The sequence below is a fragment of the Pimephales promelas genome, chromosome 24 (assembly GCF_988280905.1).
Source record: "Pimephales promelas chromosome 24, fPimPro1.hap1.1, whole genome shotgun sequence".
Classification (NCBI taxonomy): Eukaryota; Metazoa; Chordata; class Actinopteri; order Cypriniformes; family Leuciscidae; genus Pimephales; species Pimephales promelas.
Genome location: NC_142792.1, coordinates 1543774 through 1615056, shown reverse-complemented (window position 1 = coordinate 1615056; position 71283 = coordinate 1543774). Strand labels below are relative to the sequence as shown.

Genomic DNA, 71283 nt, shown 5'->3' with positions numbered 1-71283 from the left:
TCTAGTAACCAGTTCTTATTTTGTATTGAATATTGCAATATTTATTATGAACGATTTATCTGTGCACGGAATTATTTGTTTAAATTCATGTTCCTCTCCATTTTTAATCAGAACATCTTCCCCTCCACTTGCAGTGACATCATCTCTTCTCTGCTGATGGGGCGGGGCTTAACCTATCACTCACATGACATCAGCCAATTGTAAACCATAACTGGCCAATCAATTCCGCACAGACAAAAGCAAGCCCCGCCCACATTTGTTCTTGTTTGAGAAGCGTTTTACCCGGAAAAATAAAGGGTGTACACATTTGCTAGCCTAATTTTAGCTTTACAAAACGGCTCGTTATGCTAATTGATATTCCAAACTGGTATTTCTTAAAATATTATTTTTATTAATTGTCGTAATTATAAACACACTTGTTTGTAGGGATTTTATTATTCTTAGGTATTTAGCGGCTAATGAATTGAAATGAATTCATTTAGCGGCTAATGAATTCATTTACAAGACAATGATGCCTTTACTGTCATCTTTACATGTAAACTAAAAAAAAAAAAATGAAGTTGTGCAAACAGTGACGCCGTGCATCTGCATGTAACATGTTCACAGATTCACATTTTCGCAGAAATCTGCCCTTTTTAAAGTCCCCCTGTGGTAAAAAATCCAGTTTATATGTCTATGTGGTGTTTTTAATATGCTTTAAGACAAACCATGTGTAAATTGATAAGTCGACAGCATTCCTGAGTATTTCCTCTTTAAAACTGCAGTGAACCAAAGACAGTCTCAAAAACCCAGTTTAAAATCGCTGGTGTTTCTGACGTCACAAACTACCTTCCTATCAGATCAACGTGTGATCGTCAGCGAGTGATTGAGTGGAGGCGGGGCTCATTTGCATATTCATAGAACCGCGAATACTAAATGAGGAAAGAGTGTCGGGTTACAATCAAGATATTTTAAGGCATGACGAAATTTTTTCAAAGAAATAAACGTTTAAATATGTAATTGTATTTATCAAAGATATACAATTATTGACTACATGGGGATTTAAAACATTTTAAAAACGGCGGGATTTAAAACTAGGGACACGGCAAATTTGAATCGAAACACAAATGAAAGGCTTATTTGATATAGTGATTACAGCGGATAACATTAGTGTAAGTGAACACACACACTATCCAAACACCCAGTGACTTGCATTAGGAAAAAATAAATCTCATAATAGGCTACATTAGTGATGTTTTGGGTGAATTGAGATTTGATAATGGTGAACATTTGATGCTAATCTGAACTGCGGTGGCCATGCTGGGTTAAATGAAAGCGATTTATTGCTTTGAGCTTTGCTGTAATGTTCTGAACGATGTCATGCACCAGCATGCTGATAATGTGCCATTCACATTAAATTATTGTTTCTTTCCTAAGGGCAAAAGATGCATCATGACTTTACAACGAGTTAAAACGCGCTTTGCTTCCATCTAGTGTCGCTTTGAAGAACTGCAGCTCGGCCAATGAAATATAGTATACATTTGAGAAATTAGTTTTTTAATAAAACAGAACTTCCCTTAAACATTACAGCTGCCAATCTTATGATGTGTTTCACAGTTAACAGTAAATGACTAAATAGATATTTAACAATTTGTACATGTTTGTGTTGGATATAGTTGTTTGATGTCTGTTGGTGTGACTTTTTAAAAAAAAAAAAAAATTTTTTTTTTGTCTGTGTGACTTCTGATATGGAGCCTCTGAGCACTTGTGTGTGTTATTGCTGTGTCTCTCATAGATAACGCGCTGGATTCTCTGAGCTAATCTGTCACCTCCAAACGCAGCAGAGGAGAACCGAGAACTGAGATGATAGTGTGTGTGTGTGTGTGTGTGTGTGTGTGTGTGTGTGTGTGTGTGTGTGTGTGTGTGTGTGTGTGTGTGTGTGTGTGTGTGTGTGTGTGTGTGTGTGTGTGTGTGTGTGTGATGTTGTTCAGTCATGCAGGAGAGTCAAGAGCTCCAGCCTCACTGTGGCATTTTATTGCTTTAGATTTTACAACAATTACGCAAACATTCTAGGCCTATATGTGGAATTTAAAATAACGCTTAATCAAGTAGTGTACATATAACTCTTGTAACACTGTTTCTAATCTGTGTGTCGAATTACACTTTACTATAAGGGTTTTAAATATGAATGAAATTCGACTTGTCCTGACAGGGAATTGAGTTTTAAATCGACCAATGTCAAGTCCTGAAGAGAGAGATTACTTCAGAAACCCAAGGGTCCTTTCTATGGTAAGGATTGTAATACATTTAGTGAGAGTAGGAGAGAGAGAGAATTACTAAATATTATATAAATAATTTAAAAAGTATTATTAAAAAGTATTATAAAAAGTAAAATAATATTTAACAATACATTTCAGTAGTTAGATATAATTATTTATAAATAATATATTTATCCATAATAACATTTACCATAAAAATATACATTTATAAAGTAGCATGAATAAAGTTATATGGCCTATAATATATCTAAATGTTTTTAATTAAGCTTATATAGTTTAATGTAAATATAGGCTATATATTTAATATTTATAAAATAAAAATACAAAACATAATAAATATTATTAAACATTATTATAAACAACAAAAAAATAATATTTCACAATAAAATAATTGTAATAAGATATAACATAAAAATAACGTTTATAAAAAAAACTTACATAAAAATATATATATAATATATTTCCTTTATTTAAAAAAAATAACCAATGCAAAAATAAAACAAATAACCAAACAATATAGCCTAATATATAATACAATAAAACAATATATAATTAATATATTATTGTGTTGTTGTGAAGAATTGTAGGCTATGATGCGTAGCCTATTCAGCACTTTGGGGACGTTGTACAGTCGGATGTGTAGGACAGCGCCACCTGGCGGAGGGTGTCATTACGTCTCTGTATTTTCTTCTCTTCTCATTCCGCTCCTTCCAATGATAGAGCAAGAATGCGGTCAGTGAGATCGTGTGCCTTCGCGGGGCTGCAGCGGGTCACCGGCGACTCAAATGGCCTTTAAGAAAAAGACGCGTCGACATCTGAGTGTGTTTTAAGGAGAGATATGATGATGATGACGACGACGAGCCCGGGGGCGCGCGACACAGCACGCGCTTTACCGCAGTGGATGCGCATGTATTTCTACGGGATGCACGGAGTCACACTGGACATCCTTCTGTCCTCCGCGCGCCACTTTCTGGACGAACACGACCTCACACTGCTGGGTTTCTCCTCTCCGTACCTGTGCATCGCGCACTCCGTCACGCATCTGCTCCTGGAGAAGATCTACCAGCAGAAGAGATGCTTCCACGGGCGCCCGGTCGTTTTCCACCTCGTCTTCTACCCGTCGCTATACATCTGCCTGCAGATTTTAATCGGGAATCTGGTGACCTGCACGGAGAACATCAGAGTGGTGTCGCTCACGCAGCTCGTGGTGCATTACATGCTCGCGTTATACTTCTCAAACATCTTTCATAAAGGCGTGTTGCACCTGCAGTATCAGGAGAACGGGGTGCGCGCGAGCGGGTTACCCGGACTCCTGCGCTTCGTGTTCTTCGGGATGCACGGCTTTCTGGATGAGGTGGTCTTCACTTCTGTGTTTAATCTGTTCGAGAAAGAGGACCGGACCTTGAAGGGTCACACGTCCCTGTGGTCCTTCTTCATGTATGGAAGCTGCAGCTTCGTGGTGGAGAAGCTTTACCTGCACCTGCACTTCAGGAGAGGATGGAGAACCTGGCGGAGGCTTCCCATCTACATCTGCTTCATCTACGCCTGGGAGTTCAGCTGGGGCTTCGCTCTCAGGCTCTTCGGCGCATGTTCCTGGGATTATTCCCATTATCCCCTTAATTTCATGGGACTGGTGACCTTGCTGTATCTTCCTGGATGGGTTTGTCTGAGTCTGTATCAAGACGTCTTGTCTAATATTCTGATGAGGGTTGTGTGTGGTGATGACGAGGACAGATTGCATGATGTTGGACTAGGGAAAAAAGGCATTTGAATGTTTGATGTTTGAGAACTTTTTTATTACTAATAATATACAGTCAACATTTGAAGTGGATCAAAAAAGCTCATGAAAAGTACGGGAACGGGAATAAGTTTTGATCTAAATGTTGACTACTATAGGGGAGGCCAGGCTATAGCTGTTATTCTAGTGATTAACTAGTTTTGAGAGTCAGTTTCTGTATAGACACACACCATAAAGCTATTCTTTTAAACGGGGCATGTTGTCACACTGCATGGGGTGTGAACCTGACTTCTAGGCAATCAATTTAAATAGTCAAATAATTGAAAAAAAAATCATGAAACCATAAAAATGAGTAAGCTAACAGACATATATAATTAAATATGCTATATATAGTATATTATTAATTTTATAGTCATTATAATTGTTATAAATTAATATTTTATTGCTTAGTATAATATATGAATTAATAATTAAAATGAATAATAATAATACAATTAATTATTTAAAATTGCAACATTTTACATGACGGCTTACCCTGAAAAAAGTGACAACTTTATCAAATATTATGTGTAATTTTTTTTGCTTGCAGGATATAATTATATATATATATATATATATATATATATATACGTATATATATATATATATATATATATATATATATATATATATATATATATATGGCTGTCAAATCGATTAATCACAACTAACAAAAAACCTACAGTATATTATATACATGTTTGTGTGTGTCATATATATATAAATATATATACACACACACACACACATTATATAACAAACTTTTATGAAAGATGTGGTTAATCGATCTGACGCCATGAGTTGTTGAAGTTCCTCGTATGACAGTTTCTCGATTCTCCCCACTCTATTTAAATGATATTTAATTTTTAAATGTCATATGATATAATTTTTATATCATATATATCACCTTCATGGCCATTTGAAATCTCCGAAAAGCCCAGGATGTGCACACAAGGCCAGATACACACAGGTAAATCGCTGGTTCTCAGGGGCACATTTGTACCAGCGAGACTGAGAAACCCTTGTACGTTTCCTCAGAGAAACAAGCGTACAGTAGCTGCATTAGCAGCGTTAATTAGTGTTTAAAATCCACCTACTGCCAATTACACACACACACACACAGCAGGATTTGACAATAACACTGGGCTTTGATGGTTATTGAGTGTGTGATTGGTTTACTGCTATTACTGATAGGGTTTATGAGGACAGTTTTTGCATGTCGAGATTCAAGCATCTGATGGTGCAAGCCGTAGCAAAAGTGATTGTGAGAGATAAACTGAGACTTCTTTAGCTTTAAACAGGACGAGAGCAACCGAGTGCCTTCATATGAACACTTTTAGGCAGCTGGACTTCAGTAATCCAGAACTATTACACCCATATGGAAACGAGTTCAGGCATATCTCAGTTTGTCCTCTGTGAAAACAAGGCGTTGAGATGAAGACGATATGAGGAATAAAGAAAACACACAGTTTAACTTTAGAGACCCCTATGGCAGCTAAAGCCGGGCATTTATGAACACAAACAGAGACTTTATCCAACTTTATTAAACATATGAGCGCCGCACACTGTGAATAACTACTGTGAGTGATGATAACTTTATGACTGAGTTTATCCGTATATCTTGTGTGTTGCTCTTTCTTTGTGAAAAAGATTCAAAGATAAACTGCCAAAGTTTAATAACTTCAGCCTCAAAACTCTGTGACTTTAGCGAAGTCCTCCTGTGAGAGGAATAGACAGGCTTTCAGATTATTCAAATGTGTTTCCTTCATGCATGTTGATGTAAAGACTCTCGGCAGCTGCTCAAATGAACACTTTTGTACTTTAAGAGAGAAAAAAAAAACACTTTGTATAATTCCAGGAATGAGATGGTGATTATTATCATTTTCATGTCTGTCTATGTAATTGGCACTACAGCTAGATCACTTTATGAATGTTAGTCTGAGTCTAGAATGATAGAAATCATTTAATGCACTTCTTTTTTATCATTATTGTAGCACATCTTCATGGTTTCTCATTCCACTGATCAAATTAAAGAGATGAAATGTGACGTGTGTGTGTTTGATCTGTTGTTGCAGTGACTGTCCTCAGGCCTGTTACTGAAGGGACTTGAATGCTTTCCATTTCTGACGTCAATGTTGTCCCGTGAGACTCAACAAGACCCAACTGTAAGAGATGATCAACTTAATGTGATTGTGTCTGTATTCTGACCGAACGTCTCGATTTGTTGCGATTTCAGACCTTGATGTGTCCATCTCTTTAGTGTGTGTTGTTGCTGTTTGAGCATGAAAAAGAGAGTTATATATCAGTGTCAGTGTTTCTCCCTGAAACGCCTCCATTGTAGTCTTGAGTTTTCCGGGAACGAACACATCACAATATTCTTCATTTAAATAATTAATACATAGAAAAAAGGGCGGGGCCTAGTTAGTTAGTTAGTGTGTCGGAACTGCATCCCAATTCGCCTACTTATACTATGCCCTAAAAATATGTAGTATTTGTCAAGAAAACATACATACTTTTGAGTGTAGGCAAGTTTGGGCCAAACTTCGTCATAATCGCATCTTTGATCGCTCTGTTGCTTAGTTACATGTTCCTGTCAATCATCTGGTCACATTTAAAATTCTCCACATTCAATTTAATTTAATTTCCTACCATTTGGGAGAGATATGAAGCCGCACTTTGATCTACCAGTCGTGGTCTTTCATGCGGAGACTCTTCTCATGTGTTTTTTTATAATAATGCATCTAAAAGTTAATGACCAAACGTATCATTACAGATATTCACAATGCTGTTGCAGATAAAATATAATGTGGATAACACTGAATAAATATCTTTTCGTCAGGATACTGATTATTAATCTCTCAAAATCATATATCTTAACCTCTCTTCTAAACTGTCAGATTCGCTCATCCGCCATGTTTGTAGTTTTTTAACAACTAAGAACTAGTTAAATAGTTCTTGAATAGATACAGTCGGTTGGTCTGGGAACGCCCCCGGGAACGCCCCGTCACGTGGTGTGAATTTAGCCCGTGGGGGAAAACATTGCCTTGGCGCTCATTGAAATACATGGGACAATCATGCCGAAGAGTTGCGGTGTCGTTTTCTGTACCACCAATAAACAAACAAATTATAAATTGAAGTTCTACAGCCTTTCTTACATACATACAGAACCGAATAGGAGGACAAAATGGCAAAATTAATCATATCTTATTAGATTACTGTGTGAGTCGAGGTCCGTGTGATATAGTAGTAGATGTTTAACTCGTATTAGGCAGTGGGCCAGATTTGTCTGACGTTACATCCCTTACGAAAAAGAACTATAGTAATCCTATGGCTATTAGTATTCTATAGTAGTGTATAATACTTCTGTGATGTTCTTTAATACCTATACTTCTAGGCTATGTCCCAAAATACTATAGTATTCCTATAGGATTAACGTTACTATAATATTTTGTCCTAAAATACTACAAGATTCCTTTAGTTGTTTTTCATAAGGGATGTTATTAGCGTTATTAGCTGAAGGTTATCAGACTGCAGTCTGTGAGAATTCGGATAATGTCAGCAAAGTCCCTCTGCAACTTCGTAGCGACTACTAATGATCACCGTTTTACAAAAGGATTAATAGTTTGGAGTGAAGCATACGTACAATTGGTAAGTGACATGGTTTTATGGACTTATAGTAACTTATACGCAAGTTGATTGAGTTACAGGCTTGTGTTGCCGGTAGCTTCCGCGATGTCTTACCTGAAGATTCAACCAGATATAATAGTCCAACACAGTCTCATGAAGATGCGTATCTATACCACGAGTGTCATTTCTCTTGGCATTTATACGCCAAAAGTGTTTTTTTCGTGTATATGGTACGCACTAAAAAACCCTGGGTTAGGTTTAGGGGGGAGGGGGGTGGGGAGTTCGTGTGTATTATACGCAAAAAAGTGCGTATAATATGTACGCGAAAATCGCGTGCCAAATACACGCAAAAACTGCTTTTGGCGTATAAATGCCACGAGAAATGACATTCGTGCCATAGATACGAACTTTCGTGCGATCGGGCTGAATAGTCTGGAAACGACACCGGCCAAGATTTGGTTGGGTCATTGACCCAGTTTTTAATTAAATAAGGGCAATCATAACCTATTACAGTTAATTTTGCAATATACCGTTGCCGGTCGGCAGGCATAAATGACTCGCAATATGACATTTTTGTCATTCAAATACATAGGATGGTCGCGCTGCTTTCCCCCACGCCGACCACGCCCCCCAACTATGACGCGCTGCCGACTGTATCCATAGTTCAAGAGCTCAACTAAAGCAAACACTGATCACCATAATGATGACTCGTTCCTTCAATAGTTCAAAACAATTTTAGTTTTGAATACTATTTAGGATGGAGATGATGCAAATTGAGATGCAGCAGCGGTTATGGAAAGGGGCGGGACATTTCCCAAACACGCTTGAAGGGCTTAACCAATGACAACACACTGCTCCAGCCGACCAATCAGAGCACAGAAGGAGGGGCTTCATAGAGACAGGAAGTAAACAGAGCGTTACTGACAGACTGGGAAGAGAGGAGCCACAACAATGGAGAATATGAGGAAAATAATCAACATTCAAGCATGAAAACCTGCTCTAGTAGAGCCTTAAAACTAATTTAGGTCTTAATAAAAGGGCATATTATAGTTGCAATGCGTCATTGTTAACATGTGAAATTTTTCCTAAGATCAAAAGAAAAAAATGCATGGTTATAGGCCTACTCAAGGTTTGTCTAAGGACATTTTCTTAAGTAGAGCATAAAGCAGCAACTCTGCTTTAATCCGCTTTAGTGTTTAACAGGGCTTAACTAAATGCCCTCGCTCTTTCAGCCTGAGTTTAAAACATCTGCGGTTCATTAATGAGCAGGGTGCATGAATCAGTTTCTTCCCTTGTGAATCATTAGTAATTTGTTTAGAAATGGCTTCAGTCGGTAATGAAAGGATGCTTTACGAAGTGTTTCTCGGAGGTGCCAAATGCAGCACTTCTCACTCTCAAGACCCAAACACAACATTTACATGTTTTATTGAAACATTTACATGATATTTCAAGTTGTGGCACACGCAGCTGCTCTCGTCTCACTCGATCAGAAGTTGATAAGAGGAACTGTTATGTATTCGTGTTACTCATTTACCAATGGTTTAAAGTAACCGACCCATCAATAACAAACGTGACTCTTCAGAAACGGTGAATCTTACAAAACCTCTCACAAATCATATTTGTCCTATAATCAAAAGGGGGGAAAATATTTAGATTTGAACTCTGCTATTTGAACTCGTTCATCTAAATGAAGTAATCTTTTCCTGATCTTTTCGTTGAATGAAACGAATGACACGGAAAAATACTTGTTCATTTTGATAAACGAGTACGAACAGGAGAGTCACGAACGCGCAAGGCGACCATTTGAGCTTATAAAACTTAGTTATTTTTTTTAAAAAAGACCGATCGTTTCACTTGATGAGACCCTTATTCATCGTCTGGAATCGTTTAAAGCCCTTTGAACAGTTTGCACTGAAACTGTCTTTTGGACCTTGAACCGTTTGGTTCCCATTGAAGTCCATTATATGGAGAAAATCCTGGAATGTTTTCATCAAAAACCTTAATTTCTTTTCGACTGAAGAACTACTCCTAGTCCAAATTTTGCCTTGTTTTAGCCTAGACGTCAGGGCTGTGTTTGGACAGCTATTGGTCTTTTAAATACAAAATTGCTTGCTAGCTAATTATCTAAGTACTTTAGACTTTCTGGGTAGGCTATGTAGTGCAGTTGTTGTCTGATTAAGTTTCAGTATCTTGTCATTGTTGTCATCGCCGGCCCCCAGAACCCCTGAAGACGAGCACAGAGGGAAGGTCATCCTGAAACCAAACCCCTTTGTAACGTATTCAGAATAATGGACCTGTAACCTCAGACCTCCTTAACCTCCGGCGGGGCTCCTAATGTCTCATCATTCGAGCACTCGGACCAGCATTTAGCGTCCGACATGCAGTCGGCACATGTTCAGCCTGACATACATAACAAGAGCACGTTTCAATCTTAACTCTGTTGTATGACTTGAGATATATAGCCTACACACCAAAAATGCTTTAATATTTTTGTCTTGTTTGTTTCCAGACCAAATATCTCAAAACTCTTAAGATGCATTTACTAGATTAATAAAATGACATAAGATATTGTGTGTTGTTGTCCGGGGAAATTAATAAAAATTAAGTGAGGATGCTTAAAAAAGCAAAATTATCTGCTGCCAATGGGGTAAATGTATATATTATTTTAATTAAAAAAAGTTTTAAATTGTCTGCCAAAGAAATAATGATATATATATATATATATATATATATATATATTATTTTAATTAAAAAAGTTTTAAATTGTCATAACTTATATATATATATATATATATATATATATATATATAAGTTATGACATTTTTTACATTGCTTACAAGTTATAAAATATTCAACTAAATATTCAACTTAAGTCAGTGTTAATGTCATTTAAGTTGAAATGACTTAAACATCCAAGTTGATTGTACTTAAAATGTAAGGCAGCAACTTTTATTTTTACAGTGTATTTCTTTATTTTTTTTATTTTTTTATTTAGCATGATAGAAAATTATCAGGTATAATTTGTGACTAAATGCTTTGAGAGATTATATTTTGTCTAGCTTATTTAAAATACATAAATAGGCTACTTAAATATGTCATTTTATTGTCAAATAAGAACTTTTATCAACAGGACTACAGGTCTATTAGGTGTTTTCTAGCTAGGCTGCCTAATTTTATATATGTTTAAAGGGGGAAACGTCGTGAATGAAGTCTTCTTGACATTAATACTGCATGACTTTAAGGTAGCCTATTTACATTTCACAATACCCATAAGATGGCGCCACACCTTTAGTACATTTGTTTGAATTTGTGTAGTATGCAAAAGAGTGGCTTAACTGCCCTTTTCTTTAATTCTGGCCATTATGATTCATGTCGACTCCATCAAACATTGAATCGTCACTCTTGTTCGTTTATATTAGCTCCTGGTGAATATGATTGAAATTGTTATTTGTGAAAAATGTTATGGTGTGCATCGCCGCCCAGAGGACAAGAGGAGAATTACAGCCTAGTAAACACTGAGGACGAACACTTCACTGTAGTGCAGTGCTGACAACTTTAGGTAAATATTTAGCCAGTGATGATGCTGTCAGCTGTGCGGGAAATGGTTTAACTGCCAAATATTTCTGCCACGCTATGCTGATTTCCCGGATGTGACATCAGTGTAAACAGTGGCTGTGTTCAAATCCTCGTGACCGCGCCTGCCTCGGGAATATGATGATGCTTCACATACTGAGAACGAAGTCTTGTTTAGTTCTTACTTGCTTTTACTATCTTTTTTTCTTACTGTTTATTATTATGTTGTTGCTGTTGTTTAATTATGTTTTGAGATATAACTATATATTACGGTTAGGCCTATATTTGTTCAACAACAACAACAAAAAGTCTTGTTTAGTGGGGATCTTCGGCCATGTCTGAATGAGAGAATCACATTTTATTCCTTGGATGTTTAAAATGTGAAAGGTAAAGATCCTAAGAAGTCAATTATGAGATAAAGAAGACAACATATTCATAACTATGAGCTTTGAATTTCAACTTGAAAGACATTCATCATTTTGACTTTTTATCAACTTTTTATCTAATATTTTATCTCTATTTTTCATAATTTTCATAAACTTTATTATTTTGTTATAGCCATAATTATGCAGTTAAAATGTTTTTAAAATGTCCATATTTTGATGTCATATAATTGTGACTTTTTTTTTTTACTTTTTGTCTTATAATTTCAGCTGTCACTTATGACTTTATCTCATAATTTTGACTTTATCTTATGATGTAATATATTATAATTTGACGTAAAATTATTATTATGATGATGTTAACTTATAATTTAAACTTTTTATCTCATATTTCCGACTTTTATTTCATCTACGCCTTTTAAGGTCATGATGATTTAGCAAAAAATTAATGAAAATGGGCTTTCCGTCTTCATCTTTCTCACTATTATAATTATTCTTTGTTATATAAACAATTAGTTTTGTTCTGTGGGCATTCTGGGATTTCTCTTGACGCGTTACTTCCTCCAGGCCTGTATAAACCAGCCATGTGTGTGTGTGTGTGTGTGGCAAACACACAGCTGCTCTCAGACACACACATGTTCTCCTCTTGTCAACCAGTCCAGTAACATCAGCTCTACATCTTCTGTGTCTTCATCTTCCAGAAAAGCATGAAGTCTCCTGTTTCTCTGATCCTTTGTCCTCTTTTTTATTTGATTTCCCTTTAAGAGTTGCAGGAGAAGCACCAGAGCAACACAACACACACCACATAACTCCAGACGCTTCCCTCACACATCTGCAGGAGACATAAGCAACTCTGCTGGACAAGGATTGACCTTCTTAGCCTTACAGAACCAGTTTAATCTGATTTAATGCTGTTTAAATGATGTATGATTTCTGAACTCAATATCTGCAGTTATAAATATTGAATCTGGAGTAAAAACAGTCAGCAGAGATGTGTATGTTCTCCAAAGCTGTGTTAACACTGATGATTTTGGAGTTAAAATAACATGCATTTCTGCTTTCGGCATGAATGCTGAGTGAGTGTGTGTGTGATGTGTGCATGTGCTGGACAGTAGACTTTTGTGTAGAAACAGCTGTTCTTCATAAGCATACTTGCTGCATAATCTAATACTGCTGTAATTCAGAAGAGCACATTCAGCTTTCTCCGGCCAAGACCGTCGGTTGTCAGCATTTACACCGAAGAGAAAATATTATGCTTGACCAGAATCATCCCACAAACATGCGAAGGTGAGAGACAAAAATACTACAAATGGAGATTTCCAAGGGGAATAAAAAACACAAGAGTATGGACATCTGCGGTTATTATGATTTCTGATTATCCGTTTATATAGTACATTGCGTAATAAACGTCAGTGTGATGCTGAGTTAACAGTGAATGATTTGCATATGTTTTTTTTTTTTTTTATGTAATGAATATGTATTGTCATGACTTTTCTTTTGGCATATTCAGATTTGTCTACTAGTGACCCACTGACTCTCTCTCTCTCTCTCTCTTTCTTTCTCTCTCTCTCTCTCTCTCTCTCTCTAACTGGTTTTTCAGGTTTCTGTCTATTTACCTCACAGCTCAACCATGTTTGGGAGTGACTACCTTCAAGCTGCGACTGGAAATACTCATAAGTGTAATCAGCAGCAAATATTTCCCCCCACATTTTCACGCAAACATTCACAAGTGTTGTGATGAAGCAGTCAACATAGCTGACGAGTTTCTGTGAATAACTGAACTCACCTATCATGTGTACATCAAGTACATGACGTCAAGATATTACCTAATACTAAAGAACCAGTCCATTATATGTATGGGTTATTGCATCAAATACTATATCCAAATCAGAGGTCATATCCACCTTTTGTTGTTCTTTGACATATTTGAGCTACACTGCTGATTAGAGCAGTAGTCAGACCGTCAGAGCATAGGGCCAGATGAAGTTCAGATGGCTAATTTTAATTAGGAGCCATTGTTATTTTAATTGTTCCCTCTCTTGGCCTGTACTTTATGTGCCAAGTGTGCATCCTCTGATTAACCTTCCAACTTGGCTTATTGTTGTCAACAATGTCCTCTTCTTTATATATATATATATATATATATATATATATATATATACATACACACACACACACAGCAGGCCTATATGTATACATATACACACATATTTATATTAATATATATTTAGCAAAAATTAGCCTACATTCAATAAAAAAATCCCAAACTTCACACCACGTCATGACTCCGCCCACACAGCGTTTCTCTCTGAAACGGCATTTTCATCTGTCAATAATGCCTTGAATGCGATTTGTAAGGCTACAGCTATCTAACAACCCACACATATTTTTACTTCAAGCGTTTAAATGCAGACTCTTTAACATTATACGCAGAGTAAACACGACCATATCCTACTATAGCGAGGGCTTCGTTAATGGTTAATTCATCTCTCATGCTGGCGTTGCCTGGTAACCTTCCCGGAGCGTCTAGGCACATTATTTATTCCACATTCACAAGCCACGCCCATTAAGCGCTCTGATTCGCTAACTGACTACCGCCCGCGTTCATCAGCCAATCAATTCTGTTCTCTCATTGAACGCCACGCCATCTCATTAATATTCATAAGCTCAGCTTTCGCCATAGTAGGGATGGTAATCCGCTGCGTCTCACTGTCATGCGCAGCGGTGGCACTGCCATGTTGGATCGAAAGCTCGGTGCACAGGAGTTCAGATGAAAGTTTAGAGGCTCAAGACGACACTGGATAACCATACGAGGATCGCTTCTTATTTGTGAGACGCAGGACTTCTCTCAACCAATTCCCGGCCGAAACACACTCAGGTCTGGATATGAAAGGCTCCGGATACAAGCTGCGGTGATCAAAGATCAATGAACACATATTTTCTGTTTAACACTTCCTGATCACAAGTTCACACCATCGGATTGTCAAAATGAGTGGTCCGCCTTCAGCCAGGAGGCCTCCGATGAACATCGGCTCCATTCTTCTCACACACCAAGAAAACGAAGTGCTCTTCAGCCATCTGGGCAAGAAATGCACCGTAAGTTCTCTCAAGCATTTGCTTGGTTTGTTTGCCAGGTAGTTTTCAGTCATCATGTTCTGAACTCGAACTGATATGATGAATGTTTCACTGATGAATCCATTGAATCATCAATGTATAATTGTAAAGATCCACTGTATCCTGTTGACGAGTTTAACAGGAGATCCACAGTCATTAGTGTTTCTCGGTCAATGTTTTGAAAGTTTCAGGTGAGCTCATGGGCCTTGTGAGAGTGTACTTTTAGATCATGGGTTTTTAATGCAAACACTGTATGATGATGATGATGATGATGACGACCCACGTCATAATATATGACGACAGCTGCTTTCACCTGAAGTATAAACCCACATTTTATCTCTATAACTCTGGTTCTTCTTATAAAGTGCATGTTTTGCATCAGTGGTTAGTCTCGTTTAATGATACGTAACCAGGTACACTTGATATATAGTTCATGTCATATTGGCACTTTCCTTTTATCTTTATGGCTGATAAACACCTGACAGCAGCTCACACACTCTTCCTCCTTCAGATTTCACAGTAAAACGCACAGTTTACCTCTGCATGTCCAACCATGCTATGCAATGCATGCAATGATCACTCACCCAGCTTTCATAACTGTTTTGTAGAGGAAACTGTCATTGCAAAATATTGAAGATTGGGAAAGTATAGGAATCGGTTGGAATTAATTGACCCATAAATTTATAGAGAGCAGATTGCTATACATAATACAACTTAATGTATGCAATTGCACATTTTTTAAAACCAATTTAACTCAAAATTTTTACATTTTGGAACTAATGTTAGGAAAACGAAAATGATAGTTAATCAAGTTCTTGATAAACATAAGTTGCACCTTCTATCATTATTATGCATTGATCTGAAGTTTTCAGTGTAATCATCATGCTGTCTGAATGCACGTCTGTTTCCTCATTCCACTGGATTACCTGTTCTGTTCCTACAAGATGAAACTCATGTTGACTGGATAACAAAACCGAAGCTTTCCAAAGGTCCTCGTTCCTCTGTGTGAAACGGGAACCAGGACCTGCCGCCCGAGATTCCCTGTTTCTCTTGCATGACACGGGTCCCTGAATGCTTCACATTCCTAGCGGCGTTGGACGGTGACATTGCTGTGCTTATCATGCGCTTTGCAATATCAATGCATCCCAGGGGCTTCATCACCTTGTTGACATTTATTCATGATTTTTATGTTGCAAGCCTTTTTAAATTCAAGCGGCGTGTCATGGCATGATTGAAGTGGCTGTGTTTGTCCACATATCTCCTCTGAGGAGTTGAATATGCTCTGAATCACAGAACCACGAGCTGACACGTCAAACTCATCTATTTTTTGTTAGCATTGTGTCAGCTAGTTAGAGAGCTAGCATTAGTTTTTCTATCAGCCTGAGGATGCGGTACGCCGGGCCTTGCTGGTTCTCCTGCTGGTTCTGGTCGTATGTGGGTTGTTGGAGAACCAGTCCTCTCTGGTAATTCCTGCTGGCCAGGTTTCTGTGAAGTTAGGACAGCTAAAATCACAATTTTTCAGCCTTATCTCTGTTTCAGTCTGTAATGCATAGCATTAAGTAATAGCAGGGTCATAGACGTGTGTTAATGGTGGATTCTTCAACTTTGACCTTTGTCTTCAGTATAGTGTTGGGTGATATGGCAGAAATATCATATCACCATTTTAATCACAATTTTTCATGTTGGTTTTACTATTTTGCAAGTGACTCGGCAGTACAGCCAAACTAATTTACCCGTTTTAAAAAAGGGGGCAAAATATAAAATAAAAAAACTATTAGGCCAAAGTAGGGGTTAGCAAAGATGAAAATCTTTTTCATTATTTTATCTTTGTTAAAAATAAGAACAAATAAACATATAAATGAAATAAAATTGGTGTGTTTGACAGTAATTAACAAGAAGTTAAATAAATTAGACTTAACTGTAAAAATTATATATATTATTATTAATGCTACTAAACTTATTCAGTAACTTCAGAGCAGTAAGTGATTTATATTTTTGTCTTTCGTTGTTGTTTTTTAACATTAGCTACGATTGGCCGCAGGTTTATTAGGCTGCTGTCACTTTAAGACCTCATGCACGGGTTTAATATACAGACACGCATCCGGTTTTCCACCGACCGTTTGTTCACTTAACACACAACGGTCTGTGTTTATGTAAACCTTAGCTTTAAGCACAATAAAACACGATTGGTATGAAGAGCGTATGAGAATAAACAGCATGAGAAAAAATGTTCAACAGCAAGGCTTTAAAATGTGTTTCATCATGTTTTGCATATGTTATTACTTTCATTTATTACTTTTTATTAAGGCTGTGAAATGATAAATCACGATTAATCGCATCCAAAATAAAAGTTTGTGTTTACATAATATATGTGTGTAGTGTGTAAATTAAATACACACACATGCATGTGTATATTTAAGAAAAATGTGTTATTAATATGTCATATTTATATATAAATGTAAATATTTGATATACAGCATCATTACTCGGTCTTCAGTGTTGAGAAATCACTCTAATATGATGATTTTCTGCTCAAGAAACATTTATGATTGTTACATCGTGGTTTATTTGAAATAGGGAATTGGTGACATCATAGTCACTTTAATGCCTCTTCACTGAATAAAATGATTTATTTGATGCATAACCGGAGCATTCACAATCACAGCTCTTTCCTTCAGGTACATCATCAGTGATGTCATCGCAGTGCATGTGCGGCGCTATGTCAGCAGATTTCTTCCATTAACTGCAGCTGATGATGAGCGATACACTGCGAGACATGCTGTTGGTTCGGATAAATGCCTCCGAGTTTGAGTAATGACTTGAATGAACTGATAATGGGCGGCAGCTTTGTTCGGCCAATGAGAGCGCAGGAGACCCTCTCGCTCTGTCTCTGTCTCTGTCTGTAAGCCTTCCTCTGGCTTGTATCGTGTGGTTAATGGAGGCGTTGAGTGTCTCTGTAACAGTTCGGTGGGTTGTTAAGATGTGTGGCGTGGCTTCATCCTGGCAGGACTCTCTGGCTTTGGTGGGCCGCTCTGCGCTTTATGTAAATCATCTGGGCCGTCCTGAGACCGATGCTGATCATTAATTCCCTAAAGTGGCTGTTTGGCGAGAACGTCTTCATGCATTTTGCAGCTATTCACTTAAAAGTGCTCGGAAGTGTGACTGTCGCACAGTTTTCAGGAGGAAATGTTCACTGGATATTTGGTTCTGATTCCTCGCAGATGGTTCATCTCGGGTCAGACTATTGATTTGTGAACTCGGGTGTATCCTTGTTTTTCCTTTTAAAGGCGGCATATCTTGGAAAGGAGGATTTGGACTTTCACTTTTCTGAGTTTCCTCCCCGTGTCCAGACCTTCTGTTAAAACTAAACTGCAAAAACGAATCACTCAGAAAGTGTAATGGAATAGACCTCACAACCAAGAGCTCATTAACATACGCCCGCCCACATTTACACTTCAGCAACAACTTTATTTGCAACCTAAATAAAGCCAAGAGCAGTGGTGGAGGAAGTACTGAATCTCAGTACTTAAGTAAAAGTACAAATACCCAGATAAATATTTACTTTAGTAAAAGTAGAAGTAACACAATGACAACCATACTTAAGTAAAAAGTACAAAGTACTTTATTTTAAATGTACTTTAAGTATTAAAAGTAAAAGTACTTGCATAACAATTTATTATCTTAATGTCTATTTTCTAATGATTAATAAAACATTTAATTCTAACTCATTCAACCTAATAGCCTACTCCTATAATGATGTTCAATAATGATGGAAAAAAATGTCACCATTACTGAAACAAGCTTGCAATTAGGCAATATCATGCTTATCCTTACTATATGTTAATAACTATGTTTGGCAGTAAACGCGATTCATTTATGGTGTAATTCTGAACCTCTTGGCTTGCCATAATCCTAACCAAACCAAACATATTACACACGGTGCGTTTCCTATGCACGTAAAAACAATTTCGCGTATGAGTTGCATGATAAACACACTGCGTGCCAGACGCATTTAGTGTGACCGGGTTGATATACTGTATCTATGGCAACCAAACGTCACTGGTGAGACAAACATGCAACGAACGGACGGTCAGATGACGTTTTGGCAGGGGAAAATGTAACGAAAATGTAACAGAAGTTGTAGAAATGTAGTGGAGTAGAAAGTATAATAATTGCTGCAAAATGTAACGAAGTAAAAGTAAAAAGTATGCACTATTTATTGTACTTAAGTAAAGTAAAGATACGTGAAAAATGTACTTAAGTAAAGTAACGAAGTATTTGTACTTCGTTACATTCCACCACTGGCCAAGAGCTTGGACTCCAGTGGTAATGCGCATAGTGACCCGCGTTCCTCATTCCCATTATGATTCGTCTGAGAGTCGGCAGCTTCGTGAGGAGACTGTCAAAGTCATTTTATAATCACGTCCTTCTCAGAGTAACCCCGGATGTCCAGGGCGGTTCAACTACACAATTTCTGGTAGCTTTATGAAATTAAAGGTTGACCAAATTGACCAATTGTTGGTGACCTTTATCATGGCACATTGACTACTGAACAAGAACCAAAAAGCATTTTTATGGGATTTATGTATCTATTTGGACACATTCACAATAAGTCTTTGTTTTTTTGTTTTTTTAAAGGATGTTTAATTGAAAGCTCCAAATATGCTTTTTTTTTTTTTGAGCATGAAAAATTCCCTCCAGTATGAGTTATTCTCTATATCAGTCGATGTTTCTAAACTCCCTGAAACGCCTCCGTTGTAGTCTTGAGTTTCGCCTGGGAACGAACACGTCACAATATTCCTCATTATAATAATTAATGCACAGAATAAAGGGGCGGGGCCTGTTTGAGTTAGTTAGTAGTGTGTTAAACTGGTGGTTATGGAAAGGGGCGGGACATTTCCCAAGCTCACTCGACGCTCTCGACCAATCACAACACACTGCTCCAGCCGACCAATCAGAGCATAGTGTGCTTTTCAGAAGGAGGGGCTTCATAGAGACTGACAGACGCAACAATGGGGAAAATAAGGTGTTTTTTGGCGTGATTGGTCCCTTTTGAAATTCATTCTGAAAGTGATACTTTGGCATCTGTTTTCACCATGAGATCATGTGACCTACATAAACAGGTTTAGGGTTTATTATGATTTATTTGAAATAATACAAGATTGCTGATTGTTTCCTCCTTGTGTCCGCAGAGTTTGTGTTCAGGGGTGGTGCAAGTCTACGTCGCCGACAGGAACTCGTCCTGGGTGAAGAAGTGCTGTGGTGTGGCATGTCTGGTGAAAGACAGCCCTCTAAGATCTTACTTTATCAGGGTGTTTGATATAAAAGTAAGTGTCTATTTCATGATTCCTCTTGTATAATCTTGATCTTGGTATTAAGCAAATGGTTTCTTTTTCTGTTTCGACAGGAGGGTAAAGTGTTGTTTGATCAAGAACTCTACAACAACTTTTCAATAAACAGCTCCAGGCCTTACTTTATCACGTTTGCTGGAGACGTAAGTGCTCAGATCTTGTGCATCCATAACGTTTGTGTGTGTCATGTCTGTTTTGTACACTTGTACTTCACCTCAGCAGACGTAAGGGTATGTGCCATAGCCATAGACTGATGAAGCTGGAGATAACGTCAATGTGAAACTGAAATTGGCTCTGTTTCCTTTGTTTATATACTTCTCGTCCTATTATTGTGCATGATTTCATCCATGCACATTATCCTCCCAAAAAAGTTAGTCTTCTCAGTCCTTGTAATGAGTTTTTTGCTCATTAAGTTGGCTTGAGAGAGCCAACTTACTGAAATGCTATTTAAACTCTTTATAATTCTTCCGAGACGTATTATTTTGACTCCTATAGTCAAGGCAAGTCAAGTCACCTTCATTTAAATAGCGCTTTTAACAATATCGTTTTACAGTGATGATAGGAAAATAAACTAACAGATTGTTTTGGCTTTACAGCAGCTCCAGAATAAAGTTATTGTCCAGGTTAAGTTAGTTTTGATTGATTCAAAGATCGTTAGATTAGTTACTAACTTAGGGACCGCTAACACTGCACCGCTTTAACCGAAAACAGAAAACTTTTAATGTGGCCGTTCATTTGCACGACAACAGTGTTTAGTGGCTCGAGCTTTAGCAAGAACCTCCAAACTTGCTTCAGACTGATCTGACTTGAGTTGCTATATCTTTTCAAACTGATCCAACGTATGTTTTTCCTGAAAATGAAGAATCTAGCAATTTGTTAAGTCATGGTAACAATGTGCTAAATCATGTTAGCAACATGCTAATCATGTTAGCAGTGTGTTAAATCCTTTTACCAACTTGTTACGTCATGTTAGCAACATGCTTATGCTAGCAATGTGTTAAATCATGCTAGCAACATACAAACACAGCCTATCTTTATCTATCTATCTTCTGATGGACTGCATTGCCTTCAAAACATTCAAACTTTAAACTACTTTAAACTAAAAACCTTAACTTTACTAAACCTTAAACCTTAACCTAAACTGCTTATTACAAATGTAAAATGAATGTTTTTTTTTTTATTATTTTGTTACATCTGTTTGATTAACTCTTCTGAAATCTTCACCACGAGCAGAGTGTATATTAATGTGTGTTTGTCCTCAGACGTCCCAGATCGGTCTTAATTTTGCCAGCGAGGAGGAAGCCAAGCGCTTCAAGTCTGCAGCAAATGAACTTCTGGTGAAAAGAGGGAGGAGAACCGGTAAATACAACAGCACGGCATAACTGTATCTCTCCTTCGCTTCACTCGTGTCCCTCTGATGGAAAAACCATCATCTGGTTTTCTTTTGACATGATTCCCCCTTTGTCTACTTCTATCACTCTTTCTGTAACACTGTATTATGGAAGCTTGTTTCCGCCACAGAATGAAAAATATAAAAGGTAATTGCGACTTTATCTTACAATTGCGTGATGTAAAGTCGCAATTGTGCGTGATGTAAAGTCGCATTTGCGTGTGATGAAAAGTCGCATTTGCGCGTGATGTAAAGTCGCATTTGCGTGTGATGAAAAGTCGCATTTGCGCGTGATGTAAAGTCGCATTTGCGCGTGATGTAAAGTCGCATTTGCGCGTGATGTAAAGTCGTAATTGCGCGTGATGTAAAGTCGTAATTGCGCGTGATGTAAAGTCGCATTTGCGCGTGATGTAAAGTCGCAATTGCGCGTGATTTAAAGTCGCATTTGCGCGAGATGTAAAGTCGCATAAAGTCGCATTTGCGCGTGATGTAAAGTCGTAATTGCGCGTGATGTAAAGTCGCATTTGCGCGTGATTTAAAGTCGCATAAAGTCGCATTTGCGCGTGATGTAAAGTCGTAATTGCGCGTGATGTAAAGTCGTAATTGCGCGTGATGTAAAGTCGCAATTGCGCGTGATTTAAAGTCGCATAAAGTCGCATTTGCGTGTGATGTAAAGTCGTATTTGCGCGTGATGTAAAGTCGTATTTGCGCGTGATGTAAAGTCGTATTTGCGCGTGATGTAAAGTCGTATTTGCGCGTGATGTAAAGTCGTATTTGCGCGTGATGTAAAGTCGCATTTGCGCGTGATGTAAAGTCGCATTTGCGCGTGATGTAAAGTCGCATTTGCGCGTGATGTAAAGTCGCATTTGCGCGTGATGTAAAGTCGTATTTGCGCGTGATGTAAAGTCGTATTTGCGCGTGATGTAAAGTCGCATTTGCGCGTGATGTAAAGTCGTATTTGCGCGTGATGTAAAGTCGTATTTGCGCGTGATGTAAAGTCGCATTTGCGCGTGATGTAAAGTCGCATTTGCACGTGATGTAAAGTCGTATTTGCGCGTGATTTAAAGTCGCATTTGCGCGTGATGTAAAGTCGCATTTGCACGTGATGTAAAGTCGTATTTGCGCGTGATTTAAAGTCGCATTTGCGCGTGATGTAAAGTCGCAATTGTGAGGGGTTTTTTTTCCTGTAGAATTGGCCTGATAACTTACAATTGCAAGTATCTCACAATTCTGAGAAAAGATATAAAGATATAAACTCGCAATTATGTGTTGTAAAGTCATAATTGTGAGATGAAAAAGTCTCAATTCTGTCTTTCTCGCAACTGTGACTTTATTTCTCAGAATTCTGACTTCATATCTCGCAATTGTGAGGTAAAAAGTCTCATTTTTTGTATTCAGTGGCGTAAACAAGCATCCATACTATATGCCTTTGTGCTCCCAGTTCTTTTTTTCCTTCTTAACTAAGGCTACTCAACCAGTGTGTGTGTGTGTGTGTTTCTGCTGAATCCTGCTCTTTGATGTCTGTGGGACCTGCAGGGGTCTATTCGTGTCGGTCTGCTTCTGATTCTTCTTCTCTTTAACCACTTCCCCTCTGTGTGTCGACTGACTCAGCAACTTCTGTCGGGACAAGGAGACGATTGTGCATTTAAACATCTCTCCCATCTCTCTTGCACTGCTAAATCTAATTCTTTCACTAATAAACCTTCCATTTTTAAGTGAATTTAGTAATGACAGTTATCTTAATTTTATTTTGCAGAAAAAAGACGTGACCCTCCTAATGGTAGGTTGTTTACTAATGAATTACATGAACGTTAATTCTGTCTAAAGTCTAGGACTGACAAAGTTTACCGGTTAAAATGATTTTTATGTCTGCAGATTCTTTGAAGATAATGCTAGTTTATGAACATGTTGAATAATCAGATCAGGTTCATTTTTCTCCCAAAAAATCAAAAGGAAAAAACAGCAAATTATATTTTAGTGTAAGAAATAACCTGTTTTTAGGACCATAACAATTTTGTATTGCGGCATTAATTGAAATGGGCATGTTTGAATTTCACAAATATTATTTATTTCATTGAATTATTACATTTTATAAACATAAAAAAACTAGTAATATTAAATGTTTCATTTGGCATTAAAATAATGGCACAATTCTGAGAAACACCCCTCCCTTCATTGCTCCACCCCCAAAATCCACAGATACCTCTATCATATCTCTAATGTTTCTTTATCACAGCTGAAGCAAAGCAAAATAATGCATCACGAAAAATAAAACACGAACATAAAAATAAAACATAAAACAGTAGTGATGGTCTTTCACCACATGACCCTCAGGGGCTCTCCACTACCCTACCCAGCTAACGTATGCTAACACGTCATTTGCACTTACATCCACCCGAGAGGCAGAAATCCAGCCATACTGGAAAATCTGGCCCCTTCCTATATACTGGGCTGAGGTTTTGAAGTAACGTGAAGATGATTCGGGTGTTAGGGTTGAGTTTGTATTGTTTTCCTGGACTGTTGTCGGTGTGTGGCGGTGCTTTTAACACTCAGACTTCCCAAAGTGGGTTATTGAGTTATTCAGTCATACAGGTTACATACAGTTGGGGACATATAATATTCAACAATATTATTGATCTAAGGTGGACGATGATGCAATTTCCTTCCAGAAACAAATTAATAATGTGTTGTATTATTTCATGTTCTCACTGTGAAGCTGCTTTGAGACAATCTATATTGTAAAAAGGGCAATACCAGTCAAAAGTTGTATGTATGTGCATATCAGCACCGTGACCTCTGACCTTTAAACTGTAGTTAATCTGTTTGAGAGCTGGTTTACTCACCCGATGGCCAGTTTTGACTGAGGAACGACAGGATATTTTGTTTAGTCATCTAGTATTGACCCTCTGTCTGCGTGGAGGGTTTTCTGTTGTTCCTCAAATGTATCGTGTCCTCATGAACCCAGGAGATTTTCCGCAGCTTATTGCTGGCTTTAACGGTTATGTAAAATCCAGCGGTCGTGTATAATTTCCTGGGATTAAAAGAGGGCGTGTCTTTAGCGCACAGCAGCCTTCAAATGCTGGCAGAGAAAAGCGAGAGCAGCCTGACCACACACACACACACACACACACCTGTGTCGTGGATGTCTGCGTGCGTTCAGAGATGATGTTCTGCACCACCTTTTTGTCAGCGCCGACGGATGAGAAACTAGATGGTTCTTCGGATCTGGGAGGATGCCTGGCTCCCCTGCAATGCCTCGTTCTCCCACAGGACGAGATGTACGGGCCGTTCTCTGACCCCGCGGTTAACCTGCGACACAGTGAGCGCACCTGTGTGGTGATGGGTAAAATCCTTCTGAACGTGGGTTTAGGGGGTGGAGACATTAGCGGGCGCTATAGCCCGTCGTTTTTACTCTTGCCTGCGTGCAGTGTCAAGCCTGATGACACAGGTAGGTTGTGACCTGAGGGCTTAAATAATTGGACAGGATGGGGAGAAGCTTTATTGGGCGGTTTAGTCTTGCGTTCAGTGCATTAAAGTGTGAAATGTTATTGAAGTTAACCAAAGCAAATAGATTTTGAGTGTTTAAGCTTTTGAATGATACGTGATGGAGAAAAAAAAGGCATTATAATTTTAAAAATCGCATCAGTGAATGGATATTTTAATAATGAGTTGATTGTGACTGTTTCAGGACCTTCAGGACTTTTAGGACCAACACTTCCAATGGCAACGGTGGACATAAAGAACCCCGAGATCAACAACCAGCGCTATCAAAATAACACTCAAATGAACAACATCAACCTCCACGCCAACTTCAACAAGAAAGACAAAGCCAAAGGCAAAAACAACAACAAGAAGAAGAAAATATCCAAAGCTGAAATTGGCACTCCGAGCAATTTTCGGTGAGTTTGCTTTTATGTTCAAACCAGTTTGGAATTGGATTTAAGCATTTGGTTGATCGGATCACAAGTAGACGACTCGAGGGAAACGCGTTCCCGTTCACACCTGGAGTTTAAATCCGTCTCTTTTGTCCACTTTCAACTGATTTCTGTGATGTTCCTTGTGATTTTCCAGATCATCCGATTAAATTGGTGAAATATGTGCAATTTACACATGAACGTAAAAGAAGATGTCAGAAAGACACACACTCTTCCTGTAAGGTTTACGTGTGAGGTCGGTAGACGGAGAGCAGGCAGGGTTTTGCGACTCTTCGACCACATGAGGGTTATGTTTGTTTTTTTTTTCCAATGAAATTGGACTATTGGGGGTGTGTGAAGGTGCTTTTGACATTCAGTTCCCAAAGTGGGTTATTGAGAGTGTGTGTATGTGATTCATATGGACATATAATATTCAACAATATTATTGATCTAAGGTGGACCACGCTACGAAAGCAATCCGATCACGTGTTCGAGTATCTCTGGAAGTGGTTGACAAGCTCAACCTTTACGCCTGTATTTAGCATCGTCCACTTGTGATCCAATCAACTAAAGCCCAGCTCACACTACATGATTTCAAGCCCGATTTGCGAATCGTTGAGGTCGCTGACAGGTCAGGCTGTTATCGCGAGGGTTAGCGGGTGATGAACGCTCGCCAATCTGTTAGTATGAAAGAGCCAACAACGCATCAAAGATGCTCGCAGACGACAAAAATAACTAGCATGCTAGATATCCAGAGCTGTCATGAGCTACAGCCAATCAGAGCAAGACATATGTAATTGTCCTGTCTTGACGTTATGTGTAAGAGGACCACAATGGACTTTATTGTGTTTTAATCCTCGATTATATTTCAATGCCTTTTGTTTTTATGTTTTAAGACTTTCTTGATATAATTGAATAAAAAAACAAAACCAAAACCATGGGTTGAGGTCACAGAGTAAATCTTATTTTTTCTTTTTTTTCGCATTTTTTCAAACCATTTGCAGCACTAGTTTCTGTCTGTCCATATTCGCGTGTTGTCTTCTTCGCTGGGTATTGGCGCGTGTGCAGTTTAGTGCCATTTCCGGTTCGTCTTATCGCGTGATTTTTTGTGACAAAACGTGGTTTGTAGACAAGATTGAATCGTTGGTGTCAACTGGTGTAGTGTGTTACCTCCTGTTGTTGATCAATCACGTTGTGTCGTGTGGTGTGAACAGCTCGACAACTCCTGAAGTCATGTGGTGTGAACCGCACAGTTCAGCCGGACGTTTTAAAATCATGTAGTGTGAACTAGGTTTAAAACGCATATTAATACCAGTTGTAAACAGGGCCATGTTGTGATGGGAAGTGTAATCGGATGCACACTTGTTTTTAATCCCGTGTAATGTATCCCATACGTGCTAATCTGGCAGCTGAGACCTTCGTAACCATGAACATGTTCATGTTTGATGTCCTTTGGTGAATGTTTCTGCTTCTATCTTTTTTTCCAGGCATGTTGGGCATGTAGGATGGGATCCCAACACGGGTTTTGATGTGAGTATTTCCGCCGCTACATGTTTGCATCAAATGTAAAGCCGTGATGTTCAGTGTTGCCTGCGTGTCGTTTTAAGATGCGGTTGTTTACATGATTTCATCATGGAGGTCATGACGTGATATGGTTCACAAATGCAAGTCATCTCTTACACAATGTGATTGCGTCTTCATAATCCCAAGCAATCATTCTCCCAAAAAATCAAGGATCATATTTCAGTGTGTTTTAGGCTGCGTGTGCTAGTTTGTAATTTTAACTCCCCTGAATGAGAGATTACATAAAGAGGATTTATTCAGGGTTATAGTGTGATTGCGCCGGTAGAGGAGTGCAGGGAAGCCTTTCGTTATCAGAGGAAAGTATTAGTAACGTTTAAGCAGCACATTCGTCTGAAGAATTAGCTGAAACATTGTGGCCCGTCTAAAGTACATGGACTCTTAGTCTGAATCACATTGTGTAAAATAACATGAGCAAACAGAGACACACAAGCGCCTGTTTCGAGCAAAACAGTGGTGGGAAAATAGATATAATCTTCAAAATGAAGTCTGGTGACTGGAATACACTACCATTTAAAAGTTTGGTGTTGGTAAAGTTTTTCTGAGTCTCTTCAGGTCTTCATGGCTGCATTTGTTTAATAAGAAGTGCATCAAAAACAGTGAAATATTAATACAATGTAAAATAGTATATTTATATGTGAATATACACTAAAATGTAATTTATTCCTGTGATCAAAGCTGTATTTTCAGTTTTCAGTGTCACATGACCCTTCAAAAATCACTCTAATATACTCTGATTACTATTATTGATATTAAATTGAAATCTGTTGTTATACATATTTAATCAATTTAATGCTGAATAAAAGTATTAAGAAAACGAGCAACACGATAATGTATGTTCAAAGTTAACGTGACGAACTACAAAAGCGTCCCTAACGAATGAGGAGGACTACAACACAAGAAGCAGAGTTTCATTTGTATTTCGATTCTTTCCAGTCATTTGTTGATGGTTCACTCCTTGTCTTTTCCAGTTGAATAACCTGGACCCAGACCTAAAGAACCTGTTTGACATGTGTGGCATTTCTGAGGACGAGCTCAAAGACAAAGAGACGTCAAAGGTCATCTACGACTTCATTGAGAAGAAAGGAGGAGTAGAGGCTGTGAAGAGTGAACTTCGACGACAAGGTGAGTCTAAGAGTTAGGGTGCAGCTGCGATATTAGCACTTATCCGAGCAAAATGATCGTATTATAGAGTAATATTTAAATAATTTGTGCTTCAGGACCCCCGAGGTGGTCTGGTAGGTTACTTCCCCTTTTGCATGTGTCTGCAGTGATTAAAAGAAAACACTTTTTTTTTTTTTTGCAGTGGCCCAATCAGAAGGCTTGCATTCAAACTACTGTTACTACAAGACGTGTGTGTGTGTGTGTGTGTGTGTGTGTGTGTGTGTGTACTGCCTTTAGTCAGAACCAGAGTTGGAGTCGGGACCTTAACGCATACCAAAACTACACCTTCAATTTAGGCTGTGCACTATATGTCGTCTATGATAATATCGTGGTTTTTGTTTCAACGAACATTATCGAGTATTTCCCTCACTTTATAAAATACACTACGTGTTGTAGTCTAGTAGGTTAGACTAGTGCACTTGTGCATTTAGAGTAAATCATGCAGTGAAAGCGTGCAGTCTATTAAAATGCCTCCAATATTCAAGATAAGGGGCAAAAATACCTCTGTATATAATTTAATATAGATAATCAATATCACACAGAGTGCATTATTACAAATGTGATCAATAAACAAGAGGTTAATATTAAGATATTTACATTTAAGACACACTTTATTGCCTGTTTTTACTGTTTCGCCAACGAAAATAGTCCATTAACTCAGTTATGCATTTCAAAAATGTACTTTACACAGTTAGCAAAAAATGTATTAATTTAACAATGTATTTATGGCAGAAACGATGAGCTCATTGATGCAATGAATGCTTGTTTGAATTAATTGATCAGTTGACTGAATGATTCAACTTTTTTTTTTTTTTTTTTTTAATAATTTAAACGTTTTGTGTTTAAAACATCAAAGCATTATTTCTGCATATTTAACACAGGTTAATTGCATTGGTGTCTGTGTAAATGCATATAAATGACACTAACACCATAAATGTGTCCTCTGCATTGCAAAGATGAATTTAATTGATATTGATTTTATTTGATTGGCAACAGTCCTATTTTGTCATATTATCCTTATTGAATAAATGCAAGAATATGACAATATGATGCGTACATTTAATTAGGAGAAAATATGGCTTTATGGAGCTAAAATAAAGCCCATAAAATGTAAAAACATACAAAGTGCCTGTCAATCAAACACAGGCACACGCATGCTTAATTACACCACCTTAAAAGCAACTTAATCATCAGCTTGACGTGTTTTTGACATCATTCATTACATATAAATTATCCTTGCATTATTTGACGTTTAAATTTTAAAAACGTTCTAAAATTCTAATCCTAGGTTCTAAATTCTGTGATTGCTGTGTTGCTCGGCAACCGTAACCAACAGCTTTTAACTGCAGCATGCTTAATAACACCACCTTAATAGCATCATCCTTTTGAAGTTTTTTTTACATTAATCCATGTTTATATTAACATTTACCGTAACGTATGGTTGTGTTCTCTTTCTCCAGCACCTCCACCTCCACCATCCAGAGCAGGACTTCCACCTCCTCCACCCCCCCATAACTCTGGCCCTCCTCCCCCCCCTCCTCCCTCCAGAGGTCGAGGAGCTCCACCTCCACCCCCACCATCCAGAGCCCCCACCTCAGCTCCCCCCCCTCCTCCACCCTTCCGGCCTGGCGTTGGTGCACCGCCTCCCCCCCCCAGCAGAGGTCACGGGTCAGCTCCTCCACCTCCCCAACCCGCCTCACTGTCTCCACCGGCCCCTCCACCCCCTCCGCCATCATCTTCAGGTGGAGCTCCACCTCCTCCTCCCCCTCCTCCTCCTCCGGGCCCGCCTCCTCCCGCGCCTCCTCCACTAACGGAGGTTAATTCAGGGGATCTGCCGGAGGGAAAATCTGCACTCCTGGACCAGATTCGAGGAGGAGCGCAGCTGAAGAAGGTGGAGCCGAACAGCAAGCCGGCCGTGTCCACTGGAGGCCGTGGCGCTCTCTTAGACCAAATACGACTCGGCGTTCATCTTAAAAATGTGAGCAGAGCGGCAGAGAACCAATGAAAAAAGACAAACAAATTTTAGGGTCTTTTTTTTTTTTTTTTAATACTCCAGCAAGGATGCATTGAATGAATCAAGTGACCGTAAAATCATTTTAATTCTATAAAAAAGATTGCAATTTCAAATTCGCTGTTCTTTTAAACTTTCTGTTCAGTTTCAACTTTGATAATCATGTTTCTTGAGCTTCTAATCATCATATTTGAATTAATTTCTGAAGGATGATGAAAATTCAGCTTTGATTACAGGAATAAAATGCGTTTTACAATATATTCACATGGAAAACAGATTCTCTAAATTGTAAAAATATTTCACAATAATATTTTTATCTTTTGATCAGATAAATGCAGCCTTGATGAGCATAAGACACTTTTTTTTTTTTTTTTGAAAAGCATTCAAATCTTTCCAAGCACAAACTTTTGAACAAAGCAAATTATGTAGATGGTAGTTCTATAATATTGGGAAGTTTTCCAGGCCATAAATTAATTGTGAAAGTAAAAGTCTTATTGATTTATGATTTCATTTGTATCCTTGTTCAAATCAGTTTTATTTATTTATTTTTGTTCAGTTTAGTTGTATTTTTGCACTAGTCATTTATCACAACTGCATAGCATGCCGGTGAACAAAAACATTCTGATCATGTGACCCTTCCAGGTACCGGACTCTAGCGAATCGGCTCCGGCCTCTCCGGCCGCGTCCGCTGGGATCGTGGGCGCTCTGATGGAGGTCATGCAGAAGAGGAGCAAAGCAATACACTCTTCAGGTGTGTGTGTGTGTGTGAGCTTTATGACCATTACAGTCAGACTCATTCAGCATTGTTACACTAGATAACATAACATTTAATTCATGGTTTTGTAGATGAAGATGAGGATGATGATGACGAAGAAGATTTTGAAGATGATGATGAGTGGGATGACTGATGACCAGGGCTGCCCAAAACAATCAAGACACTACATTACTCTTGTCTTTATAAATCTTATCAAATTGTAATGTAAATGAATGACCAATTTGCTGTACATTTTTTTTTTTTTGTTGTTGCTTTTGTTTTTGTTTTTTTCTTTTTATTAATTAATCTGTGCAATACCTCATTTAATCTGTAAAGGTTTGTCATGTATCTCCTGTAAAGTTTTCCCCTCCTGGATTAACGTGCAATTTTACATCAAGTTTCTTGATTTGTAAAGTTGGTTTATTTTGGGTTTTTTGTTTTGTTTAGTTTCTTCTTTATTCATTGAAAGGGAGGTCGACTCTAAGGAACAAGATGAGCGAGACTTTAATGTTGATATTGTGAAGTAAGAACACTATTTTCATACTTCTCTCTTATGTACCTTACCTTTTTCTTATTCAGAACGTAGTTTAGCACTATTATTTTCTTAACAAAAAAAAAAAAAATCATATTTAGCCCTGTTGCTTATTTGTAAATTTGCTCAGAGTTTGAGTCGGTTTATATTTTTGCACGATTAAAAAAAAAAAAAAAGAAGTGAAAAACATTAATTGTGGGGATACAGCGCAATACGGCGGATATGTTTACACATTGTGTGCTATAGCTACTATGTCAGGACTCTCCTTAACATTAGATGTGAGAAACACTACCGTTATTATAAAATATGCTAGTTTGCATTTTACTGGCATTACAACTAATCTCAAAGCATGTTTTTTTCTTTCCTGTTGGTCAGATACGGTTCATGTTGAAATTTAATGTTCATGTGTGCCATTTAAAAAAACAAAACGAACACGCCTGAATCGGACGGTTCGTACACGTTCTCAATGTTTTATTAATAACGCACTGTGATGCTGCACTAATTCAAAGAGGGGTATCACATAGTCTCACTGTTTTTAACAGTGTTATAGAGCAATTAAAATATCTTCCTGTTTTTATCCTTCGTTCAACCAGGGTTGCTTTGCGTCGAGACTTGAAACCTTTGAAATGAGGTTGAAAAAGAATTATTAAAAATTGTACACTCAAATAAATGTTATTATTTACAGAACCTTCGTGTATTTGGTGGTTTTTATTCAATTCACTTGAACAGTAAATATGACTAAAACATTCAAATCCAGTTTTCCAGTTGATTGAGTGAATTTGTAAGTCACAAAATACTGGAACATTGTTTGTTTAAACCCACAGCCTGATTGTATATTACTTTTTTTTTTTTGTTCTATTTTTAGAGCGCTAAATTTATTTGGTAAACATTTAGAATAAAAATCAACTGAATGATTTCTGTCATACAAAATGATATTGTTTTACAGGGTTTTAGCTTAGCAAATGTCCGTTCAGGTAAGTTTTACCTGCAAATTGTTTAAAGCTAGAATGTTCTCCAAGCAGACAAAATTGGAGTGAAATTGTTTAAATGTTTTAATATTTTCTGTGCTCCCCATAACCTGTTCAGCAGCTTTTATTTTTTCTCATGTGATCAGAAGTTAGCCATACTTTAAATGTCTGTTGCATGCTGTGATCTGCATGGTGTTGATGATGTTGTTAACCCAAAAATGAAATTACTCATCCTCATGTCGTTCCAAACACTGACTTTAGTTCATTTTCGGAACACGTATGAAGATCTTATTGATGAAATCAGAGATTTCTGTCCCTCCATTGACAGACTACGCAACTACCAATTTGACGCTTCAAAGCTGTACAGGTTTGGAAGGACATCAGGGTGTGTAATAATGACAGGATTTTCATTTTTGGGTGAACTAATCCTTTAACGATTCTTTGTGGGAAAGTATGTGTCTTTCAGATGCGTTCCTTCACTGCTGCTAAAAACATTTCTCTGTTCACGGTGAACAGCTGCGGAGTGGATTTAGTCCCTGGGAACTTTTCCAAAATACACAAACATACAAGGTCTGGATTAAGAGACTGTGATATTCATATAACCAATACTCTCCCATTCCAGCAAAGACCTTTTGGCCCTGTGTTTGCTTAGGCCTACTGAAGGCTAGTCTTCTGACCTTTGCAACCGTTTTTTTTAGGCTTGGTAGCTATAGCAGAAATAACGATGCTCTTATTATTTCAGTCAATTATTAAATTGATGATTTTTTTAATCTTTTAAACCAAGTCAGATATTTACATTTATACAGACAGGAATCATGTTAAAAATCATTAACAATGCAAAGTCGATTTTTTTTTTTTTCATTTAAGAACAAGAAAGTACAATCACAACAGCAGCACAAACTGCCTCAATGACTACAAGTGATTAAAAAATGAATACAGTGCAAATATCCAGGTCATTCTCAATACAGAAAACCCTGTTGTTTTAAACATTAAACAGAAAAAGCACACAGTGTCTGTGTTCGCAGATGATGCCCAGGAACTGTCCTTACTGGAGACACTGAGGAACCTCCACCTGCGAACAACCAAAAGGTCAGACCCATGTATATTTTGTTCACAGCAGCACAATTAGATTAACACGACCTATTTTTATTATATTTAGTGCTGGGCAATGATTATCGCATCCAAAATAAAAGTTTGCGTTTACATTTTGTATGTGTGTGTGCTGTGTATAATTATTTTGTATATATAAATACACACACACATGCCTGTATATATTTAATAAAAATGTGGTGTAATAAAATATGTAAGAAATATTATTTGCATACATAATTTATATATAAATATTTTATAATAAAACATTTTTCTTCAATATGTACAGGCACGTGTGTTTGTTGAAATTATACAAAATAATTATACACAGTATATTATGTAAACACAAACTTTTATTTTGGATGCGATGAATCGCGATTATTGTTGCCCAGCCCAATCAATAATAAAACCAGGCAAGCGGTCTTTTTTCATTCTACTGTCTACTCAAACAGTTTTAATTTTCCACAGCACCAAGGCATCTGTCTTCTTATCGGGACGGGTAAAATGGTTTCTATTCATAGCAGCAGCACTAAGTGTGAGGAATTTGTGGGGTCAGGATGCTTGTCTGAGGAGAACACCGAGTTTTCCACTGCCGCGTGAACTGCTTGAGTTTTGTTGTCTGCCATTTTGTTCATTTAACCACATTTATTCTTATGTCTGGGGCTGGGCTGACACCGAGAGGGAAGAAGTCCGCCCCAATAATTAGAAATATGTCCAAATTGTCCCCCCAAGAAATGTTGACCTAATATTCAGTGATGCAAAACTAACGTAATGTTACTCAACTTTTTTTCGTGCCGTTTTGAATTAAAACTTAGCCTACACGATTCATGTAATTCATAACTTAATTTGACAATATTTCAATATTTCGACATATTAGACATAGGCTAAATGAATGTGCATGTTTCGAAATAAGAAGTCCAAGCCTATTCATTTACAATCCACAATGGTATCGTTACACCTGAATAAATGATGCATAATTACAAGTTACAAACCCTAAACCAAGCCCTAACTGCAACTCTATATTGTAAGTTAATGTTGGTAATTAAAATTACTCAGTAGCCTACTTGAATTGTAACCTTATTTAATTCCTATAAATGAATAAATCCACCCCTAAAAAACCAAAACGTTGGTAAAGGTTCAGTTTCAGCAATGGTCATCATGGTGACCATATTCTTTAAGGAATGCATCTAATATAGTGTATATTGTGAAACGTCCCCTGTTATAAAGCAGGTGTGGCTGGCAACAATGATATGCTCACAAGAGTTATTTGGGCTTAAAGGGAGTACTTTTTAAAATAAGCCATAACTGCCTGTATAGAGTTTTACAAATCAGGTTTTGTATTTGAGGTTCAAATCAGGTTTTGTATTTGACAAGAAAGCTCACTATCACCTCGTTTCCACCAAAAAGGAACTGCTTCGGAACTGGTGCTGGTTCGAAGTCGGTTCAACTTGCGAACCTTCTCCAGGACCTGTTTGTTTTTCCACTGACTAAAGAGCCCCGCGAATGACTTTGTTACGTCACTGTGTATGTCGCCATACGTCGACCACTGTTTCGCTTTAGAATCCATCTTCCTTCAATCGTTGTGCTATCTTTCTACTAGCGCTGTGTTTTTAGCAATGGCGGTCGCAACCTTTCCCGTCGTGTTGTTGGTCACAATAATCCCGCCCCAAGCCTCCCGACGTAAGCAAGACGAGGTGAAAGAACGGTTCTAGTCCAGCAAAGAGTTGGTGCCACTTTGGAACCAATTTTCCTGGCCGAGAACCGGTTCTTTGGCTGTCGAAACACAAAGAATTGGTTCGGGAGTAGGCACCGGCTCTCAAAATGCTTTGGTGGTATATGTTTTGGGAGATACTCACCCTTCTGAGATTTTTGATGCTACTTCCTTTGATGGCGTCCATGAGTTGATCATGAGCGCAGCGTAGAGGTGTGGACGGTCTGGAGCTCTCTCGGTCATTGATGGGTCTCAGTGCGTTCTTCAGTTCCTTTAATATGCTGTTAGTCTGTGTTTGCTTTGCAGTGCCGTTTTTGCCCTTTTTGGATTTGGATTTGGTGGGCCCATGCTGCTGCTTCTTGGAGGTCTTCTCTTGCCGTTTGATGACCTCTGCGATCATTCTGGAGGGAGATTTCTTTTCTGGGATTGAGGCTTTGGGTGGAGGTGGTGGTGGTGGAGGTGGTGGTGGTGGAGGAGGAGCGTTCTTCTTTGCCATGTCAATGTGTGGTAGCTTTGGAGATGACCATGGTGAACTTCGAGGAGAGTTGTAAGGAGAGGAGGTGTTGGTGCTCTTCTGAAGCGCAACCGTTCTTGGGTTTGCGGGAGTCGCTGCAACTCCTTGCTGTTGACGCATCTCCTGCATTCTCTTCTGTCTTTGAAAGTCTTGGTTGCGGGTGAGAATGGTCGTCATGCTTATACGAGGGCCTGGAAGATCGAACTGGTATCCCAACTTTAACAGAGTGGTATTCTCCCTCAGTAACTTCACAATCTCCATTTCCACCTGACCCCCACAAATGTGCCGTTGGTTGTGAAATCGCATTTCTGTAAGTTTACTGTTTCGGGTTAGGGCTTGCACTAGTGCCAGGATACCCTTCCCTGTAATGAAGTTGGATTCAATGTTAAGATTCGTGATGTTGCTGTTTACTCTCAGCATCTTGGCAATGGCAAAAGCCACCTGGTCATCTGCGTGTGTGTTGGCCAGGCTAAAGAAACGTACGTGTGTGTTAGAACGTAAGGCCTCTGCAAATCGGATAAGAGTGTCTTGGGAGATATTGTCAATGTTGTTGAGGTTGACTTCGGTGGTATCTGGGTCATTGTTGAGGACGTTTTCCAGAACCTCGTCTACCACAGTGGGGTTTCCTGACATTCGACTTGGCTCCTGAACTTGGACTTTTGTTTCGCCTATCAGTGGAGAGTGTCGTCTTTCAGGCTCCGCCATTCTGTGATTGGACTGACCATTGGGAGACCAACACTCCTGTGGTTGTGTAGGACAACCTAGAGACTGTGCTATTTTAGGACTGTTGTCTTCATTCTCTTCTTCCTCTTCTTCTTCTTCCACCTCCTCCTCCTCCTCCTCTTCTTCCACCTCCACCTCCTCCTCTTCTTCAGTCACTGGTTCATCCAGTTCACTTTCCTCTTCTTCCTCTTCCTCTTCATCATCCCTATATTTCTGTGCATCTTTCTCATTTTCTTCAGCCTCGTCTTTTTCATCCCCAGATTCTTCAGTGTCACTCTCAGGTAAACCTTCTTCCTCTTCTCCTCCGTCTTCGTCTTTCTGGAATTGAAAAAGTTATTTTTTTAGAAAAGCATTTGTCCTGGTGCTATTATGAGAACTTGAGTCCCAGACCCATGGTGTCTCTTACCCTTTCAAATCATTCCTTTTACCAGATTATAAAGGTATGTAAATCTTTCTGGATATTTTATTAAACCTTTGCCAAATGGCTGCTATTCAACAATTCAAATTAAAATCCCTAAATATAGCATACTTTAGTTTTAACCCAACACTCGTGCAAGGGTTCGGCTTCTCACTTTGTATAATACCTTATTTACCCCTGAAGGGTAAGGGCTAGGGTGGTGCCATAATATAGTAGGGGTGTAACGGTATTCATTTTGCATTCAAAATCTATTAATTTAAACAACGTAATAATTTAAGACAATGAGTTCTTTGAAGTAATGAAAACTTGTTTGTTAACAAATGATTGATATCTTGAAAATTGTAGCATTGGTGTATAAAACCAATAATTTTGAATGCATCAATCCAAATGTAAATGTACCAAACTCTTATCGAACTGTGACCCCAAAACGAGGCACCTACCGAACTGGGAGTGCATAATGCATATTACTACACTAAGGTACCAAAATGTACCCTTTAGGGATAAATAAGGTACAAATTTGTACCTTTTAAGGGTGACAGGCTGTTGTACCCCTGTTAGTGTTTGAGGTTGTGGATCACTGACCTGTCTAGGGCTCGTGGAACCGATCCGCTCCTCCTCCAACAGTTTCCGTGTCTCATTTTCCCAGTATTTCATCAGAGCTTCCCTGCTGAATGTTCCAGTGGGAGTCTTGGCTGTCTGATCTCTCTGTCGCAGTCCGATGGGAAGATTGTCGTCTGGGTCAATATCAGCCAACTCCTTCTCCAGCTCCTGAAGTTCCTCCGCAGTCAACGAGGCCAACAACTCATCTTCATCCAAATCCTCGTACTTACTCAGTTCCCGTCGGTAGCCAAATGTACTCATGGCTTAGTCTGTTTAAAGTCTGAAAGTCCTCAGTGTTGGTACATCAGATCTTTCGAGTGGTCTGGGATCTGGGATGGTATGAGTGGTGTGATTGAGAGTGAGCGCTCGTCTACTGTGGTGGGCAGCTGGAGGGGGTCTTAAACAAAGCCCCAGCCCATGATGTCGTTGCTTTTTTGGGAGGCAGGAGTCAATCGGACAGAGATGGAAAAAGCATGTGAGCTCACAACATGGCCACAGCGAGGCCTGTCAGTAAATGCTAACTGCATTGTTCATGTCCAAAATAAGCAGATAGACTCTGAGGAGATGGCTTAGAGAGAAATGGCAATGTCGTGATATTAGAAAGTTGTTTTTACCAGCGTACTTTAACACTTGATGAGTAAAACCTACACTCTCAGAAAAGCTATCATTTATGTACTAATATGTACACTTTTGGTACCAATGTTTGCCTTTGAGGGACTAATAGGCACTCTTTAGGTACAACATGTGTACCTTTTGAAAAGCTACCACCACAGTAACAGCTTTTGTACCTTTTCGTTTACTGTTTAAGAGGCCTAATTATGCTAAATTTGAACATTAAAAGGTGCCGTTTTTGTGTTGTTGACATCCTCAGTTTTGAATTGGACTTGCCAGAATACTCTCTAAGTGTTTTTAGCTTTTTCATACGTGCCAAAAATACCACATCAATCTAAAGTAACACGTCACAGGCTAATAGTGAGGGGCAGATTATCCCAAGAACTGTTATCAGCTTGGCATGAACCATTGTGAGGATTTTAAAAAATCCTCTTCTCTCTTAGCCTTTAACTGGGTTTGTCTCACTGTCATAATCAGGATTAAAAATTTGCTTTATTATTGCATTCATCAAAGCATACGTCATACTATTAAATCCTCAGCTTGCCTAAAAAGTAGTGAATCTGGAAAGAGGCTAAAGGTTAATAAGGTGTAGATTTGAATGGATTTTGAAGGCCATAAGCCCTGTGTGTGTGTGTGTGTGTGTAGCGATCAGATTTGGAGTGAGTGTGAACGCTCAGATAAGCTGTTTGTTGTCCCATATGATCCGAACATCATCGAAAGGCTAGATCTGTGTTTATGACACAGGAACACAATGTCTGAAGCGTGTCTAGAGCCGCCGACTGGCGTTGACACTGCAGGAATGTTGTTGCTCCGATAACATGGATCTCTAGCAACAACAGTTTCTGTAAAATCCCCAGTATGATTGTTGGTGAAATTTGAAATGTATGCCAAATTCTTATGGTTTTAAGAAAAATAATGCAATTTTTATCATGTGATAACGTCAGTTACTGTCAAACTGTTTCCAGAGTAAATGATGTTTTTAACACGGCACATATTTAAGAGTAAATCATGTCCAGGTCAAGTTTCACTCCAAAATAAAAAACAAAGGTGCATATTTTGCATAAAATAAATTATGCTTATAATTAAGACTACATTTTATTTTGTAAAATCAAACTTCTCATTACTATATTTATTTATTATTATGGTTTCAGTTTGAAATTTGACCTGCACATGCTCTCATCTTTTGATACAATCACAATTATATTGTTTTGAAACAGACAAATAAAGCAAATTGGAATAAAATGCATATAGATATATTTCTAGTGTTCATCCATTCGCCCATAGACATCATATTCTTGGTAGAGCAGGAAGTTCTTCAGTGTCGGGGGGAAAGGAACGGTGCTCATGAACTCTGGGTCATTCAGTCTTCTCAGTGTCATGTGTCTCCTGATGACCAACCTGGCCTGGTGTTTCAGAGGCTGTGGGTTCCCTATAGCACCAAACAGACTTTAAGAAATGGATATCTTTTGTGTTTCATACAGGTTAGACATATGAATGGTGAAGTGTCTTACTGAGGGAGTCACAGATGTTGGGCCACTCCTCCTGTTTCTCCAGAATGCATTGCAGTTTAGAGCAGATGTGCACGTGATTCACGTAATCCAGGAGTGTTTGGACCACCTTCCCAGCCAAGTGCGCCATCCACGACACGTTAATGAACTCGCAAAACTTGAAAACACATGCAAGGAAGAGTGCATAATTAGGCCACATGTAATATTTGGGGAAATTCACTAAGGATGGATTGTTACATTGTTACATTGATCACAATAAGATGCATTATCTCTATAAAAAGAATTAAACGATGCATTCTATAATACAATGCATGCTGATTGAAGTAGTGCTATTTTAGACAAAGATCATTGGTTTCTTGACCTCAAATATGCTCTTAATATGACTTCACTAAGGGTGTCCACACTTTGTTTGGTTCGTTTGTTCCGGACCAAAAAAAAACATTTAGTCCTGGTTTCAGGACTTTTCATTTCAACACCGAACGTAAAGTCAAAGGGATACGTTCGCAACCTGATTGTTCGGCTTTTATGATGTATATTTCCAGAACAACGCTGCATTCTGGGCTAAATGTGCTCGCTGTATGTATAGCCTACATATTTTGGTCGCATCTTGTGTGTGTGTTCATTACGTCTTGCGTTTATATTTTATTCGAACGTTTGTTTGGAAGTGGATTGAGACTCATCTCTCGGTCCGCTTGTTTGGTGGCACCAGAGTTAGTCAAATAAACCGTACTAACGGAGCAATCGCACTAGGTTTTGTTTTAATCCAACCAAACATGCCAAGTGTGAACACTCCCTAAGAATCAATTGCAACCTATTGTTGGATTGATCAAATTTATTGTAGCAATGCATTCTATAATAAACCTAATATACGCAGATATGAGGCGTTTTAAATGGCTTTACCAGCACACGTAGCGTCTGGATAAGCGGGTTTTCAGGTGGTTAGTGAATAAGACGCAGGTTTTGATGCATGCAATTGTTTAGTGAATCCACTCCATGGCTTTCTAGCCCCCAAATATGATGCTTACGGTCACTTTGTTTGTGACTTTCTTGATTTGGTAAGTCTGGCTGAAATGCTCCCTCCATGTGTATGTCATTACAGGGTTGTCATGATGACACTCAAAGCAGCTTTCTGCATTGTAGCCATTGTTGAGGAGCAGACGCAGCATCATTTCATCTTTGAGGCAGTATTGCAGCCCCGTGGGAAATACAGTGTCACTGACGACAGAGAAGACGCAGTTGACGTTCGCTCCATAAGCGAGAAGCAGTCGCACCAGCTCGTGTTTCCCAGCTCTGACCGCCACCAGGAGGCTTCGCAGAGGGTCCAGGTCCGGTTTGGCTCCTGCTTTCAGAAGCATCTCAGCGCAGGTGACGTCTCCATTACAGACGGCGAAGTACAGTGGGGTCTTCCTCATGTCACCGTAGTTTTCTGAAATATGGCAGCCTAAGATTGAGTTGACGTCAAAGTCTTGTTCGATGAGCAGCTCGAGACAGTCAGCGTGACCTCCGTCCGCCGCAGAATGAACCGGACTCATGCCAGACAGACGAATGGCTCTGTTAGTGGTGATGGGAATGAAGGTCCTCAAAGCCCTGTCAGTTTAAAGAGACACACAGCGTTTGAAATTAAAGGAGTAGTTCACTTTAAAAAAAAAAAAAAAAAAAAAACGTTTTTCGAGTCATTTGGTTCTATTCAATGAACGAAACGAACAAATTGACTCGAAAAAAGATTCGTTCATTTTGATGAACGAGTTCGAACAGGAGAGTAACAAACATGCACAGAACAGAGCAAGGCGAGCATTTGAGCTTATAAAACTTAAACTTTGTTATTTATTTATTAAATGAGTGATTGTTTTGCTTGATAAGACCCTTATTCATCGTCTGGAATCGTTTAAAGCCCTTTTAACAGTTTGCAGTTTGCACTGAAACTCTCATTTGGACCTTGAACCGTTTGGTTCCCATTGAAGTCCATTATATGGAGAAAAATCCTGGAATGTTTTCATCAAAAACCTTAATTTCTTTTCGACTGAAGAAAGAAAGACATGGACATCTTGGATGACATGGGGGAGAAGTAAATCATCAGCAAATGTTTTTTCAAAAGTGAACTACTCCCACCCGTCAAATGCGAGTTAAAATCAACCGTGGCGGGTAACGCTGTCAAATCACTAGCTTTGTTGTGTTACTTATTGCGTTATTTACTTTGCTGGGAAGGTTCGTGTAAGCCAAATCCTCAACTCACTCATGGGTCAACATGATTTATTAATTATTGATACAGAGTATTGCACAGAATCTGTGCTTGCTTGAACACACACGTCACTACACAACAAATAACGTTGCGGTTATTCATTTGTACTGAAGCAATAGCGAAGCATTTGGTTAACAGAAAAGACAAGGTTATTTTCCAATATCCTACATTTTTTTATTTTCTTTGTACTATATGAAAAAGATGGAAGAGGACAGGTGGATGATTTTGTTTGAATGAGAAATTAATGTATGAAATCCAATTAGTTTTTTATATAGTCTATATATATTAAAAGCTGTGACGTAGTTAAGCTGGTTTCTTTTTTGGAGAGGGCTAGTAGAAGTTCTGTAGCCGGTAACTTAAAAATTTAGTAGCCAAGTTGGCAGGTTTCAAACCCTGGAGGCACACAATGTTTTTATCATGGCAGACATGTTGAAGTTTGTGAGATTGATTCGACATGCTCTCACAGGTAGTGCCCTTCATAGGCTGCACGGTGAATGGGCAGTTGAGAGCAAAGACTGGCTACATTAGGGCTGGCACCGTGTTGTAAGAGCAGATTAATGCAGTCCAGGTTCCCAGAGCCTGCGGCGTCGTATAAAACACTGTCTCCGTTTGAAGCTTGTGCGGTGGCGTCGCCCCCTAGAGGAGAAAGCAAATCCATTTATTTTAGGGGGAATTGGATTTATGCACAGCTGCACTACTTCCTGAACTTCAGCCTGCTCCTTGTTTCCTGTCTGCCATTATTGGACAAACTGATTAATTCAGGTGTGCCTGACCTCAGTAGTCACAACAACAATAATCACACACACCTGTATTAAGATTCATTCGGACACTTCTCTCATGCATTGGAAATCTAAAATAATAGTGAACCAACATGTACAGATTTTTTAGCTATTATGCAACAGAATTGCTAAATTTGCACACCAAAGAAATGATAATGAATGATGATTAATTTGTTGAATCAGCTGTAAGTAACATTTTAAGTCTAATTAATCAATGGTCTTTATCATTTTAGTGAGCCTACGACTTCAGGGACGGATGTGAGTTGATTCGTGGTCAGACTCACCATGTTGGATCAGGATTGCCAGTATGTGGGGATGGCCGTACTCTGCAGCGATGCCCAGCGGTGTGACCCCGTGCCTGTCCCGTCCCGTCACCTTCCCCCCGTGTCTCAGCAACAGCATCAGGATGTCCTCGCAGCCCACCTTCGCTGCCTCATGCATTACCGTCCACTTCTTCAAACACACCTGCTCCACGAGGGCTCCTCCCGTTATGAGTGCATGAACCATATCATAAGAGTTTGACCTCACGGCTGCAATGGGAAATAAAGGATTATGATCCGTAAGAAGTAACAAATGCAACGGCCACGTTATGCCACGTTTTCAATATGCTTGTACGACTCCACAGTACACTTTCTTGCACAAGCCAGTGAGACTTATGAAGACTAGTTTATCTTTTGGATGGATGGATGGGTACTAAATAGATGCTAGATAGATGTGGGTAGTTGGGTGGACATACAGATAGATAGATAGATAGATAGATAGATAGATAGATAGATAGATAGATAGATAGATAGATAGATAGATAGATAGATAGATAGATAGATAGATAGATAGATAGATAGATAGATAGATAGATAGATAGATAGATAGACATTTATAGATAGATGGAAGGATGGATAGATGGATGGAATGATAGATAGATAGATAGATAGATAGATAGATAGATAGATAGATAGATAGATAGATAGATAGATAGATAGATAGATAGATAGATAGACATTTATAGATAGATGGAAGGATGGATAGATAGACAGATTGATAGATAGATGGATGGAATGATAGATAGATAGATAGATAGATAGATAGATAGATAGATAGATAGATAGATAGATAGATAGATAGATAGATAGATAGATAGATAGAAATAGAAATTTTTAATTCTGTAATTTCTTCACTTGATGAAGTGAAATTGATTTTAAATTAATGTAGTCTAAAAAAAATCTGCTTAATTGCTTGTTAGAGAGCGAGACTTATTTGATGTCTCCCTCGTGTTATAGTTACCCAGGAGCAGTGGAGTCTCGTTCATGCTGTTGGTGTTGTGTGGAGACGCTCCGTGTCGGAGAAGAAGCTTCACGTTCTCCACGTGTCCCGCTTGAGAAGCCAGAGTCAGAGCGGTGTCTCCGCCGGCCGTCGGCTCCTCCATGCTCAGCTCGTAGGAGGCTGTCCGGGACACGGATACAGAGGCGCTTGAGAGTGAGTACATCATGGGATAATTTTCATTTTGGGTGAACTGTCCCTTTAACACAGGCACACTGCGTCTGCTCACCCAGAAGGACGAGGTCCAGCACATGGGCATCTGGCTGGACAGACGCTTTGTGCATCGGGAGCCAACCTCGGCTGTCTCTCTCCTTATAGGCACCGCTGTACTTGTGCAGTTTCCTTAATGCCAACACATCACCTGGACAACATTACGACACATGCTGAATATCAAGCCATTGCCTAATCAGAGCATTAAGTACCTTGAAGTATGAAGTACCTTGATGTATAGCAGATAAAATCTTGAGGTTTTCGTCACTGGCTGATTCTAAAGTGCTGCATTAGACAATTAAATATGTTTGAGATATATATATATATATATATATATATATATATATATATATTAGGGCTGTGCAAAAGTTAATTGCGATTAATCGCATCCAAAATAAAAGTCTGTTTTACATAATAGTGTGCTGTATATAATTATTTTGTATATATAAATACCTATGCATGCATGTATATATTTAAGAATTATTTGCGCTTAAATTCTGTATATATATATAAATACATAATCTATATTATACAAATATAAATATTTTATATAGGAATAACACATTTTCTTAAACATATACATGCATGTGTGTGTATTTATATATACAAAATAATTATATACAGCACACACAAATATACTATGTAAACAGAGACTTTTATTTTGGATGCGATTAATCGCAATTAACTTTTGCACAGCCCTAATATATATATATATATATATATATATATGCTGAGCATAAAAGATGTTTGTGCGCTCTGTACCTTAGTGGTTCATTCAAAACAGACAAACTGCAAGGATCTTGGAGGCTCATTTGAATCGCAAACTCAATGAGCGGATCTTCGTCCATTTGTTCCATGTAGTCCATTGTGTTTCAGAGGTCAGACACACGAACAAACTTCAGAGAACTTCCAGATGGATTATAAAACTCGCATGGATTTTGGTGTAACTCGCAATATCATGCACCACGCAGTGCTTTTAGACACAGCCTGAGTTTGTTATTGCATGTCCTGAAGGATATATTTAGTCCTGACCTGCTTTCTCTAGACACTGAGAATGCGGGTCACTTTGACACGACCAGGCGTTGAGTTCCCACACAAACACAGTGTTTATTTTGCTTTCTTAATGCCTAGACAGAAGACAGAAAATATATTAAAAACTGAACATGTCTGATATCAATACACATTACTTGAATGATAATTATTTTAATTATAATTTACTCTCCCCGTGTCATCCAAGATGTCCATGTCTTTCTTTCTTCAGTCGAAAAGAAATTAAGGTTTTGATGAAAACATTCCAGGATTTTTCTCCATATAATGGACCTCAATGGGGTCCAAACGGTTCAAGGTCCAAAAGACAGTTTCAGTGCAAACTGTTCAAAGGGCTTTAAACGATCCCAGACGATGAATAAGGGTCTTATCAAGCGAAACGATCGCTCATTTAATAAATAAATAACAACGTTTAAGTTTTATAAGCTCAAATGGTCACCTTGCTCTGTAATGGCTCGGAAAAAGATTTGTTCATTTTGATGAACGAGTTCGAACAGAAGAGTCACAAACGTGGTTCACAGAACAGAGCAAGGTGGTTTATCATATTAAAAAAAACCTCTCTGTCTTGTGAAATTATTACTTAATAACTTGTCAAATTAATCTTCATTGTTAAACTGTATTAGTGGGCAGATGGAAAATTTCTGTGGTGGAATATGATTCTAAGAAGACCTTATTTAATTTAACTATTTAATACCCTTATTGGTGGTTTTATATAGTGTAATTGTAATTTTATTTATTAATGTCTTTCCTCGTGAAGCTGAGACTTAGTTTCAAAAGTTGTCTAGTCTGTCAGCGCGTTAGTATTATTATCACTCCGTGAGAACAGTGCCTGTCTCACACTGAATGCCTTTCTATCATATATCATAAGGTAGAAGGGCACAAGATGGAAATGATAGTCCGTTTACCACTGTCTGCACTTATCTGACATCTGAACAATACACTTTGAAGCAACTTGACTTGACCTTTTCCTCTGTGGTCGTTTCTTCAACTTCCGTACACTAACCTATACAAATTCGGAGCACCAAGGCTAGATTAGACCAAATTATCTTCTTAAATTCAAATGTAAAGGTTTTATGTAAAGGTAGATTTAGTAGGCTAATCATGAGATTTTCATTTTGTGCTTGTGGACTATGATACAGATGCATTTGGGTGCTAACATCACTATTAAGATTTCCACTGTCACTGTGTATAATAAACTCGTATTTTAAACAAATAAATTTTACATAAGTACATTATTACAAGATATCAAAGTTGCTAAAGCAAGCGCGTCTTTGCACACTTCCGTCCCACAAATCACTCCGTGTGAAATCGAAGACATGGGAATCGTTCCTAGTGGCAAATACGTTATATCGTTTCAAGTTATGTTTAACCTAACAATATGCAGAGTTACTAGTTTTAATGCGTTAACTAGAGATAGGAAAAAATATAAACAATGACTTGTTCTTAAAAAGATGGACCTTTTATAGGCTTTCGACATCTATGTAGCCTACCTGTAGTTAAACAGAAATGTCTGGAATTTTTGCAAAAGCGGAAACCATCAAGTATGTGCAGCAACAAATTGTTATGCAATAACTGTCTGCCAGCCTATAACATTTTACCCCTAAAACCCTCTTCCGACCCCACCTACACACACTCAGACTCAGCGAGTTCGGGCCGGCAGTGGAAACTTCACCGCATTTTGTTCGGTCATATTTTGTATTGCTGCTGCGCATCTGTGCTGTACCAACTCCTGTTATTATCTGTTACATGTTACTCAAGTGTTTTGTGCAGAGTTTTAAGAATGAGTGCAGCAGAAGAAGACATTCATGAGCTGGACTCAGAAACAGAGAACGATGGGTTGAACGATGTTGAGATGTGTTTAATGTCTGAAGTGGGTGAGTTCGTGCATCTTTACATCAATATCGTCATTCAGAGAGAAAGAACAACATTCTGGCTTTCTGGTTTTGCCAACGTTCTATTTGAAGTTTTGTAAATGTTATAAACTTTTTTTCTCTACCATACGAACGTTCCATTTTAGAATTTTTCATACATTTTGGGAATGTTACTTTTAAATGTTCTCTGAACGTTCTGAAACAAACTAACATTATAAAAAAAGTCACACGAACGTCTTACTACAACGTTTCGGGGGAACGTTTCCCCCGATTTACTTTTTCTTTCTAACGTTTGTTATTTATCTTTATAACGTTTATTAATGTCACCCGAAGAATGTTTCATAACATCGAGAAACCTTGCCAGAACGTTATCAAAAGTTCACAGAAGATTGCCTGGTAGCTGGAGTCACACGTTTAGTTTCTTTTCCGGTGCAGCAGGTGTGATGAGCTACAAGAAGTTCATTGAAACGCATAAATAATGTGCTCAAACCCTATGGCTCAGCCTCAAACTCGTTCAGTTGCATAGAATCCATATTAAAAGAGCTAGTCTCTAACACATTTGCATATGTCAGGCCCAAAACAATACAAAACGATCTAACCAGAAAGTCAAGTTACACACTTCACCAGCATATGGCCATTTGAACTCTCTCTTTACTTGTGATTCAAACTAAGTACCTTTGTTTTATGTAGGCCTTTGTTGTGTGTCTATATTAATGCTCAATTATGTCAGTTCCTCCTTTGCCTTACTTTTGATTCTGTTGTACTGCAAGAACTACACATTTTGCAAGAACTACATTAATAATACAGTATATGGTGATATTCATTGCACAAATACATGTATTTTCCTTTGTGTCAGCCCTGCTGCTCTGTTTTATGGACAGTTTAATTTCGTAAGCTGGAATGAGTCTGTGTGGTGGAGGCGTGATGGGACAGATGGGTTGTTTTCAGGCCGTTGCTATAGACATTTTCCATCTAGCCGAGCAACATCTGATTTGAGTTAATGTTTCCCATTATGCTTTGCTTTCTGGTTAGTTTGTTTTGGTTGGGTTTTCCCTTCACTGTAAGTAAACATTAAATCAGATAATTCCAAAGTGTTCACATGCCGAGTGTAATGGAGTTTGATTTGTTTGAAGGGGAAAATGTTTAATGCTGCATGCATTGAAAATATTATAATCAATAATTAATTTAAGTATGTTGATGTGTTACTGCTTGTTAGTTATTATCATAGTTTCTGATCACAGACGTTGTGATTCACCTGTTGGATGTTTCCTTTAATTTTATTTTATTGCTTTTTCCCAGATTATTCTGAGCAGGTGCCAACATACAAATCTAGACCAGATGGTGAAGCTGCGCCAAAAGTGAAACAGGTTTGTTTCTTTTCTGTCCATCTTGACAAAGACAATAGGAGAATTAATTAATTAGCTCAAAGTCATTTATTAAGGAACTTTAATGGCTTTTTATTTCATAAAATATCTTTTGCATGACTAAATAGAGATGACTTTGAGCTTCCTGTGTTTGTCGTTTGCAGGTTGATTTTAATGGAAACCCAGACTCGCTGTTTTTCAACGATGGAATGAGAAGGATTGACCTTGTTTTGGTCTATGAGGATGAGTCTAGAAATGCATCAGAAAAAAAATGCTCAGTTTATAGGAGAAAAGTAAGTCACACTTCATTTACTAATCTTCATGACTAATGTAAGTCCTGGCCCTCGACTCTTAACCTAATAATAACCTTGATGATAAAGTCAGGATGAAACGGATGTAGCAACAGATCCTTTCTTCCGTTTTGTGACACATCCGAGTATAAAGCATTATTGGTGTAAAAAAGTGGGGCGGGACTTGGTTCTATGCATCGGTTCTTGATTGGATGTTGAGATGTGGGCGTGGCACTCAAAATATGGTAGGGGCGGAGTTTAAGTGCATTATAGAAGAATTCCTGCTTGGGTAACACGAGAAAAGTCTGCCACTAAACATTATAAAGTAAAAATAAAACATTCATAATATATAAATACAAATGGCTGTCAAATCAATTACTTGCATCTAACATAATAGTTTGTTTTTATATATAATATGTGTGTGTACTGTACATGTAGATATATATATATATGTGTGTGTGTGTGTGTGTATGTATACGTATATGTATTATATATAAAAATATATGTGTATATGTAAAATATAAATGCAAACACACAAACATATATATATATATATACATACATACACACATTATATAAACAAACTATTGTGTTTGATACGATTTATTACGATTAATCGATTTGACAGCAAAAATCTACTGTATATACACACATATGCACACACACACACACATATATATATATATATTTACTGTTTTCTTATGCCCCGATTTTGTTATTTCTCTTCTTATCAATAACATTTTTTGTGTATTTTCATTTCATACAAACTTTAAACCCTAAATGAGTAATAATGTTTCTAACAATGTCATCTTCATTCATTCACCATAAAATCAACAAGTTTTTGTCTCTTCTCTCTTGTTTCATTTATTATCCAGCAAAAACGAAGAGAGTGTTTTGAAGGAAGCCTGATGGATTTTGGTGTGGAATTGGAGGCGACACAATCCGTAAGTTGTTTAATCCCATATTTAAAGAGATTGTTTTTCTTCCATAGGTATCAGACCCTCAGCTCCTCTCTGGTTTATATCAGTTCCATCAGTAAATATGGATTCTCAGGAAGGATACGGCCGGTCTTGTCTCAACCTGTTGATCTAATCTGCAGGAATGCTATTGTTTCAGACATAGGCAAGTACACCTTCCTGTAGCGCTGATGGGGACCTTTCCCATCTCTGTGTTTTGCAGGTGATCGATGAGAAAATGTTCTATGTGAAACTGCACATGCCTTTTGAAACGCTGTGTTCTTACGCTGAAGTCCTGCACATCAAACTGCCCATCCAGCTCAACGATCTGGCCCCAGAATCCTCCGGGCACAACTGCATCACCAAGCACTTCTACCCCAGCGAAGACGTCATTCCTAAGGAGGCGAACTACTTCACGGCCCCCTTTAGGAAGGATCAGCTGAACCGCTTTTGCATAAAGGACAGAGATCAGTTCTTCACGCCAGCCATGAGGAGCAGAATGGTGCGTTGAACATCTTAAAGGCCCTTTCATACACACGGCGCGACGCAAGTGTTTTTTTGCTAGTTTCAGCCCGACGCAATTTTCATTTTCACGTCCTGCGGCACGTTGTTTAAATAGCAAATGCATTCGCGCCCATGGGCTTCTGGTTCAGACGCATTGTTGCTATTTTGAGGCAACTGAAATAGACTGAGCCATTGACCAACTGAAACCTCTAAAGTAAACATTTTATTTAGTTTTTTTAAAGAGTGCGAGGTTAAAGCGTTCGGCTTTAACCTCGCGCACGAGCAATCCGTTTCCGCGCCAGAGAAGCGTTCGTTTTTTCCTCTTGCAAATTGTGCCGTGTAAATAGCGAATCCGCCATTGTGGGAATGGGAGATGAGACTCTGTTTGTTTTTTTGCACGTTATGCCCAAAACACACCCATTACTCATTAAGAGAATAGAGACAACGCTTTTAGACCATGCGCCGGGAGCGCCGACCATTTGTCCCGTCGTTAAACTAGCAAAAGTGGATTCTGACCATGCTTTAGACCATGCACTTATATCGATAAAATACACTCTCAGAAAAAAAGGTACAAAAGCTGTCACTGGGGCTGTACCTTTTCAAAAGGTACACTTTTGTACCTAAAGGGTGCATATTGGTACCTTAAGTGTACATATTAGCACCTAAAATGTACATTTTAATGCTTAAAATGTACATATTAGCACCTAAAATGTACATATTAGCACCTAAAAGGTACATATTAGCACCTAAAATGTACATATTAGCACCTAAAAGGTACATATTAGCACCTAAAATGTACATATTAGCACCTAAAATGTACATATTAGCACCTAAAAGGTACATATTAGCACCTAAAAGGTACATATCAGCACCTAAAAGGTACATATTAGCACCTAAAAGGTACATATTAGCACCTAAAATGTACATATTAGCACCTAAAAGGTACATATTAGCACCTAAAAGGTACATATCAGCACCTAAAAGGTACATATTAGCACCTAAAATGTACATATTAGCACCTAAAAGGTACATATTAGCACCTAAAAGGTACATATTAGCACCTAAAAGGTACATATTAGCACCTAAAAGGTACATATTAGCACCTAAAAGGTACATATTAGCACCTAAAATGTACATATCAGCACCTAAAAGGTACATATTAGCACCTAAAAGGTACATATTAGCACCTAAAATGTACATATTAGCACCTAAAAGGTACATATCAGCACCTAAAAGGTACATATCAGCACCTAAAATGTACATATTAGCACCTAAAAGCTACATATTAGCACCTAAAATGTACATATCAGCACCTAAAATGTACATATCAGCACCTAAAAGGTACATATTAGCACCTAAAATGTACATATCAGCACCTAAAATGTACATATCAGCACCTAAAAGCTACATATTAGCACCTAAAATGTACATATCAGCACCTAAAATGTACATATCAGCACCTAAAAGGTACATATTAGCACCTAAAAGGTACATATTAGCACCTAAAATGTACATATTAGCACCTAAAAGGTACATATCAGCACCTAAAAGGTACATATCAGCACCTAAAATGTACATATTAGCACCTAAAAGCTACATATTAGCACCTAAAATGTACATATTAGCACCTAAAAGGTACATATCAGCACCTAAAATGTACATATTAGCACCTAAAAGCTACATATTAGCACCTAAAATGTACATATTAGCACCTAAAAGGTACATATCAGCACCTAAAATGTACATATCAGCACCTAAAAGCTACATATTAGCACCTAAAATGTACATATCAGCACCTAAAATGTACATATCAGCACCTAAAAGGTACATATTAGCACCTAAAAGGTACATATTAGCACCTAAAATGTACATATTAGCACCTAAAAGGTACATATCAGCACCTAAAAGGTACATATCAGCACCTAAAATGTACATATTAGCACCTAAAAGCTACATATTAGCACCTAAAATGTACATATTAGCACCTAAAAGGTACATATCAGCACCTAAAAGGTACATATCAGCACCTAAAATGTACATATTAGCACCTAAAAGCTACATATTAGCACCTAAAATGTACATATCAGCACCTAAAATGTACATATCAGCACCTAAAAGGTACACATTAGCACCTAAAATGGACAAAAGTTTACCTTTTGAAAAGGTACAGCCCCAGTGACAGCTTTCGTACCTTTTTTCTAAGAGTGTAGGGCTCTAAGAGTCGCTTGCACTTTACCTTCACCTGTCTCTCACTGATATACCGTTGGTTACAGGCGTACTACGTCCTCAACCGAGCTCCGTATGATGTCAAAGGAAACGTGAGGAAGTATGGCTTCTCCAAACTGCTGAACGGAGGCGTGTACAAAGATGCTTATCCATTACATGATGTAAGTAACCATCAGACTCTACAGGTGAAAATATCCAAATTAGTTAGTGTTTGATTTAGTTACATGTAATTATGCATAATTTATTATAGTAAGTGCATGTAATATATGTATCAAGGACATGTTTGTTACCCAAACGTAGTTTAAACTGGATGAGGTTCATGTAGAGTGAGTGAGGTGATGCATGAGTACTTTATTGCAGTATTAAATGATCACTAATGTGCTTTTGCGATTTATGTAACAGTGCAGATTTAATGTGAAGTCTAAAGAGCCCAGTTGCCCAAATGAACGATTTCTGCTTTACAACGAGTGGGCGAATCCCAAGAGCTTCTACAAGATGCAGCCGCTGAACCTGATCAGGTGTGTTTTACTCTCTATTCTGACTTTTGCTCCCCTCTAAATGAGGATAACGCAAATTCATCAATTATGAAACGAGTTCGAGGCAACAGAAAACAATAGTGTCATTCAGTTAAATGTTGATTTAATTCAGTTCAAGTTCATCAATTATGAAATAACTTTGATTCAGCTATAAAGCAGCTCTGCTAAAGACAGTTCTGTTTTGGTGCATCAATTTAAAAAAGTGAGATATGAAGTCAGAACTGTGAGAAATAAAGTTGAAATTGCGAAATATAAAGTCAGAATTGTTTATATCTCACAATTCTGACTTTACAACCGGTAATTTCGACTTTATATCAATCAAAACTGACTTTATATCTCGCAATTGTAAAAAAGAAAGTCTGAATTGTGAGATAAAAAGTCGCAATTACCTTTTTTATTTTTCATTCATTGGCGGAAACTAGCATCCATAGTTTTAATGGGTTTCAATGGGGATATTTTTGTCCAAAAGGCGGTGAGTGGGAGTTTTTTGTGTACCTAGTGCAAAATTGATTTTTTTTTTCAAGAAAAAGGCAGTGAAATAGTCAAATTCCAATAAAAATACACACCTGTGCTAAATTTAATGCAGTTAGCATTAATACAGACAAAGTGAGGACTTAATACAGACTTAACCCTAACCCTGAGGACAAAAATGTCCATAAGGATGCACATTGTTTAATATGCACTTGAACTTGCTTTCAGGAAGTATTTCGGCGAGAAGATCGGCATTTATTTTGCCTGGTTGGGTTTCTACACAGTCATGTTGTCCCTCGCGGCTGCAGTCGGGCTCGGCTGTTTCATATACGGATACAGAACCAGAGAGAGCAGCACATGGAGGTACAGCACGCCGCTATACTCTGATACACACTGTACTTACAATGTGCTTTGACTGATTATAACTCTGTTTGGGCAGCAAAGAGGTGTGCGACCCTGAGGTTGGTGGACATATAGTCATGTGCCCGCAGTGTGATAAACGCTGCCCGTACTGGAGGCTGAACATCACATGTGAGTCCTCTAAAGTGAGTAATCAAATAAAGTGCTTCTGGGCCAAAACTATAGACTGTACAGTCCATGACGTCACCTGTAGTGCTTCTGAAGAGCATTTTTGAAGCGCAAAGTGGGCGGTGCCAGTCATCGCCATCTTGGCCGTGTCACTCCCGGATGCTGTATTGTTTTTTTTTTTTTTCAAATACACGTTAAAACCCTTGTGAAAAAGCAAAGCATCAAAAAAGACAGTTTGTAAAAAGTTTCAAAAAGGTTTTATTCAAACACACATACAAATAGAAAAAAATATATAAATCCACACATCCAACTATATACATATGTTACATGTAGTGCAAACATTAAATTTAAATAAACTAAGGCGTTTCAGTCCAGGGGCGGTGGAACAGCATCCTGCCGGTTCAGTGCCTGGACAAGCTGGTTCAGGGTTCCCAGAAAGGCCTGGTTGAAGGACGCCATAGCTGCGATCTCCTCTCTCCTTAAAGCCGCTTCTAGTTCTCGGGCTTGTGCTGCATCTTCGAGTGTCATCTGGAAATGGCGCTCCCGCTGCGCCCGGTTCAACTCCTGCTGCTCGACATCCGATGTCTGCATCTCCCTCAGGACGGTCAGGTGTTCCGGTTCCCTGCGTCGTTTCCTCCGTCCTGGACAAAAAATAATTACAATGAATGAGTTATAAAGAAAAACAGACAAGTCATGTTTCATTCAATGGTTGTGTGCGTTTTAAATAGTTCATTACAGCTGCTACATAAAAAAAGCCTATATAGTAAGTTGGCAAATAACGACGTAACATCTGAGCCCAACTCTTTTAGTAAATGTCCACTTTAAATTACCGTGTGTACACTCACTGTGTAGTTATTAAAATACTGTTTATTAATGAATCCTGCATTCCCATTCACTGGGAATGCTTACTGTTGTTATGAAACTAAGTTTAGGTTATTATAATAATAATGATATATAAATGAGTTATTGATACGACTAATGATTAGTGTATAGATTCACAAACAACAGGCTAGAAGGGTTTACTTTCTCTCCTAAAAGCTAGCAGCAATTGTTATTTGCGACACAAGTTTACAGTCTTCGTTGTTATAAGTGAGCTTCACCTTTCCAAAAGCCAGAAAACAAAACTCTCAAGCAGAGTGCGCCTACAATTTATGTAATATGTAAACTTAAAGCACTTACCATCCTCCATCGGTGCCTCCAACAAACTGGTGGCCGAGTCAAGTCCACCCTCCCTCCCGTTGCTCTCCGGTCTATGTCCACCCTCCTCCCTCCCGTTGCTCGGTCTGTGTCCGTAGATACCGTCCATCTGTTCATACCACTTCCAGCTTTTTCGATTTGAACCACTGCGGCCGTTGTGTGCGTCCTTTACAGCTCTGTAGTTACTTTTCAGTTTTTTTAACTTGTCTCTACATTGCCGGAAAGTCCTGTTGTAGCCGAGTTTGGACAGCCGTTCGGAGACTTCTTGATAAACTTTTTCATTCCTGGTTGCCCCATCAAGTTCTCGCTGGATCCTCTCTTCGGCAACCACACACAGGAAAGTCTGCACCTCCTCGTTTGACCACGGCGTTTTCTTCAGAGTATCCATAGTAGTAATTATCGCTGGACAAACTATTTAAAAATGGCGGGGTTAGCCTGGATACTCTGGCGCGTGCAATGATGACGCAGTGAATGTTGACGATTCTCTCTGACCAATCAGCAGTCGGCATTGTTTTTGTGATATCCTTACGTTAATAATCCACTAGGTGGCACTCAAGCGCCTTAGCTGAGAGATATGTGCTGTAGTAAAAGAGTGAAGAAGGAGAGCGAACACTGTGCTTGTGCTTACATGTGCTTGCATGTTATTCTGCTTGTACATCAGTTATTAAAAAGTTTATTGAGAGAATTCTACTAGCTTGTGCTTCTTGTCATGAAGACATAACAAAATTGGCGACGAGGACGATTTATTCTCACAAGATTTCCTGAGGATGGCATCAGTTAGTGCACAGTTTCCCAGTCCATTTTTGCCTTGTCCCGGTGAGCCTGCTATACCACTTGTAACATGGCTGAGGATGTTTGAGAATTACATGCTAGTCATCAATGCTACTGGAGACTCCTGGCCAGAAGCCAGAAAACGGGCTTTACTTCTTCATTGCCTCGGAACTGAAGGTCAGAGACTATTTTATACATTGCCTGATACCGGTGACAATCTTGCATCTGCTGTTAAAGCTTTGAAGGAGCATTTCATTCCAAAACGAAATGTGGTCGTGGAAAGACATGCCTTCAGGAAACGAGTGCAGAGGACAGATGAAACGGTACTGCAATATATTGCTGCATTGAGAGATTTGGCAACTACATGTGAATTTGATGACAGTCTTGATGATATGCTGCGTGACCAGCTGGTAGAGAATATTGCTAACCCTCGCATTCGGGAAAGATTATTAATGGAATCTAAATTGACACTAGAGACTGCAATTACAATTTCCACGCAGCTAGAGGCCGCTGATGCACAGGCAAAATCGATGACTACAAGTACTTCTGCTCCAGTACAAGCCATACATGCAACCTCTGTGTCTGAACGACAGCATTCAAAGGCCAAATTCAAAACACGTACCTCATCAAAACCTCATACTGCTTCTTCAGCTCGGACATGCTTTCGCTGTGGGTCCACTGGACATCTTGCAAACGCACAGAACTGCCCTGCTGCATCTGCTAAATGTAAAAATTGTAATAAGACTGGACATTTTGCACGTGTCTGCCGTTCTGCTCCTACTCGTTCAGTGCATTCAGTTGAATTACCAGAGGTTTGTGTTCTCCATCTACCTGGAACATCTGATCGCTTGATGTGTGATGTAACTATAAATGCTATGTGTGCTGTTACACCTGTGCCTCTTCAACTCACAGTCGACTCTGGTTCATCAGTGTCCATTCTGCCGAAACAATTGTATGAGCAGCACTTTCGCACTGTGCCATTACAAGCACCATCTGCCCGTTTAGTCACTTACTTGCAAGAACCAATTTCAGTGCTTGGATGTTTACCTGCAACAGTGTCTAAATATGGCATTACCTGCCCTGCACATTTCTTCATTGTTGACAATGGCACAGCCTTGTTAGGCATGGACCTGATTAAGGGACTCCAGCTTCGATTTGACGGAAACACTGTGCTGCCGCCACCACAATCCGCTTCAGTTTGTGCCCTCTCCACTCCTCCGTCACAGCGTACTGCATTGGGCTGTGTAAAAAACTTTACACACAAGGTAAACATTTCTGACTCTGTTCCTCCTGTCAGACACAAATTGCGTCGCTTACCTTTTTCTGTCAGAGATGCTGTTTCCGCCGAACTGGAACGACTCTTGCATGCTGGTGTAATTGAAAGAATTGACTCCTCTCCATGGGTTTCACCAATTGTTGTGGTCCAAAAGAAAACAGGGGGCATCCGCATGTGTGTGGATCTGCGAGGGCCCAACAAGGCAGTTATAGTAGACAGCTACCCATTGCCACACATGGAGGAGATGATGACATTACTGCAAGGTGCAACTGTATTTTCAACTATCGACTTAGAAAGTGCATATCATCAGGTACCTCTTCATGACGACAGCCGGGACCTAACCGCATTCATTACGCACGAGGGCCTCTTCAGGTTCCGCAGGGTACCTTATGGTTTGGCATCCGCTCCATCTGCATTCCAAAAGATGATGGTTGTCATTCTAAAAGGACTCCAGAACGTTGCGAACTATCTAGATGACATCATCGTGTGGGGACGCTCACTACAGGAGCATGATCAAGCACTAGAGAATGTGCTGCAACGTCTCAAAGATGCTGGGTTGGTGTTGAATGAGTCTAAATGTCAATTCAGAAAAAAGAGCTTGAAGTTTTTAGGACATATGGTGACATCACAGGGTATTCAGCTGGATCAGGAACATCTCTCTGCAATAATCAATGCACCTGCGCCATCAGATGCTGTTCAGTTACGTTCCCTGCTGGGTCTTCTCTCATGGTACAACAAGTTCATTCCTAATTTCGCTTCCGTAGTGATGCCTCTGCGTGCTTGCCTGAGAGATGAGAGTGGATTTCATTGGTCCGATGAAGCTCAACAAAGCTTAGCTGAAGTCAAAAAGCTTCTTGTAAACAGTCCTGCTCTTGCACTGTTTGACCCGGGGCTGCCAGTGGTCATTTCTACTGATGCGTCTGCCTACGGACTAGGTGGTGTCTTTGCACAAATAAGCACTGATGGTCAAGAACGTACTGTCGCTTTTGCATCCAGAACACTCACCCCAGCTGAACAAAAATACTCCACTGTCGAAAAGGAGGCTCTGGCATGCGTTTGGGCAGTGGAGAAGTGGCGGACATACCTGTGGGGTCGCAAATTTACTCTGCGGACTGACCATCAAGCCTTGACGACGTTACTGACCACAAAAGGGACTGATAGAGCTGGCATGCGCATAGCTCGGTGGGCTGCTCGGTTGCTCTGTTTTAATTACACTGTTGAGTATCGTGCTGGATCTCAAAATTACACTGCAGACTGTTTGTCCCGCCTGCCCCTGCCTCTGACTTCGGATGCTGAGCCAGATACAGAGCCCGAATTTGTTGCTTTCCTGTCCACTGGTCCGACTGCCATATCTCAGGATGAATTTGCTGCTGCCTCTGCTAGTTGTTCGGAACTCTCTGCACTTCGCACACAAATTACCCGTGGATGGCCTCCATCTTCTGCTGCTCTGGATCCTGTTCTACGCCCATATTACAAACTGAGACATGAGTTCAGTGTGCAAGCTGATTTTGTGTTTAGAGGGTCTAGACTGGTGGTACCTGGAGAACTTCGTGAGTCACTGATTCGCATTGCACATGAAGGCCACCAGGGGATTGTAAGAACAAAGCAACGCCTGCGTGACATGTATTGGTGGCCCAGAATGGACACACTTGTGGAACAAAAGATTACCGCTTGTCAGTTATGTCTTTCCCTGGACAAAACTGCGAAAACCTCTGCTGTGCCCCTCCAGCCTGTTCCGTTACCATCTGCACCTTGGGAAAAGCTGGGAATAGACATTGTGGGTCCTTTCGAGACTGCTGTCTGGGACTGTCGATACGCTCTGACACTCACTGACTACTATAGTAAATGGCCTGAGGTAGCCTTTACTGCATCTATTGCAACAAAACAGGTGACTGCTTTTCTTACCTCCGTCTTCAGCAGACATGGGAACCCGACCACTCTGGTGAGTGATAATGGGCCTCAGTTTACTTCGCCAGAGTTCGCGGCTTTCCTGAAAAACAGAGATATTAAGCACATTCGCACATCAGTGTATCATCCGGCTGCGAATGGAGCTATTGAATGCTTCCACAGAGTTCTGAAAAGTACAATTCAATCAGCAATCCTACAATCAGCACCATGGAAAGAAACAGTAACTGACTTCCTGCAAATCTATCGTGCTACACCTCATGCTGTGACAGGTGTTTCCCCCTTTGAATTGCTTCATGGGAGGAAAATGCGTACTCGCCTCAATGTTCTGAAACCCTCACCTTCTGGCCGTGAATCTAAAGAGCTGCAGAAACGTGTTTCAGCACGTCAGGATGTCATGAAATCTCGTTTCGATAACAAGCATCGAGTGCATCATTCTTCTTTCCGAAAAGGGGATAAAGTGCGTATAAAAAAGTCAGTGCATGTACCAAAAGGACACCCACGATTCACTCCTCCAGTTGAGGTTAGAGAAAAAGTTGGTCCTTACACCTACCTCTTGGATGATGGAAAGAAGTGGCATGCATCGTGTCTTGCATCTGTGCCGACTAATGCAACAGATAATAGACTGACCACAAATGCAGGAAACCTGATTCCTTCTCAAGTTCCACTGTCTGGAAACTCAGTGTCTTCTGATGCTTGTTCACGTGGGACACGTCAAAGACGTGAGCCAGGTTGGCTAAAGGACTATGTTTATTAGTCTCAGAAATTGACATGGACTTTTGCACACATTACACACGCATAAATAATCAAGGACTGAATTGCAGTTGAGTAGTCTTGTTCACATTGTTTAAATGCACCTTTGTATTCATGTAATGTGTTGCTTAGTGTATTCTTATACTTGTGAAATTGTTGATACATTACGGGTTGGATTTTCTTTGTTTATATTTCATGTCAATTGTTGGCTACAGGAAGAATTCATTTAACTAAGAAGGGAAAATGTGATATCCTTACGTTAATAATCCACTAGGTGGCACTCAAGCGCCTTAGCTGAGAGATATGTGCTGTAGTAAAAGAGTGAAGAAGGAGAGCGAACACTGTGCTTGTGCTTACATGTGCTTGCATGTTATTCTGCTTGTACATCAGTTATTAAAAAGTTTATTGAGAGAATTCTACTAGCTTGTGCTTCTTGTCATGAAGACATAACAGTTTTCACGTCACATTTTTAGTAGCGACTTTTAGCTCGCGCAGAACCTCGCCGGAGGTGGTACTAAAAAAAGTACCCGAAAACAGGTACAGGTACAACTTTTACACTGTGGAAAACCAAACAAAGGCGAGTCGAGCTGGTAAGGTTACTGTGTAGTGGAAAAGCCAAGAAAGCCCATTTTACTGTCAATGGGAAAAGCGCCATAACAGACAGCAGACAAACGACTAGTAGTGACATCAGCGGCAATCCAACTGTCACTCAAGTGGCCCCGCCCTTAATTATTCACAACTTTAAGGCTTAATATAATTTAAACGGATGAGTTATAAAAATAAAATAAAATAAACTTTTTGCACCATTAAAAAAATATTTCTGCTGTAAAGTTTGGGATATTAACATGGGTGTCTATGGGATTGACTCTCTTTTGCAGCCGGTCTCTAGTGCCCAGTCGATGAACTGCCTACCCGGAAGTGCAAAAACTTCAATACATCTAAAATCCGCTAGAGGCTGGTCCCAACAGGGAGCAAATATCCATAGACGTCATGTTAAAATGTCCGTTTTCACAGCATAAATTCATATGTTTCCAGTTTGGTCCCATGGACTTATATTGTATTTTGCGATAGGTTCCGAGTGCCTGACAACTGTGAGGGGGGTAATTTTTTTTTCGAACTCATTAGTTTATATTATATTTAGATATAAAATGTATGACAAATGTGGGCGGTTAACTTAACAGCTGATAACAAGCTGCGCCGAGTGGAATTTGACGTCTCGGCCATGATCTGACACAACACATCATACCACCTCTGACTGTATCCTTTCTGAACATTCGTATTTTGTATTTCCCAAGATTTTGCAGTATGGCGCCGCCCATACCCCCCATAAACAGCCTCAAAACTGTTCTTCAGAAAGTCAATGGGTGACGTCACAGACGTTTTGTCCATATTTTTTGTCATCACGCTCAGTTTGAGCCTGCGCAGTCGTTCAGACATCAGACAGGACGTGCAAAAATCGGGCTTCAGTCTTCTCCGTTGAAATCAATGGGGTCGCTCTGTCCATTTCTTTTACTGTCTATGAAGCCACTGTGGTGATTTATTCATTATGATCATAAATGACTAAATGCTATAATGCTTGCAATCGGATGGCTGGTGTTTGGGAACGCAATTAAATAGATAATGGACTATATTTTAAGTAAATAGGACTTTGAGGTTTTGAGTACATTAAATGTCATATAAGATGCCTATAAATCAGCGATTGGCTCTTTTATTTAGACTTTCTTTTATATTCTTTTAAATAATACGAGTGCACCATTTTTAAGTGTCAATGTGACTGTGATGTACTGCAATAGCCTACGTTTATATTGTATTTAGGTCTAAAGTTGTGTTCACTTGTGAAGATTATCATGATGAACAGAACGTGTAAGAATCATAAACGTTTCGTCGATCACAGAGCTTATTTTCTGCCAATGGAAAAATCCTTTCAGGTTTTTGTCGCGAGTAATAAAAATGCATCAGCGCTCTTTACAGACATTGCATATTTCACAATGTCTCCTCAGGAGGATTTGGAAATTTCATGTCTGATCTTATTTTTAACTTCTGGTGTTTGTGAAACTCCCTTTTTGTTGTTCTGAAACTGATAATGTGTTTCTGTTCTCGTTTGTCCTCCACAGAGACTGTGTGTGTTTGATAACTATGGGACATTAGTGTTTGCTGTTTTCATGTCTGTTTGGGGTGAGTCATGATGTCATACACTGGTCACATTTGAACCCTAATCCTAGCCTCATTATGCTAAACCTTTGATTACTCAACATTGCATCAACAATGCTTTTACATCAACATGGGCTCAGCTTATTCTGGCCCAGAACCAGCAAGCTACAATACTGTTTTATTTATTAACATTAGTTAACGTATTACTAATGGGACTTTATTGTAAAGTGTTGCAATTTTTTGTAATGCAACATTTAGATGCATTGGATAAATATATTTGGAGCTTTTCGTTTTGCCATTAAAACGTTGAAATTCTAACTGAAATGTCAAAATTCTGACTGGAGAAATACATGATTATGACAGAAAGTCAATACCTTATTTTTATGTCATTATGACTTAATATATAATTTTGACTATTAATGTCATAATTTCAACTTAGTATGTCATAATTTAGATTTTTTTTAATGTAGTAATTATTATAAGTCATAATTTTAACTTATGTCAGTTTTGACCATCATAATTTTGACTTTTTAATGCTAGTTTCGATTTAGTAATTTTGAGTTAGTAATATCATATTTTTTACTTTTTCTTATATCATTTAGCTTGCCATAATTTTGACTTTTTGTCAAATTTAAACTGAAGTCGTAATTTCGACTTTTTAATGTAATAATTGACTTAAATTCATAATTTTGACTTTTTACGTCATAATTTTAACTGTTCAATGTCATAATTTCAACTTGTTAATGTCATAATTATGAATTTAAGTCGTAATTTCATTTTTTTAATGTAATAAGTATGACTTCAATTCATAATTTCGTCTTTTTACGTCATGATTTTAACTGTTTAATGTCATAATTTCATCTTGTTAATGTCGTAATTATGAATTCAAGTCATCATTTTGAATTTAAACTTTTAAGGTGTAATTTCGACTTTTTAATGTTGTAATTATGAATTTAAGTCATAAATTCTACTTTTTATGTCATCATTTTAAATGTTTAATATCATAGTTTAAACTTGTGAATGTCGTAATTATGAATTTAAGTCATAATTTTGACTTTTTATGTCAAACTTTCAGCTTTTCATCTTATAAATATGACTTGGCACATCTTGTAAGCTATGTGTTTTATCCATCACAGTGACGCTGTTTTTGGAGTTCTGGAAACGGTACCAGGCCGTGCTGGAGCACGATTGGGACACGGTGGAGTTTCTTCAGCAGGAGGAACAGCCACGACCCGAATACGAGGCCAAATGCATCCATGACAGAATAAACCCTATTACAAAGGTACGAGTCTCACTGGATGCAGTGGTTTTATCCATTGTTTTTGGTGTTTGCTTAAAAAAAAGCATTAAATATGCAGTATGCTTATGTGTTTGTCTCATACAGTCTAATGAGAAGGTGCCGTACACGGCCTGTGGGAAGTGCATGAGAGTGTCATGTGGCGTCAGCACTGTGTTATTCTGGGTAATATTACACTTTCAGCCTCATCATGCATTTAAAGCCTAGTCTAATACATGTTCTAAATCACTTTTGTTCACATTACGCATGTAAAATGGCTTTTCACTGTCATTTCATGTTGCATCATCCGCCTCTCTGTTGCTCTTCTATGATCTCGTGTAGATTCTGTTGATCATAGCATCAGTGGTCGGGGTGATCGTGTATCGCTTGGCGATGTTTCTTAATTTCTCTAAGAATCTACGCACGGATATGAACAAGCACAAGGAGCTGGAGCCGTTCAAAGAGTACGTCACCCCTCAGATGGCCACTTCCATCACAGCCTCCATCATCAGCTTCATCATCATCATGATTCTCAACAACGTCTACGAAAAAGTAGCCATCTGGATCACAGATTTCGGTAAGTCACCAGTTTCACTCATAAAGCTGTAGTTTGATGATTTACAGCAGGGATTCGCTGAATTTACTTGTCTTGAAACTTTTTTTTGACAATAAAGGCCCTATTTTATCGATCTAAGTGCATGGTCTAAAGCGCACGGCACGGCGTCCGAATCCACTTTTGCTAGTATAACGACGGGACAAATGGTCGGCGCTCCCGGCGCATGCTCTAAAAGTGTTGTCTCTATTCTCTTAATGAGTAATGGGTGTGTTTTGGGCGTAACGTGTAAAAAAACAATCAGAGTCTCGTCTCCCATTCTCTTTAAAAGCCAGTTGTGCTCTCGCCACGATGGCGGATTTGCTATTTACACGGCGCAATTTGCAAGCGGAAAAAAGGAACGTTTCTCTAGCACAGAAACGGATGCGCAAGATTAAAGCTGTGTGTGTGTGTGTGTGTGTGTGTGTGTGTGTGTGTGTGTGTGTGTGTGTGTGTGTGTGTGTGTGTGTGTGTGTGTGTGTGTGTGTGTGTGTGTGTGTGTGTGTGTGTGTGTGTGTGTGTGTGTGTGAGAGGTTAAAGCTCAAGCAGAACATCTACGGGACAAACCGGATTCCACCATATATTTATGTGCACAATAATAATCTTTTACATTTTACGCGTACACTCTCTAGAGCAGAGTGTACTCGCGTTGTGGACCCGCTTATAGGCTCATATTACTAACACACTCTTAAAATAACAAAAAATAAACAGCAACGCACCATGTGTCCGAACACGCCACGTTTTCAGACATGGGCGCAAATGTATTTGCTATTTAAACAACGTAGCACAGAACGTGAAAATGATAATTGCGTCGGGCTGAAACTAGGAAAAAATACCCCGGGTGTATGATAGGCCCCTAAGTGTTAACAGTAGTTATTTTAGGTCCAAACTGAGTGAAAGTTAATTTGTGGCTCCTTCTGTGTGCTGCAGAGCTGCCGCGGACCAAAACGGAGTACGAGAACAGCCTGACGCTGAAGATGTTCCTCTTTCAGTTTGTGAACTATTACTCGTCCTGTTTCTACATCGCTTTCTTCAAAGGAAAGCTGGTGGGCTACCCGGGACAGCCCGTCTACTGGTTCTGGGACTTACGCAATGAGGAGGTGAGAGATTTCCGTGAGGAGACGAGGAACTACAGGCAAAAAAAATATATATATATTATTATTATTATCAGAAATTCTGAGTATAAACTACATGCCAGCTGCTTCAGTAGTTACCACTCTACTTCTCTTCTTTAAAAGTCATAATTATAACATACTAATTACTAAGCTGAAATTATGACATTAAAATAGGATATTTCAGAACAAAAATCTTACATATTGTTGCTTTAAAATGTCAAAATTCTGACTGAAGAATACATGATTATGACGTAGAAAGTCAATGTATACATTGTCTTTTTAATCTAATAATTATGACTTAGTATGTAACTTTTTAAGTCCGAATTTTGACTGACATAATTACGTAACTTTTTAATGTTATAGTTATGACTTAAATTGTCAGAGTTTAGATTTAGAAATTGGCATATTTTTCATCACTTAGCATGCCAATATTTTGACTTCTTGTCATAATTTAAACTTTTAAGCCATAAATTCAACCTTTTTAATGTGGAAAATATGACTTCAAGTATGACTTCAAGGCATAATTTTGACTTTTGTCAAAATTTTAACTTTTTAATATTATAATTTTAGATTTTCAATGTCGAAATTAATACTATAAGTCATAATCTCATTTTTTTGTCATCATTTTGACTTTTTAATGTAATAATTTCAACTTTTCATCTCATAAATATGACTTGGTATGTCATAAGTTTGACTTTTATATAACAACATGCATCAAGTGATATGCAACTGAATTCCTTGAATGCAATGCAAGTGGATTTAAATAGTGTGAAAAGTCTGTTACAAGTCTTTATTTCATGTTGCGTTCAGTGCGATCCTGGCGGCTGCCTGACTGAGCTGACCACACAGCTGTCAATCATCATGACTGGAAAAGCCGTCTGGAACAACATACAAGAAGTCCTTCTGCCGTGAGTTGACCATTTTGAACATTAACATCGTGATCAATTTGCCTCGAATTGAATTTTGATGATCAACTCTTTCGTAGAGCAGATATAATAAAAAAAAACAACAGCAATTAATAAACGATCGTGTTTCTAGGTGGCTGAAGAATGTGATATTTCGCCGTTGCACCCAGGTGGGTTCAGAAAAAGTTATCCCTCGCTGGGAACAGGACTATCAACTCCAGCCAATCGGGAAGCTCGGCCTGTTTTATGAATACCTGGAGATGGGTGAGATTTTGCGCACACATTTAAATCATCCAATCAGCTGCGAGTGCCCGAACACTGTTGTCTGATGTGTTTTTGGTCTTGCATTCCCACAGTGATCCAGTTTGGATTTGTGACTCTGTTTGTGGCGTCGTTCCCGTTGGCTCCTCTCCTGGCGCTGATCAACAACCTGTGTGAAATCCGTGTGGACGCCTGGAAAATCACGACTCAGTTCCGTCGGATAGTCCCGGAAAAGGCCCAGGACATTGGAGCCTGGCAGCCGATCCTACACGGAGTGGCGATTCTCGCTGTGGCCACAAATGTGGGTTGAAAATATTTTAATCCATTCTCATTTTGATGAACCCATATCGATTCTTAAACAGATAATTCACCCAAAAATGACAAATATATAATTTACTCACCCTCATCCCATCACTGATGTACAGGTGAAACTCGAGAAATGAGAATATCGTGCAAAAGATCATTTATTTCAGTAATTCAACTTAAAAGGTAAAACTAATATATAATATAGACTTATGTAAAGTGAGATATTTCAAGCATTTTTTTGTTATAATTTTGATGATTATGGATTACAGTTTAAGAAAACCTTTCATAAATTTGGGATTTTCAAAAGCTGTACGCGATAATCATCAAAATTATAACAAATAGGCTTGAAATATCTCACTTTGCATGTAATAACTCTATATAATATATTAGTTTCACCTGAACTTTTGCATGATATTCAAATTTCTAATTCTAATGTACATGACTTTCTTCAGTTAAGGGGCAGCAAATAAATAATAAATAAAAGAGGCCCCAAGACCGAGCCTTGGGGAACTCCAGTGGTGACAATAAAGTCAATTTCAGCTTATTTTTAAAAAAAGGACAGAAACAAATATAGAAAAATAAATGTAAACATGAAAATTCAATAAGTTGTGAGAAATAAAAGGATAATACAGAAGGTTACTTTAAATTGCTTTCAAATTCTGTCCATTTTATTATGATATTCAATCAATAACTGTTGTTTTGCTGTTTTTTAATGTGGCACGTGAAATCCGTCATGAAAACTAGTTTCTATGACCACCACCATTTAATTAACATAATTAACAGTTGCTATTTTATTAAATTACATTGTTTTAAATCTTTGACTTGTACTGTAGCTAATACATTTCCAAATGAATCAATTCAATTTGAATCAAGATCAGAATTGAATCAAATCACAAGTTTGTGAGTCGGAATCAAATCTCAAGATTTAGAAGTTGTTTTTGCAACTTGTTGTGTGATTCAGGTCATGTTCACTCACTGTGTGTGTGTGTGTGTGTGTGTGTGTGTGTGTTTTCCTCTCCAGGCTGCCATCATTGCCTTCACTTCGGACATGATTCCTCGGCTGACGTATTACTGGGCGTTTTCTGGCGGGTCAGAACACACCATGACCGGCTTCATCAACAGCTCGCTCTCTGTATTCAACGTTTCAGACTTCAGTGAAATTAGCAAACCAGAGAATGAAACCTGGCCCAACATCACCACATGCCGGTCAGCTTGTAAAACACCACCAGTTATTACAGCATGTTATATTTGTGAATTACAGCTCAGTCGTGGTTTAAAACACAGCAATGCATGTTTCATAGATTTATCTAAACATTTAGAAAAGTGTGTCGCATTATATGTGACCTGCAACACCTGTATGTTTGGGTCATTTATAGAAAACTACCCTAACATTACTTCTATAGAGTTGCATAGGAAGAGCAAAAGCTTGTCTAGTAATATTGATCTGGATAGGATTGATCTTAACTATTAGTCTGAACTATTTAATGTTGTTTATATGTCTATGTGTTGTTGATTTTAATATGCAAATCATGTGCAAGTTGATAAGTGGACAGCATTGCAGAGTATTTTCTCCTTAAATCTGCAGTGAACCAAAGACACTCTCAAAAACACGCTTTGAAATCGTCAGATCAACGTGCCGGCGGGATTTAGCATATCATTAACAGCGAACTAGAAGGGCAGCCAGGTTATCCCCATATATTTTTCTGTTGATAAGGAAAATCGGGTCGATTTAGCAATATACTGGGTGTATGATATATATATAACAATGTTATGATGAACTATAGACCATTTCACAGGATGTAAACAACACTGGTCCAGAAGCACTTCCTGTTTCAGTTTGTAACTGTTTTCTTTATTTCACATGTAAAGAAAACATCTTAAAGCTGTTTGTTTAACTTTTTGATTCAGTTTTAAATGTTTTGTTGGTTGTATTTTATCCCAGCTTTTATGTAGTGTTAAAAACTGAAACAGGAAGTGCTTCTGGACCAGTGTTGTTTACATCTTGTGAAATGGTCTATATGGATTTCTCCACTGATGGTTGTTAGACTCTGAGATGGTGAACATGCTTTGTGTAACATTAGAAACACATTATAATCTGTTTGACTGCATAGTCAAGCAAAAGGCTAATCATATCTAATCTAATACATGAATTTGTGGATGAGCCTGTATGAGTGAGTGGGGGCGGAGCTTATTTGCATATTCATAGAACCGCGAATACTAAACAAGGCAAGGGTGTCGAGTTACATTCAAGCTATTTTAAAGCATGAAAAGGAAAAAAACAACATTTAAATATGATCAACGATGAGTTTGTTAAATACAAAGAGCAGTTGATCTTATGAACACTGACAGATGTATTCATTTGCTCTTGTTATGTTTTCAGGTATCGAGATTTCAGGAATCCTCCAAATCATCACAATGCATACGAGTTCAACATATATTATTGGCACGTTATTGCTGCCAAACTGGCTTTTATGATTGTTGTTGAGGTGGGTGACTAGATGTGATACGCCTAATGATTACCTGCTTGTGTTTTTAAGGTTTCTAAATATGCTGTTTTGTTCTCCTCTCAGCACATCGTTTATTTCACAAAATTCATCCTGTCCTACATAATCCCGGATGTGCCGGAAGCGCTGAAAGAACAGATCAAACGGGAGCGTTACCTGACGCAGAAGGACCTGCATGAAACCAACATGAAACGGTTAAAGGAACTCATGAAGCCCGTCACTGAGAAGCTTCATAACGAGGTTGAAGAGCCGGAGTTGGACCTGAAGCTGTGAAGCCTGACATTTACCATCCTTAATCCCTGTGATCCATGCGTCTTAAACCTCAAACAAACAAGCACAAGAATGTTTGCAGTCATTTTCATTTTACCAGACCGAGTGCCGAGTGAAATATGCCTCGAAAACAGGTTTTGTGTGCAGCCCACTAGGTTTAATATTTTTTTAGAAATTGCTTTTTCATAGCCCAAGTGGGATATGTTATCATAATTCTTTGTTTGTTGCAGACGACTGGAAAAAACAACCGCTTTTGTTCTGGCAATCCATAGATGTTACCGACGTATTACATGTTATGAAAACAAGTATGAGATTTTTTATCACTTCTTATATTGAACTAAATGTGCAAAATCTGTTACAAAACAATGCAAGGATTTACATGACTCAAGTATTATGCTGACAAATCAAGTTTTTTATGTTTGGTTTATACATTAAATCAAATAAACAGCATTTAATGCTTTTTAAAATATACTAATACTAACAAAAAGTGCCTTAATGTTACAATGGTAATACCATGTTTTTGGATATGTTAAACTACTTTGGAGTACTATATGAATATTGTGTTTATAACTAATGTTTATTATGGTAATATCAGAATCATGCATGACACTGTGAGCATAAGATGCCATAAATTAACTTTTTTATTATTATTGTTAACCATTTTAGTCAAGCTAACATTTCTATCATGCTCTGTATGTTTGTGAATATTCCCCTTTTTTGTGTGTTACCTCTTTGTACAATACAATGTTTACAAATGTACGTATATTTTCACATATTGACAATAGAATTTTTTATATAAAAATAAATTGTTACGTTGCACAATGTTGATCGTTTACTTGATTTAATTTATATATTTTGCTAATTAATATCCCCTTCTCATATTTAATCAAATAGAATGACAACCCACACCATCTGTAGGACGAAAATTTGTTTTTATCTGGACGCCCTCCTGTGGTGAACTGCGTGAATTACACTGCTGTTATTTTACCCACAAACATTTAAAGAGTCAGCGAAAGAGATAAATCGACAGTGCAAGAATTCTGGTGTGTGAATGAAAAATAGTTCAAATGAATATTATTCTCTCCACAAGCCAAAGGTAACGTTAAATTAGAGTATAATTTAATATAGATCCAAACATGTATGACGAGTCACGCAGGTCCTGTGCTACTCCGCAGCGGTACGACCAGAACCAGTATAAAATAGTCCGAATATAAACACTTATTATAGGTGTACCACAGTGATTCAGGATAAGACAAAGCACGATGTGGACAACTGATTCATGTACTCGCTCACTATATAACCTTTGAACATTTTGAACACAAAAAGTTAAGCACTAAAACTTTTTAAACCAAGACAACTTAGCCAGTCGCCCTCCTGTGGTGAAATGTGTGAATTACACTGCAGCAACTTATTTCTACAGCTGTGACTGCAGTCTCAAAACTTTGAGTAACAATATTTTGTAATATTTAATAAATTGTTGGTTGTGACCATGTGACGCAGTAAAACATCTGGCAATTACCCTTCTTATTTTCTATAAATATATTTTACATCTGCGATATTCATTTTTAAATGGAGTTTAATCGCCCTCCTGTGGTGAACTGTGTGAATTACACTGCTGCACCGGAAAACTTTGCACTAAATTACTTTACATTATTTTCACATTATTTGATAAGTTATTAATTTAACGTGAGATAGTAAAATATCTGCAAAAGTTCACTTTTGTTTAGTAGAAATATATTCTTGTATCTATAATATACATTAAAGGACAACTCCGGCGCAAATGAACCTTTAGTCTAATTACACATTGTTACCTAGTCAACCGTTATCTGAGATTTGTTTTAATGATTGCCGAATGTAAATAGTTTTATCTCTAAAAACAGTTTAGCCTTTAATGCTAGTATAATGCTAGTATAGGGCATGGAGTAATGACAAATAAAAATTGCTTGTTATTACCACTAAAAAGGCTCAAAATAGCCCCACACTAACACGACAGCATAACAACGGTCCCTACATTCAAACCGAAGCATTGAGAACTTTGTCAGTGTCCATACAGTTTAATAAGAAGATATTTTATACACACAGTCAACTTCG

At 38.5% G+C, this 71283-nt stretch overlaps 6 protein-coding genes across 8 annotated transcripts; 3 read left to right on the top strand and 3 right to left on the bottom strand.

Annotated features, from left to right (window-relative positions):
- Positions 1 to 2895: 2895 nt before the first annotated feature.
- On the top strand, positions 2896 to 4605 carry tmem229a (transmembrane protein 229A). Its single transcript, XM_039660715.2, has one exon. It carries the CDS (start codon positions 3097 to 3099, stop codon positions 4027 to 4029), a length of 933 nt encoding a protein of 310 aa, XP_039516649.1. The 5' UTR covers positions 2896 to 3096; the 3' UTR covers positions 4030 to 4605.
- A 9722-nt stretch (positions 4606 to 14327) lies between these two features.
- waslb (WASP like actin nucleation promoting factor b) lies at positions 14328 to 31608 on the top strand. 2 transcript variants are annotated; one of them, XM_089126717.1, is made up of 11 exons: positions 14328 to 14714; positions 19925 to 20059; positions 20140 to 20226; positions 21346 to 21442; positions 23230 to 23253; positions 25162 to 25372; positions 26875 to 26917; positions 27940 to 28093; positions 29593 to 30110; positions 30786 to 30894; positions 30990 to 31608. In XM_089126717.1, exons 1-11 carry the CDS (start codon positions 14607 to 14609, stop codon positions 31049 to 31051), a joined length of 1548 nt encoding a protein of 515 aa, XP_088982843.1. In that variant the 5' UTR covers positions 14328 to 14606; the 3' UTR covers positions 31052 to 31608. The 2 variants fall into 2 exon arrangements, with proteins under 2 accessions (XP_088982843.1, XP_088982844.1); XM_089126718.1 differs by lacking the exon at positions 23230 to 23253 and having other exon boundaries at positions 14460 to 14714.
- A 1602-nt stretch (positions 31609 to 33210) lies between these two features.
- Positions 33211 to 37810, bottom strand: lmod2b (leiomodin 2 (cardiac) b). Its single transcript, XM_039660698.2, has 3 exons — positions 37435 to 37810; positions 35343 to 36752; positions 33211 to 33469 (listed from the first exon to the last, which is right to left on the bottom strand). Exons 1-3 carry the CDS (start codon positions 37711 to 37713, stop codon positions 33443 to 33445), a joined length of 1716 nt encoding a protein of 571 aa, XP_039516632.2. The 5' UTR covers positions 37714 to 37810; the 3' UTR covers positions 33211 to 33442.
- A 908-nt stretch (positions 37811 to 38718) lies between these two features.
- On the bottom strand, positions 38719 to 45711 carry asb15b (ankyrin repeat and SOCS box containing 15b). The gene is made up of 9 exons (XM_039660697.2): positions 44880 to 45711; positions 44347 to 44402; positions 44137 to 44268; positions 43872 to 44030; positions 42875 to 43120; positions 42276 to 42447; positions 40598 to 41159; positions 39576 to 39729; positions 38719 to 39493 (listed from the first exon to the last, which is right to left on the bottom strand). The coding sequence occupies exons 1-9, from the start codon at positions 44981 to 44983 to the stop codon at positions 39324 to 39326; spliced, it is 1755 nt and encodes a 584-aa protein (XP_039516631.2). The 5' UTR covers positions 44984 to 45711; the 3' UTR covers positions 38719 to 39323.
- A 779-nt stretch (positions 45712 to 46490) lies between these two features.
- On the top strand, positions 46491 to 70018 carry ano6 (anoctamin 6). Of its 2 annotated transcripts, XR_005620686.2 has the most exons (21): positions 46491 to 47038; positions 48335 to 48402; positions 48564 to 48692; positions 49565 to 49633; positions 49869 to 50147; positions 52423 to 52536; positions 52778 to 52893; positions 53611 to 53745; positions 53822 to 53927; positions 61927 to 61987; positions 63100 to 63245; positions 63348 to 63425; positions 63582 to 63816; positions 64762 to 64931; positions 65757 to 65854; positions 65985 to 66115; positions 66208 to 66413; positions 67440 to 67624; positions 68799 to 68904; positions 68989 to 69326; positions 69423 to 70018. XR_005620686.2 is itself a non-coding variant. In XM_039660683.2 (20 exons), exons 1-20 carry the CDS (start codon positions 46708 to 46710, stop codon positions 69193 to 69195), a joined length of 2970 nt encoding a protein of 989 aa, XP_039516617.2. In that variant the 5' UTR covers positions 46491 to 46707; the 3' UTR covers positions 69196 to 70018. The 2 variants fall into 2 exon arrangements, 1 of the variants encoding a protein (XP_039516617.2); XM_039660683.2 differs by having other exon boundaries at positions 68989 to 70018.
- Positions 54277 to 55495, bottom strand: LOC120470977 (myb/SANT-like DNA-binding domain-containing protein 7). Its single transcript, XM_039660730.2, has 2 exons — positions 55090 to 55495; positions 54277 to 54551 (listed from the first exon to the last, which is right to left on the bottom strand). The coding sequence occupies exons 1-2, from the start codon at positions 55493 to 55495 to the stop codon at positions 54277 to 54279; spliced, it is 681 nt and encodes a 226-aa protein (XP_039516664.2).
- Positions 70019 to 71283: the final 1265 nt, after the last annotated feature.

Coding starts and splice junctions, on each gene's coding strand:
- LOC120470977 (XM_039660730.2), bottom strand. CDS start 55,495: ATGGATACTCTGAAGAAAACGCCGTGGTCAAACGAGGAGGTGCAGACT. Junction 54,552..55,089: donor GGAGGCACCGATGGAGGATG/GTAAGTGCTTTA, acceptor TTTTTTGTCCAG/GACGGAGGAAACGACGCAGG.
- waslb (XM_089126717.1), top strand. CDS start 14,607: ATGAGTGGTCCGCCTTCAGCCAGGAGGCCTCCGATGAACATCGGCTCC. Junction 20,060..20,139: donor TCAGGGTGTTTGATATAAAA/GTAAGTGTCTAT, acceptor CTGTTTCGACAG/GAGGGTAAAGTGTTGTTTGA. Junction 30,895..30,989: donor CAAAGCAATACACTCTTCAG/GTGTGTGTGTGT, acceptor ATGGTTTTGTAG/ATGAAGATGAGGATGATGAT.
- tmem229a (XM_039660715.2), top strand. CDS start 3,097: ATGATGATGATGACGACGACGAGCCCGGGGGCGCGCGACACAGCACGC.
- asb15b (XM_039660697.2), bottom strand. CDS start 44,983: ATGGACTACATGGAACAAATGGACGAAGATCCGCTCATTGAGTTTGCG. Junction 44,031..44,136: donor GCTGGACCTCGTCCTTCTGG/GTGAGCAGACGC, acceptor TGTCCCGGACAG/CCTCCTACGAGCTGAGCATG. Junction 43,121..43,871: donor CGAGACTCCACTGCTCCTGG/GTAACTATAACA, acceptor TTCCCATTGCAG/CCGTGAGGTCAAACTCTTAT.
- lmod2b (XM_039660698.2), bottom strand. CDS start 37,713: ATGAGTACATTTGGCTACCGACGGGAACTGAGTAAGTACGAGGATTTG. Junction 36,753..37,434: donor GTTCCACGAGCCCTAGACAG/GTCAGTGATCCA, acceptor TTTCAATTCCAG/AAAGACGAAGACGGAGGAGA. Junction 33,470..35,342: donor GCATCAAAAATCTCAGAAGG/GTGAGTATCTCC, acceptor GGTTGTTCGCAG/GTGGAGGTTCCTCAGTGTCT.
- ano6 (XM_039660683.2), top strand. CDS start 46,708: ATGTGCAGCAACAAATTGTTATGCAATAACTGTCTGCCAGCCTATAAC. Junction 48,693..49,564: donor GCTCAGTTTATAGGAGAAAA/GTAAGTCACACT, acceptor TTTATTATCCAG/CAAAAACGAAGAGAGTGTTT. Junction 63,426..63,581: donor TCAGCACTGTGTTATTCTGG/GTAATATTACAC, acceptor GATCTCGTGTAG/ATTCTGTTGATCATAGCATC.